This window comes from Lynx canadensis, chromosome B3, assembly GCF_007474595.2.
Source record: "Lynx canadensis isolate LIC74 chromosome B3, mLynCan4.pri.v2, whole genome shotgun sequence".
In the NCBI taxonomy this organism is placed as follows: Eukaryota; Metazoa; Chordata; class Mammalia; order Carnivora; family Felidae; genus Lynx; species Lynx canadensis.
This window is the reverse complement of record NC_044308.2, coordinates 32979478-33040425: the sequence shown is the minus strand read 5'-3', so window position 1 is coordinate 33040425 and position 60948 is coordinate 32979478. Positions and strand designations below refer to the sequence as shown.

At 44.6% G+C, this 60948-nt stretch overlaps 1 protein-coding gene and 1 non-coding gene across 4 annotated transcripts; both read right to left on the bottom strand.

Annotated features, from left to right (window-relative positions):
* Positions 1–488: 488 nt before the first annotated feature.
* Positions 489–29170, bottom strand: ADPGK (ADP dependent glucokinase). Of its 3 annotated transcripts, none has more exons than XM_030317761.1 (7): positions 28900–29170; positions 21867–22092; positions 20510–20572; positions 9986–10106; positions 5429–5625; positions 4722–4820; positions 489–2018 (listed from the first exon to the last, which is right to left on the bottom strand). In XM_030317761.1, the coding sequence occupies exons 1-7, from the start codon at positions 29124–29126 to the stop codon at positions 1464–1466; spliced, it is 1488 nt and encodes a 495-aa protein (XP_030173621.1). In that variant the 5' UTR covers positions 29127–29170; the 3' UTR covers positions 489–1463. The 3 variants fall into 3 exon arrangements, with proteins under 3 accessions (XP_030173621.1, XP_030173623.1, XP_030173624.1); XM_030317763.1 differs by having other exon boundaries at positions 489–2015; XM_030317764.1 differs by lacking the exon at positions 28900–29170 and adding an exon at positions 22736–22753.
* Positions 29171–30489: 1319 nt separating this feature from the next.
* On the bottom strand, positions 30490–30634 carry LOC115517302. Its single transcript, XR_003969770.1, has one exon. It is a non-coding gene; the product is annotated as a U4 spliceosomal RNA (small nuclear RNA).
* Between the last annotated feature and the right edge of the window lie 30314 nt (positions 30635–60948).

The following is a 60948-nucleotide window of genomic DNA, read 5'->3' as shown; positions in this document are numbered from 1 at the left end:
AATCAAGCCTTTCCTTCTTATCCAAAGCGGGAAAGGAGAGGTCATAAATGAAGAATCTGAGGTAGCTTTGCAGTTCTAGAAGCTGCTATGAGCCAGGTATGAAATGGTCACCCCTGACCTAAGTGGGCCTGCCACCCGCTGCCATATTTATACTGTTCTTTGAACAACTGAGAAGACTCACCACTTTCAAACTGTTTCACAGCGGCTTTGCTGCTTGAAACTACTGTCTTCTGTTGCCTTAAACCAACAGAGGACAGACCTATATATAGCTCAGGCTCAGTGTGTGGGGCTGCCTGCCCAGTGAAAGGAAGACAAGATAACCAAACACCTGAAGAGCAGAGTAACGTACAGCTCACACCTTAGTCAAAGTCAGAATGATTCATACTTTACCTGGCTCCAGAGTGGTGGGGAAAGAAACAAAATCACAGACTTAGGATTCCTGAAATGTAAATTATTTTTAATATATTTAAAAGCACACAGAAGTCTCCTTGATTTATAAAAAAATAAATACATGACAGATTTATTCATGATCTTGGGGCTCTTATGAGGTAAAACTTTTTAATGGATGTGGTGCGTCGATGTAAAACAAACATGATCTGTTACACACAGAGAAGCATATTCCAGTTGTAAAAGCAAATTCCTTCAAGGATCCGAACGAACAAAGATCAGTCCTCCACTGTGGAAAGTGTGTCCAGAGCTGGGGGAGGGGACCGGGCCCAGGCTGGGGTCCTCGGTCCTCTGACCAGCCAGCCTACAACCTCCAGAGCCAGGGCACGAAGACAGGGCCCAGCAGCTCCCATGGCCGCTCTGCAGGTCAGCCAGGCTTCTGAACAAATGACGAACTCGGGCCCCCGCAAAGGCTGCACAGGGCTCCCGGCCTCTGCTGTGACTGTGATGCACGGGAGTGACTGTTTTGTCCTCATTTGTGGCTCTGTCTTAAGGTTGAGAGAAGACTCAGAAGGTGTGCTCATTAAATATTTTCATTGTAACACTGAATGGAAATCAAGATCCTGCCCATGAGCGCGGAGCCCAGAAAACACGGGACCCTCACGCTGGGCTTTACTGGAGACCGGGAGTTCGGGTGAGCGAGCATGCGCTTCCTCGGGGGCAATAGGGGAAGTGCTTTCTCCAGCTGACATGCTCTCCAGGGCAAAGTCTGGCCTAAGATACTTGGCAAGGCTGCGTAAAATGGGAATATGGGAATCAAGTTTTACCCCCGTAACACGCAACATAAAAAACCAAAAATCCAGTCTCATTAGTAGACAGCTAAATTTTGATTAAAACCTGAAATGTTTTTGTGAAATCTTCAACAGGCTGGAATGTATCTGATACAGTTTAATCTGTTGTCTCTTTGGCTATCTTTCAATTAGATCTAGAAACTGTTCTGACACCCTCCATCCTATTTTGCCTGTAGTTCTTACATCGGCTAGCTCTCCTCAGGGAAGTGACCCGTAGCCACCTCCCTAATAGTGAGGGCGGGCCTCTGAATAGAAGAGGCCTTCGGCAGAAATGGCATCTCCGAGGCCCACGGTTCGAACGGGATCTTTACACACCAGTACTGGTGTGAAGTGGAAGGATACCCCCTCCCTGTGCCACTCTGCGACCGGCCTGCTGGGGTCTATCACGATCCTGGAGCCGGCCTCTGAGTGGGAAGTCATGAACTCGCGGGGCGCCCTCAGGGACACTCGGCTGGCATCTATGGTTTCTGTCGCGCAGGCCTGTGTCCCGGCTACGCGAGCTCCCGCAGCCACAGCTGCCAGCTGGTTGGCCCAGTGTCCATCTACGGTTGCCAGGATGTGGTAGACCAGCGTGTGGAAATGGATCCTGGTGAGGTCTGAGGCTCTGCTCTTACTCCTCCCATGTTCCTTCAAGATCCAAAAGAGGATGTCGCTGACCATACCCACATCAGGGACACCATTCCAGGAAGAGAGGGACGAGTGAGGTCCAGATGCCGCCTGGCTGAGAAATAACAGCTCCTGTTCGTTCAGCCCAAGGGAAGTCACCGCGGGGAAGACCTGCTAACAGAAACAAAACGGAGGTTTCTTCCTGATGAACATCCAACTCCCAAGATGCCTCAGGACACAGCCAATGACCGAAGTCAGGGAAGGCAGGCAGTATGGCATCTTTCTTCCTACCACAGGACTCCCCACCCCTGATGCACACGCTGGGGAAGTGACGGACCACAGGTTGCTGCTCTGGCTACTGCACCTCTAACTACACCCTCATTATCACTTGGGATTTGACCAGAAAGTTGCAGTCACACCGTTTTAGACTCAGTCTTCTGTTATATTCATCTAAGACAAAGGGCAGAGGGAACACATATTTCGTGTTGCTTTCCATGGGCCTCGCTTTTGCCTTTGCATACACAGCAGACCCTCTTCCTACTGGTGGGACGGAGTTCCTGGTTCCTGAACACCAGCAGGTGCTGTACCAGTAAAATGAGGGCCCTACCAACACAGTCAGGGTCACATGGTTCCGTGTACACAACACCAAGAAGCAAGGAGAAACGTTTCAGGTTAGAGCTAAGCTTCTTAAGCAGGTGTGGGGTAGGGAAGACTGTATTCAGTAATAACCGTGTGCAAAAGGGTACTGAATGGAAGCCACTAAGCCTGTTTCTGTCTCAAGGGGAACCACTGTGTCTAACTCACTATCTCTTACTCAGCACTTCTCTCCTTAGAGCCAGAGAACTGCACATAAGGTTGTGCAAGAGAAAGGAGCCCCTGGAGGGAGGGCGGGAGGGGGAGGGGTATGTGTGGGTGCATGTGAATGTATTTATTATTTAAAAACCAATGGTCTAGGGGCGCCTGGGTGGCTCAGTCGGTTGAGCGTCTGACTTCAGCTCAGGTCATGATCTCACAGTCTGTGAGTTCGGGCCCCATGTAGGGCTCTGTGCTGACAGCTCAGAGCCTGGAGCCTGTTTCGGATTCTGTGTTTCCCTCTCTCTCTGCCCCTCCCCTGCTCACACTCTGTCGGTCTCTCTCTCAAACATTAAAAAAAAAAAAAAATTAAAAAAAACACAAAACAACAAAAAGAAACAAAAAAACAATGGTCTGTACCTTTGCCAATGTAATAGCACCTCCATTTATGGCATGTTGTGTGCCGGGCCCTGAGTGGATGGCTTTATTTCGTTCCATTCTTACTGTAACCCTCTCAAAGGAGGGATCGCCTCTGTTTTACAGATAAGGGAACTGAGGCTCAGAAAGGTTAAACAGACACACAGAAAATGAAATGAAAATGGCTTTTTTTTAAGTGAAAAGATAACCTCAAAAGAGAAATGCAAATTAAAAACTCTACTGAGAAATAGCAAGTGTGAAACCCAAAGTAAACCGTGGGCTGTGGCGACCTGAGTGTAGGGTCAGGCACTCACAGCTGTGACACTGCAGGGCAGCGAGGTGCCGACGGGGGAGGTGGTGGGCTTGTGTGTGGCAGGTATATGAGAATGTACCACGTGCTACTCACTGTTGCTATGAACTAAAACTGCCCTAAAAAGTAAAGTCTATTAAAAGAAGACACAAATATTCAAGAATTTTTCACCTATCAGATTGGTAAAGAATACAAGTTTCTAATCACATTCTCGTGGCAAGGAAAAGAGGGAATAAACACTTGTAAAGATTTCTAGCAGCAGGAAATGGGCACAGCTCTCATGAAGGGTGTCTTGGCAGCATTAAATTTACAAAGACCTTCTCTGCTCCACCTAACAGCTCTTCTGAGAATTCAACATATGTACCTACTTGCTCTCGGGGAAATGAAAATCCTGTACAAGTTTCTCCCCTGCACCTCCTGATGGGCCAGCAAAGGACAGAAACCAAGATGCCCAAGATGGTGCAGGCTAAGCAACCTGGGCTCCCTTTCACTGCCTGGCTGTGAAAAGACAGGATGCTTCCCAGGGGATGGTGGAGAAAAGGTCTCCAAAGTCCCATCAGTGAGAAAAAGCAAAATGCATAATGGTCTGTGTTCGGTGTGCTGTGCTATCTTTTGGGGTAAAAAAAGGACAAAAAAATAAGGATATATTCCCACATTTGCTTATACTTGTACACAGTGACTCTGGTAGTATACAGATAAAACCAAGAACGTTACTAACAGTGGCAGGGAGACTTCACTGTATCTTAGTATTTTTTGGGTTTTGAACCACATGAATATATTACCCATTAAATAGGTTAAATACTAAAACAATGAAAGGTTAAGTAACTTGCCTAAGTTGATAAAGCTAGAGAGCGGCAAACTGGCATCCCAACCCCGGCTTCCGAAGTCTGTGTTCAAGCACCACACTCCCAGATCTACCTAAGCACTGCTGTTGTCCAGAGGCAGAAGTTGAATACCTTGGTGCCTGGTGGTAAGGGAGTGAAGCTCCCCTAAAATTCTTCTCCTCTGAGCTTCTGGAGTTTCAACTGAAAGCAGCTGAGCTGGACCTGTGGTTTTCTCCTTGGAGTTCTACCGCAAAAACCATTCACTTTCAACTTCCCCACTCCGGGAGAAACAGGACCCACAAAATCCATCAGTTACGCTGCCATACTTCTAACCTAGTAAGAGATCCTGTTCCAGAATGGCCATGACTCCTTATCTGGATCTCCATGGCCCCAGGACTGCATGACAGAATATCCACACCTCAGTAAGCCGGCCCCTGAGCCCAAAGAGCTGGCCCCACTGGACAACGGCACTTCTCAGCAAGGCCCACGAGGGTGAGGGCGCCAGAGGGCCTCACGTGCTGCCCATGTGGTTACCTGATGCACAATGCTCCTCATGAGCTCCCTGTTGGTCATACTGGCCAGCTCTAGGTGAACTGGAATACCAGTGGGGATGTCAGAAATGGAGGTCACAACCTGCGAACAGAAGAGGGCAGCGGTGCCATTAAAGACAGAAGTCACCCAAGAGGGAAGAAAGGGTCAAGGCCGAGAGGCAGTGCCTCGGGTCACTGCCTTCTTTGCCTCATCATGAAAGCTCTAAGCCTCGGGAGTCACCACAGCCTCCAGACAGGGGACACTGTTCCCAACAGGGAGGCGCTGGGGTCACAGACTCAGGGCACTGAGAACCGCCCCTGTCTGCTCACAGAGCCAGCCTATTCCTGGGGGCCTACATGGAGCGGCTGGCTCCAACCGCTGCAGAGCCTGCAGGAGCCGCGGCACAGCTGATGTGAACAGATGACACACACGACACGGAGGACGCAGACCACAAACACCGCGGCAGCCACGTCCAGCGTAGCGCAGGGTGCAGAGGCTCAGGCAAGAGGTCCTGCCCTGTCCTACTCACGCTGCCGTCCGTGTGCCTGAAAAGAGCACCAGGAGGCAGGCCTCAGAGCCGGCTGCCACGAAGGGTCCTGCGGAGGCCAGGACCGAGGACCAGGCAGCGCAAGCTGCAGAGGCGGAGAGAGGCAGGAACCTGAGGAAAAACGCCAGCTGAGATCCGTGAGATTCTGTGACAGTGCTATTACCTCCAAGAGCCTCTTCCTCTGGAGCTCCTTGCTTTGTCCCTCCATCATGTGCAATCCAGAGAGGACCACCAGGTCTGGCTGAAACTCCTCCAGGCTAGACACAAACACCTCCAGCATATTCATGGCCCCGTTGGAAAGGTCGTGGGAGAAGATGAAGCGGTTGGCATGGGGAGCTTTTAACCGGCCCCACTCCTCCCCTAGAAAAGCCCAGTCAACACAATGGGAAGAAAAGGAAGAGGCTTTAAGTCTCCTAGCTGTGGGGGCTAGCAGGGGCCTCACTGGAGCCCTGGCTCTGGGCATGCTGGCCGCTGGCTGAGTGCAGCCCAGCTACAAGGGCCCAGCCAAGCACGGCGCTGCATCCAGGAGGACCGTGGCCAGTAACGAAACAAACAAACCAAACCCCAACCCCAACCCCAGAAAACAACACACGCGTCCTGGGTGCTCTATGCCTTTGGCAAGGGGCTGGCAGGTAGTCCCGGGAAGGCTCCGCTGCCCGCTGAGCTCTCACATACAGGATACCTGTGTCTCTGCCTACAGGACATGCTGTCTTTCTTGAAGCACCTGCCGACTTGCAGCTGTGCCCCGACCACCTTTCAGTTAGCCAGGACCTACAGAGGCTGAAATTCCAAGAGTCAGGCTGACTGCAGCCTTTCCTCCCTGCTGTCACGGGTGGTTTCCCCGCACTTGACCCAGAAGGCAAGAGCATCTGGCTGCTCTAGCTTCCTGTGAGTGAGCTGCTTTGGAATAATGCCTGCTCCAGACCAAGGTTAAATGCTACTTCCTCCCTAAGTGGCTGCTGACTGCTCCAGCCTGAGGTGTATCCACAGAGATTTCCCTCCACATGGTTTGAATAGCATTTTGCTTTGAGCTATCTCTTCTACTTCTACTGTTCTGAACTAGTACTCAAACTTATACCATCCCTTAACTTCTTACACATTTGTGCCACATCTCCCCAAATGGAATGCCAGACTGTACGCCTCTGATTCTCGCAGTACTTGTCACAGGCCCCTGCGGAGAGTGCCACTCAGCATCTGCTGAACTGACGCCAGCAGAGGGAGGCCAGATCCACAGTTGGCTGGGTCTTCTGGTGGGGGGAAGGAGCTTAGGATCTGGGTCTACCCACGGGAGTGGCTCTCAGCACCTGCCACACATCAGAATCTCCTGGGGAGCTGAGTTTTAAATGTCAGGTGGTGAGGCCCACCGCTGGAGATCCTGACGTGTAGGTGAGTGGAGAGCTACCTATTAGGACTCCACAGTTGCCAAGCATTTGAGGAGTGCGCTATGGCTGGGAGTCCTGAAGCAGGACAGGCGACAGGGGCCCTCCTCAGGCTCACCTGTGAAGCCTCACAACTGGAGCACAGTGCTCTTTCTTCTCTCAAGGCTTGACAGAAAATCTGGAAACTCAGTCAAGCCAAGGGCCACTGCTACTAGGCTTGCTACTGCTTAGGGCAATTCCTAAATGAGCCCCTGCCAGCATGGAGGTACTTCTAGAGACTCCAGGGGCAAGGATTTATTATCTAGGCTTATACAGCTTTTCCTCCAAATGAAGGATTCATCCCATTTACAAAATTAGAGTCCATACGCTGAAGCCTGGTTTCATACTGGTTCTAACATATTTCCTGGATGTTCCTTTAGAAAGTTCTTCCCCAAGGCAGGCAGACCCAGCAGAGGGTTTCCTCCTACTGCAGGCTGATTAACGGACTCCAGTCAGCAAACTGCTTCCTCCTTTCTACAACAGGCCTCCCCAAACAGAAGCCTTGCCTCTCCATGGGGAGTGTGCATGAATGTGCAGGGCTGACTCTGGGGCAGGTGCCAAGGTGGGGAGAGCCCATCCTTCCTTTGCTTTGAGTACAGCTTTACTGAATCCATTCCTCTGAAAAACATATTCTAGGTGTATAAAAATCTACGAAAGCAGAAAAAGACATTTCCTATTTACTAAACCCCAACACAACGGTTATGTCTGTTAAAATGCCACATGCTTTCAATTCCTGGCCCCCAGCCTACTAGTTGTCCAAAGAACATACCCAATAATGGTCCACACAGCTGAGTGCAACACTGTCATCCTGCCTCATCTTCAAAGACCCAGAGCAAGCGCGGCCTCCCCTGCAAAGTCTGTCCTAACTCTGCCGATCCCAGTAGACTCGGCCGCTTCGGCCCCTGGGCCACTGCTGTAACTGCTTCAGGATGTGGCACATGATTTTGTAATCATCTGCTCAGGAGCCCATGCGCTGTCATGAGCTGTGAGCTGAGCACAGGGCCCATGTCTGTCACCAGCCCCTCCGGCCTCACACTGCCCCACATGCAGCTTGTGAACAAATGAATGAGCAAAGGAACAAGCGAATGAGAGGAAAGACTGAGGACTTCAATGCCCATGACAACAAAAAATATGGATATGACTCCAAATCCCAACCACCATCCCCCAACTGACAAGACTCTGCACAAGGGGAGAAATCCACGCCAGCATCCTGCAGAGGGCAAGACCTGGAACTGACCCTTAAGGAGCGAGGCTTCTGAGAGGCACTGCCTAACTTACCCCCAGAGAAAAAGCAACTTAGCATTCAAAGTAATTTCCCCAGGGAAAAAGGGAGAGAGGCAAAACACACAGGCCTCTGCAAGGCAAAGACAAGGAGGGAAGTGGAGAGCTGCTCCCTGGCTGTTCCCACAGGACACAGGACTGATGGAGTGGCCCGAGAGCGACAGAACGACTGGAACGCAGACAGGGTGAGCCGGGAACCTCCATGCCCCCCTGTTCTCACAGAGCTCCGAACGTGTTTCTCTAAGGGAGCCCTTCGCTCAATTTACCATCCTGCCCTTCGGCCACGAAGTCAGCAAAACCTGTGCAGTGACTCAGTGGGTCCCGGGCCAAAGCCTGGAAACAAGCTTCTCTGGGCAAGTCTGGCAGAGGAGGAGGAGGAAATGAAAGGTGACAAATCCTCTCTGGGAATTTATTCATCGAAATTTGAGAGAAGCTGGGGACGGACTTCTGTAAGAAAAGTGACCCGAGGGCTTCTGCCACCAGACTAGGTTCCCTCCAGGGCCAGTAGACTGTAACTTCATATGAAGTTCAATGGGAAGCCCTGCTTTGTTCTAAGAAAATAAGACCCAGAAAAGAAAAACTGAAGTGTGGGGTTCATAAACCCAAGGATGGAGATAGTCTCCTTTCAAGACAAGCTGTGCCATCTTCTTACCTCCACACGAGGCATAGCTGTCAAATCCAACAGCAAAATCATACTGAAGAGAGCAGTCTCCCCACCCTGCGGTCAACAGGGAACATGACAGAAACCAGGAACTAGAAAGGTCCCCAGTTCACCATGTGAGCGCCAGCAGGGTGCAAGTGACAGGACCCCGGAACTGGCAGCAGCAGCAGCACCTCAAAGGCATTGTTAGCTCTTCTAGACCCTTCCAAGTCAACAGTCCTGTTCGTGCCTTCCACTGAAGGAGCTCACAGTACACAGTAACCTCTTAATCTTTACCACAATCTTCAGGCAGTAAGAATGATCATTCTGAGTTTCTGAGAGACTCAAAACTTGTATATGATTAAATGTGAACTGCCCACTGCAACACCTTGTCCATAATGTTCAGATCTTACCCTTCCTAAAGTTAGGAAGCTTCCTGCTCCCAATAAGCACCCAAGAGAGAACCAGAAACAATTCCTTTTTTCATACATGGAGAAAAAACCAATTTTTAAGAAACACTCTATTTCATATCTTAAAGTTAATTACTCTAGAAGGTGAGGTTCTCTTAATTGACTTGGAAGCAGTTCACTGAAGCTTATTAAGTACTGCTTTAAGGGACCAATTAGTCTGTTTATATGCTTGAGTCTTTAACTTAATAATGTGTTGAATCAGAAATTCAAGAGTCTGAATACCGAGCAGAGAAAAGATCCAACAGCAAATACACAGAATTAAATACAGTTAAAATATGTTTAGGTATTTAGGATTCTCTGAGAATCTGATCTGTAGTTTATGTAATATGCAAAATCTACTGGGAATGACACCAGATGAGCTGGATTTGGACTGATAAAACACTGGAATATTATATAATGGGAAATAATATAAGTGTTGTGAAATACAAACACTTCCACTTACACACCCAAGGGAAAATAAAATGCTTCAAAAGATGTTTGCCAGAGGCCTGGAATCAATCAATCCTAAGCAGCTTGGAACAGTTGGCCAGCAAAGCCTGGGGCACAATCCAGCACAGTGTTGAACAGATGTTACCTGCCCTTCTCTTTCCTTAGTAATGAAGAAAAACTTTGTATATTTATGTTTAACACATTTTCGCTCAAGATGCCTGCTTTCCTATAGCCTGATTTCTCTTGGGTTTAGATCAGCTGTTTGTAGATCTGAGAATTTTCTTCAATGCTGGAATACTCCATCATTCTTGAGACAATGGCCAGTATCAGCTCAGCAGAAGCAAGAGGTCAGGAAACTTTCGGTAAAGCAAGAAAGGGTCCCACCAATTTACAAAGATAAATTTCCAGCATAGTCACACCCCAATCTGACAACACACGGTTCCCTGTCCAGTCTCACACCATTACTTAGTCATTTCTCTTACCTGCTTGATACTCTAAAATAAGGTGGAACTCATCCACTTCCTGCAATGACTCTGGTGGAACAAATACATTATCATCAAGAAGTTCATGTAGCTTTGGGCCAACTGGACCGCAAAGAAGAACCTGGAGACAAGAAATAGGAAACCTATCAGAAGACCTGTCCCTGTTCCCATGGAATCTATACAGTAACAGAAAAGGTACATCCAGACCACTTCTTTTCATTTCAACAAAAAACTAGAATCCAAATCTAAATTCCAAAGTTTTTGGTCTGGAGGGGCTATTACCAGGACTTAGGCCTCTGGAAGGAATGGCCACCAGAAATGAGGGGCTGAAAAAAGACCCAAGTAATACAGGTTAGGTACCTATGTAGCTGCTGAATCTCCTACACCCTGCTAGGGACTGAATATTTGTGTCCTCCCCCAAATTCCTATGTTGAAGCATAACTGCCAATGTGATAGTATTTGGAGACAGAGCTTTTAAGAGGTAAGTAAGGTCAAATGAGGTCATATGGGTGGGGTCCTACTCCAGTAGATTGGTGGCCTCCTAAGAATGGGAAGGGGGAGATAGAGCTCTCTTTCCAGCATACCCACTGAAGAAAGGCCATGTGAGGACACAGCAAGAAGGTGGCCACAAGCCAAGAAAGCAGCCCTCAGAAACTGGATCCTGTTGGAACCTTGATCTTGGACTTTCCAGCCTCAGAACTGTGACAAAATAAATTTCTGTTGTTTAAGCTGCCCAGTCAATGCCATTTTGTTGCTATGGCTGTCCAAGCAACCTAAGACCCACCCCACCTCCACTTTCTTTACTCACTCACGTCCTGTATCAGCAAACTGATACGGGATGTTGTCTGCTCAAAGCTGCCAGATAAAAGCAATTGTTTGACTTTTACACAATATAGAAAAGAGCCTCCCTAATCACAGGACCCAATTTGTGGAATCGGGCTCTTTATCGCACTCAGCTGTTATGTGAGCGGGCTAGCCTTCCAGAGATGGGAACTAAAGAGCACACCTCAATTCAGCAAGCTGGGGGGAAGGTGCTCTGCAACACTCCCCAAACCTTTTCTTCAACTCTAACCTGGGCCTCTCCCTGGCTATTCCTTCAAGAAGTCATTTCACATCTGCTGCTCCTCCTCAGTTCCCATAAGCTGCTGCTCCTGCCCTGACAGGTCTGGACCCCACTCCCAGCCAGACCAACAGGCTCAAAACCACCAAACAACGAGGGCTTGCACAGGGATGTAAAGGAATGCCCTCAGAGACGATCAACACCACTTCAGATTTAATATGCTCCACCCAGAAGCTTCAAAAGGCATTTACTTGCTAATTAACTGCTTGTTGGTACAACTACCGCTTTACTTCTTTTCTCTAATTCCTGGCCAGAGCTTCAGCCTCCAAGATGAGGCAACAAGGGCCAAATTTACCCTCCCGCCCAAAACAACCACAAAAAACAGACAAAATACTTGGAAACAATGGTTTTCAAAAACACTTAAACATTTAGCAACAAAGGACAATGAGCCATAACAGGAAAGAAAAATAAACCCAAAACAGAGTAAAACGTACAAATGCCCCATCAATAACCTTAAAAGATTTTCCAGATATACACAATCTGAAAGAATTCATTACCAGCAGACCTGCACTACAAGAAATGTTAAAGGAAATCCTTCACGCAGAAGGAAAATGATACCAGATGGAAATAAAGACCTAAACAAAGGAATGAAGAGCACCAGAAATGGTGACTCTGGATAAGCACATAAGACCTTTTTCTTATTATTTAAACCTCTTCAAAAGATAATCAACTGCTTAAAGAGCAATACTAACAACACAGAATGAGGTTTACAATATACACAGAAGTAAACCATATGACAATAGCACTATAAAGACCGGAGGGGAGAAATGGAAGCACCTATCTACTATAAAGTATTTACATTATACATGAAGTATGATATCACTGACAACAGACTGTGACAGCTAAAAACATACACTATAAATCTTAAGGCAACCACTATAATAACAAGGAATTATAACTAATAAGCCAAAGAAGATAATATGAAAGCTAGAAAATAATTCAAAAGAGTGCAGAAAAAGAGGAAAAAGGGAAGATAAAGAGCTTGGACAGACAATAATAGCAAGATGTCAGATTTAAAGTTATCTAATCTATTAAGAAATACATTAAATGCAAATGGCCTAAACAGTCCAATTAAGAGAGACTGTCAAAGTGGATTAAAAACCAAGCCCCATGTGGTGCCTGGGTGGCTCAGTTGGTTAATAAGTAGCCGACTTTGGCTCAGGTCTTGATCTCATGGTCCATAGTTTCAAGCCCTATGTTGGGCTCTGTGTAATAGCTTAGAGCCTGGAGCCTACTTCAGATTCTGTGTCTTCCTCTCTCTCTGCTCCCTCCCCTGCTCACACTCAGTCTCTCAAAAGTAAATAAACATTAAAAAAAAAATTAAAAAGCAAGCCCCAAATATATGTTGCCTACAAGAAATATATTATTTTTTTTTTAATTTTTTTTTTTTCAACGTTTTTATTTATTTTTGGGACAGACAGAGACAGAGCATGAACGGGGGAGGGGCAGAGAGAGAGGGAGACACAGAATCGGAAACAGGCTCCAGGCTCCGAGCCATCAGCCCAGAGCCTGACGCGGGGCTCGAACTCACAGACCATGAGATCGTGACCTGGCTGAAGTCGGACGCTTAACCGACTGCGCCACCCAGGCGCCCCAAGAAATATATTATTTATTAACTAAACTATGAAATCTAAGTCACCATTTTATTTACTTTGCAACTACCAGTATGTTGTTTTTATCTGGTTACATTATTACTATTATTTTTTATTGAAGTTTGGTTGACATACAATGTTACATTAGCTTCAAGTGTACAATATAGTGATTCAACAAGTCTATGTGTTTTGCTATGCTCACCACAAGTGTAGCTAGCTACCATACCTCATCCAGACGACGCTGTAACAATGCCATCAACTAGATTCCCTATGCTATACCTTTCATCCCCATGACTTTTTCATTCCATAACTGGAGGCCTGCACCTACCACTCCACTTCACCCATTTTGCCCATCCTCTCACTGCCCAAGCAATACATTTGAAATGAAGACATCAATAGGGAAAAAAGAGAAAAATGGGAAAAGATATATCACACTAACACTAATCAAAAGAAAGCTATGATAGCAAATTTTAATCAAAATGGATTTCAAAGAATATTTCAAAGAACATAAAATGACTTTCCTTATGCTTGGCAATGATAAAGGGGGTCAATTCATGAAGAGGATATAACAATCATAAATAGTTATACACTTAACAACAGAGCTTAAAAATACAGAGCAAAAAGGTATAGAACTGTGAAGGAAAAAAGTCTACAAGTACACATGTAGATGTCAATACCTGCCCCACAATAATTAATAAATCAAATAGACACAAGATCAATAAAAATGGAGAAGACCTGAACAACATTCCCAACCAACTTGGTCTGACATTTATAGAACATTCCATTCAACGATAGCAGAATATACATGCTTTTAAGTGCACACGAGACTTCACCAAGATAGACCATTTTCTAGGCCATGCAAAAGTCTCAATAAATTTAACAGGAGTCAGAGAAGCACATTCTCTGACCAGAATGTAATGAAAATAGAAATCAATAAAAGAAAGATATCTGGAAACACCCCAAAATGTTTAGAAATGAAATCACACACTTTTAATAGTTCATGGATGGGCTATCAAACAGCCCATCTCAAGAAATCACAGGGGTATTAGAAAGCACTATGAACTGAATGAAAAGAAAAACACACTGTATGGACATCTGAGGATGCAGTTAAAGAAGTATTTAAGGGGAAATTTATAGCACTAAATCCCTATATCAGACAACAGGAAAAGTCTCAGATCAATGACCTGGGCTTCTACCTTAAAGTAGAAAGAGAAGAGCAAGTTAAACAACATAAAAACTAATGAAATACAAAAGAAAAAAATAATAGAGAAAAACTGATAAAACCTAAAGCTCATTATTGATTAAAAAGATCAATAAAACTGATAAACCTCTAAGCAAACTGATCAATGGGAAAAAAAAAAAAAAGGATCATGAGGGGAACTTGCAAAGTATAAAGATCCTGAGCTCACCTCCTCCCACAGATACACCGAGGCTGCAACTGCATATAGAACAACTCTTCCTGAGAATGACCTGAAGAGCAGCAGGAACAACTCTTCCACATTAAAGACATAAAGAAAAAGACATACTGAGAAGAGCAGAAGGGAAAGAGACACAGCCTGGTCGTGAACCAAATCATCGATGTGCTAACCCGCAAGTGGGAGGGATATCACAGATGTGGCGGTCTTCCCTGAGGAGTGAGGGGTTCAAACCCTACACTGGGCACTCCTTGCCCTATGGATCTGCATGGGAAAGAGAAGCCTCCGTAGTATCTGGCTTTGAAAATCAGAGGGGCTTAACTCTGGGGGAGCAGGAAGGTTATAGTAAATGGAGACTTCACTATTAAAGGGCCTGCACACAATCTCAATCACTCCAAGACCCAGTGCAGAGGCAGCGGTTTGAGAAGCACCTGAGCCACGGAAGACACTTACTAATTTTAGGACATGTGCTGGAAGGACAGGGATCTGCAGGAACTTTCTCTGGGAACAGAAGCTTAGCAGGTACCATTTTTTTGCCCTCCTTCAGCCTAGCTGGCCTGACACTAAGGACAGCCTAGCTGGCCTGACGCTAAGGAGCAAAAGTTCTAACACTATCTATCTACTTTACTACAACTGCTCACCCTGTTCCCACATTCTCCTGCAGACCTCTTCTGCCCAGCCTGCCCACCCTGGCAGGCACCTGTCTGAAGTGGCTCTTGCCCACCACACCTGGTAGGCAGCCTCAGCTGGGATCTGCAACCCTCCAAAGCGACTCCTGCCCCAGGTAGGGGCAGGCCACCCCAACCACCAGTACCCCTCATAGGCTAGGCCTCTGAAATAGCTAGGCAAAGCCCACCCACCAGGGTGCCTACAGCAGTTGCATCCCAGACACAATGGGTGGATGCGTGCAGCCCACAAGGCAACGCTCCGGAGTGCCTCTGCTTGACCAGGGGTGACTGTACTTGTGGGCCCCGAAGGATACCTTCTACATAAGGCCACCACCTTCAAGAGCATAAGATGTGGCTGAACTACCTAATATATAGGAACAAATACAGAGAGACAGAAAATGAGACAGAGAAATACGTTCCGAAGAAAGAAGTCAAGACCTCAGAAAAAAACTAAATGAAACAGAAACAAGCAATCTACCTGATAAAAGAGTTCAATGTAATGGTCATACAGATGTTCACTGAACTTGAGAGAAGAGTAGATGAACTCAGTGCAAATTTCAACAAAGAGACAGAAAATAGAAAAAAGAACTAATCAGAACTCAACAACAACTGTGATGAAACACACACTAGAAGAAATCAACAGCAGCTTGGAGGTCACAGAACTGATCAATCTCAGAAGAGACAAAGGGGCAGAAAACCTATTTGAAGAAATAACAGCTGAAAACTTCCCCAACCTGGGAGAGGAAACAGACATCCAGGTCCAGAAAGCACAGACATCCTCAGACAAGATGAAGAAGCCAAGGAGGTCCACACCAAGAAGCATAATAATTAAAATGCCAAAAATTAAAGATAAAGAGAGAATCTTAGAAGCAGCAGGAGAAAAGCAACAAGTTAAGCACAAAGGAACATCTATAAGAATATCAGCTGATTTTTTCAGCAGAAACTGCAGGCCAAAAGGGAGTGACATGATATATTTGAAGAGCTAAAAGGAAAAAACCTACAACCAAGGATATTCTACTCAGGAGAATTATCATTCAGAACTGAAGAAGATAGTTTCCCAAACAGAAGGAGTTCACTACCACTAAACTGACCTTCCAAGAAACGTTAAAGGACTTCTTTAAGTGGAAAAGAAAAGGCCGTAACTAGAAGAAAATTATGAAAGAAAAAAACCTCACTGGTAAAAACAAACATACAGTAAAGGTAGTCGATCAGCCACTTATAAAGCTAGTGTAAATGCAAAAGACAATAATAGTAAAATAGTAAGATCAACTATCAAACCCCTGGTTTGTGGGTTCGAGCCCCATGTCAGGCTCTGTGCTGACAGCTCAGAGCCTGGAGCCTGCTTCAGATTCTGTGTCTCCCTCTCTCTCTGCCCCTCCCCCACTTGTGCAAGCTCTGTCTCTTAAAAATGAATAAATGTAAAAAAAAAAAAACAAAAAACCATTTTTTTAAAAAAACTAATAAATAAAAAAAAATTTTGCATAGTAAAGGAAATCAAAAGAATGAAAAGGCAACCTACTGAATGGGAGAAGATATCTGCAAGTGATTATCTGATAAAAGGTTAATATCCAAAATATATAAAGAACTCAGGGGCACCTGGGTGGCTCATTCGGTTGAGGGTTCTGACTTAGGCTTAGGTCATGATCTCAGTTTGTGAGTTCAAGCCACGCATCAGGCTCTGTGCTGACAGCTCAGAGCATGGAGCCTGCTTTGGAATCTGTGTCTCCCTCTCTCTGCCCCTTCCCTGCTCATGCTCTTTCTCTCAAAAATGAATAAATGTTAAAAAAAAAAAAAAAAAGAAAAATGAAAAAAAAAAAAAAAACTCCTACAACTCACACCAAAAAAAAAAAAAAAATCTGATTTAAAAAATGGGCAGAGGGGGGCGCCTGGGTGGCTCAGTCAGTTAAGCGGCCAACTTCGGCTCAGGTCATGATCTCGTGGTTCGTGAGTTCGAGCCCCGCGTCGGGCTGTGTGCTGACAGCTCAGAGCCTGGAGCCTGTTTCGGATTCTGTGTCTCCCTCTCTCTGACCCTCCCCCGTTCATGTTCTGTTTCTGTCTCAAAAATAAATAAACGTTATAAACAAACAAACAAATAAATAAATAAATAAAGGGCAGAGGACTGGAACAGACACATGAAAAGGTGCTCTACATCACTAAACATCAGGGAAATGCAACATAAATCAAAATCACATGAGATCATCTCATGCATCTCAGAATGGCCAGGATCAAAAAGATAAGAAATAAAAAGTACTGACGAGGATATGGAGATAAAGGAACTTGGGCACCACTGATAGGAATGTAAACAGGCAGGTGCAGCTACTGTGGAAAACAGTACAGAGATTCCTTAAAAAATTAAAAATAGAAATACCACATGATCCAGTAATTCTACTTCTGGGTACTGACCCAAAGAAAATGAAAACACTAATTCAATGTTTGCTGCAGTATTATTTTCTGTCAACTATACTTTAATTAAAAAAAAAAAACAAAAAACACAAAAAAAACAAACCGAGATGGGATGCCTGGGTGGCTCAGTCTGTTAAGCAAGTGACTTGATTTCAGCTCAGGTCATGATCTCACAGTCGTGGAATTGAGCCCCGTGTCAGGCTATGTTGGGCATGAAGCCTGCTTCGGATTCTCTCTCCCTCTCTCTGCCTCTCCCCCACTCATGCACGTGCTCTATCTTCCTCTCTCTTTCAAAATATATAAATAAATTAAAAAAAAAAAAAAAAGATGAACTTCTCCCCCCAAAAAACAACATAAATTACCAATATGGAGAATGAGAGAGATAAGATCACTACAGATTCTACAGACCTTAAAAGGATAAGAGATAATCTTATGCCAATAAATTCAACAATTTAGATGACATAAATTCCTTCAAAGATAAAACTATCAAAGACAATACCAGAAATACAAATTCTGAATTTCTCTGTATCTATTAAAGAAATCAAATGTGTTGTGAAAAACCTTTCCACATCAAAAACTCCAGGCTCAGAGAGTTTCACTGGTGAATTCTACAAACACTTAAGGAAGGTTATCATACCAAATCTATTTGAAGTCTTTTTAAAAAATATTGAAGTATCTCCCATCTCATTCAGTACTACCCAAATACCAAAACCAGGCAGATACACAAGAAAAATACAGACCAATATCCCTCATGAAAATTGATGTAAAATTTTTAAGCAAAATTTTAGTAAACTGAATCTAGCAATATATAAAAAGGAAAATACATCAGAACCAGGTGCAGTTTATCCTAAGGACACAGGTCAGTTTAACATTTGAAAACCAGTGTAATTACCACATACCAAACTAGAAAAAGAAAACCATACAATCATCTCAATAAATGCAGAAGCAGCATTTGAAAAAATCCAACATCTATTCCTAATTCTTGGCTAAATAACATAAATACACTTACTAAACGCACTCTTTCTCCTTGCAGTCTGGTTTCTATTCCACCACTCCACTAAATATGCTTTTGCTAAATTCACCGGGGTCTACTTCTGAAACACAATATAGCATGGTGATTAAAGAGTGTGGACTCTGGAGCTATACTACTTGGGTTCAAATCCCAGCTCTGTCCCTTACCAGGTGTGTGACCCTGAACAGCTGTAATTTCTCCATGCCTCATTTTTCCTATACACAAAATGAAGATAATAGTAAGACTTCCCTTATAGGGAGTTATGAGATTAAATGAGTTAATATATATCCAAAGCACAACAGTGAATGGCATTTAGCAAGAACTATGTAAGTGTTAGCTATTATTGTTACCTTTGGAAAATACCTAGCACTTAATCTCTGGTTGTTCTCAGATGATCACTCTGTCCATGCTGAGAAGCATTTCAGCAGTTTAAAGTAAATCTGAGAGTGCAGTGTGAGCGGTGAGGTCATGGCAGAGCTAGAATGTGAATCCTGGCTCAATCATTTACTGGCTAGGTGTCCTGGGGCACATTGCTTAACCCCTCTGGACCTCTTTTGTCATGTGTAAAAGGGTAATAGTACTTTATTTCTTCAGATTGTTGTGATGATTATGTAGATGTCTCTTTTCTGGCCTCAATCTCCTACTAAGGCCAGGCTTATTTTACCAGGATGCCTTCCAGCTGGACTGGGCTCAGGCCCAGGTTTTCCAGAAACCAACAGTAAATGCTCTTCTCTGAAGAGGTCAATGTTGAAAGGTCAATCTTGTATTCACCCAGGACTTCTAGGGTGTTGTCCTCCCAGAGGCCAGAATGACATCTCAGGGTCAGGAGGGTGGCCTTTTAGGAACCAAGATTCTGATGGGAAGAGCCTGGGCCCTAATGAGCTTATAACTGATCTTTTCTTCTATCTATTAACTGGTGATGTTTCTGTAAGTCAGCTTTGGAATTTGTCATCTCGATTTGAGAGTTAATTACTACCCACAAAGACAAGTAGCTGCAAAAAATCTGTATTTTCACCCTCATATTTCATGAGAACTTTAATTCTTATTAAAATGCCAATGTTCGGGGCACCTGAGTAGCTCAGTCGGTTAAGCGTCCGACTTCAGCTTGGGTCATGATCTCACGGTCCGTGAGTTCGAGCCCCGTGTTGGGCTCTGTGCTGTCAGTTCGGAGCCTGGAGCTTGCTTCGGATTCTGTGTCCCCTTCTCTCTCTGCCCCTCCCCCACTCAGGCTTTATCTCTATCAAAAAATGAATAAACGTTAAAAAAAAAATTTTAAATGCCAATGTTCACACTTTAACATGCTCTCCACATCTTTGCACATCCATCTCTTGGTGTACAGTGTGGCTCCAGATGAAATTTTTCCCCTCAAATAGCTGATTATCTGTATTTCTGAATATATCCCTGGGGTCTTGATTCTGTGCCCCTGACCCATATTTCTATTTTCAGGCTGGTTCTCCCAAACTTGAGGACTGTTTACAGTCCCCCCATCATCAGTAGCCATATCTATTTTGCACTTCTCAAGTTTGTTTACTCCAGAATCATCATTAAGTCTATCTTCTGTGTCCTCACATAGAAGAGATTCCATTTCAGTAAGCTTTAGATATGTCGTTTCTCCCCTTCTGGCTGCTCTAATCCAAACCTTAATCATTTTACAGTAGGACAACAGCGATAACCTTGCTGGCCTCCCCCTCCCACCAGACCTATTCCACTCATAACAGAGAACTCACTGACTCACATTATTTCGAACAGAGCAGTAATTTTGAATTCTATTTAAACCAAATGTTTTAAGACTTGAAGACACCTCCTTACTGACCTTCACCTGAGGACTTCATTTCCCAACACTCTGGATCCAGGCTTATCAATATAGCCATCTACATTTTCTCTCATCACTGAGTATTCCCCAGTCGTAGGTCCTGATTCCAGAGCCCACAGGCTCTTAACCATCACAAGATATAGTATTTAAGAATGTGGGCTGTAGGGTCCTAGGTTAGAATAGTTCCATTTCTGATTAGCTGTGTCTTCTCTATGCCTCAAGCTTTATGTGGAAAGCAAGACAATTAAAGTACCAACAAGAGTACCAACTGGTCTCAGCTGTTACCAGGACTGAACTAACCTATGTAAAGCTCTGTCAGGCACTCAGTAAGCACTGAAAAAACATTAGCTATTACACTAGCATTACTATATTGCCTCCTAACAAGACACCTAGGGTCTGGCACATACTAGGTGGCCCATAAATTGAATATTCATTCCTACCCCTAAATTTATTGAAAACACTAGTGAAAGATAGAAGTTTTAAACTGGGAATTTGACCTACCTTTAAATCTGAGTTGGCTGCAAATTTCTGTCCAATTAAAGCTGCATTTCCTCCTACATAGTGCTGTAAGATAGTTCAAAGTTATCAGACAATATTTTAGCACAACTATGTTACCCAAGCTTAATAATTTTTTAATTTATTGAATTTATAGTCCATTTTTTTCCCAAAACATTTTGAGGCTACCTTATAACAATGCCACACAGATGAGGTTCATAAGATCATTAACCTCATAGGTTAACAATGAGTTACAAGCAAAGGTGAAAAAAAAAAAAAAAAACCAAATATGCCAACCATGAAAATCAATATAACTGTCGTAACTGTAGATCAAATCTGGCCTTTGGTATGCTGGGGTGATAGTCTGAGGTCTCTGGGCCCACCACTGCCTCTTACTCCATGCGAACCTCAAGAAAGTATCTGGACCATGTGGGCCCTCTAAGCTCTCTCCATCTCTGACAGGTTCTACCCCGTAGACTGGGGATTCTCAAAACAATGTCTTCAAAACAACAGCATCATGTAACCAGGAAACTTCCCAGAAGGGAAGTAAATTCTTGAGTCCCATACATCTACTGAATCAGAAACTCTAGGAGTGGAGCCCAGGAAACTGTTTCAATACCCCCTCCGAGTGATTCTGTGTTTCATGTCTGAGAACCACTAATCTAAACCAGCAATTCTCAACCAGTCTGCTTCTCTCCTCTCCCTAACCCTGGAAACTGACCATGTCTGGAGACATTTTTAACTGTCACACCCAGGGAGGGAAGGGAGTGCTACTGTCATCCAATGAGTAGATGCCAGAGATGCTGCTGAACATCTCACAATGGGCAGGACAGCCCCTACAACAAAGTATTAACCAATCCTAAGTGTCAGTAATGCTGAGGTAAGGAGCCTGGCTCTGGAACACTAGAGCAGAGGCGAAGATCCAGCTCTCCCTTGCCATGCAAAAGCTACAACTAGTTCTCTGTGCATCTGGCCTTATTCTGCTCAGGAAGGACTCAGTCATACTACAATTATTCCATGTTATCAGCCACAAGCAATACCCAAACAAGTTAAGAGGTAGGTATCTTTCCCACCTTAAAGTTGGGTAAAATGAAAAAAGAGCAATTTAAGGGATGAACCAGAACCAAACTCTTAGTAACTATGCTTCATAAATACTGGCTGAATTTAACTGACTGGAAACAGTGGAGTTAATGGAAGTTCAGATATACAGTCCTACAAAAAGGGAAAACACTGCAGAACTGGATTCCCAACAATCACATTTGGGAGAGAATGAAGACAAAGTTTATCAGTTGCTTCTAGAAAGCATACAAAAAGGTATCTTTCCCCACCTTCTCTTAATTTACTGCTGGTGAACCAAACAGACCTGGGCTCCTGGGAGCTCTGATGCAATTTGGGCAATGTCATGGAAAGCTTCCTTATCACTGAAGAAGCGCTCAGCTGCCACTCCCTTCCCCATGAAATGAATGAAAGCTTCTTCCAGATCATTCCTTGAATGCAGAATGGTGTGATCTTTCCCATTCCCAGGACTCAGACCAAGCGCCTCCAAGAGCTTCACTCCTGAGAGCACTACATCCACACAGGCATTGACTCTGGAAGGAAGGAAGGAAGAGGCAGTGTGAAAGAAAAAACCAGAAGTACCTATTCTGCATTTAACAACAGAGAAGTGTTTCCAGGAACATATTCAAACAGAAAAACAGACGAAGTGGATCTGAAACCTTAACTGGGAAGTACACAGCATATGGCAGAAGAGTCTTTTATCTGGACGTATGCCAGAATATTTCTGAGGATTGGAACACAGGATTCTTTTCAATAGGTTGGCAAACCTTTGCGAGCTACAAAGAGAAGACAAGTGCTCAGCATTTTAGAATGAAGATATCATGATAACACAAATACAGCATTTCTGAGAAAATGCTGGCAGAGCCAAACTGTCTGGATTCACACTGGCTTTGTGACTTGGGCAAGTCAAATTTCTGTGTCTCAGTTTCCTTATTTATAAAATGGCATAATATGGGTACTTAACTTATAGAACTGTTTCAAAGATTAAGTTAATATATGCTTAGGAACACTGGTGCAAAGTAAGCAAAATGTAAGTGTTGGTCAAAAGTCAAGTATCTGATAGCCTACCTCCAAAGACACATGTGGAAGGTGGTAAAACACTAAATACCTAAATGTGTAAATACTCCCAGCTGAAACTCTTAAGAGTTAAGTGGTATCTTAAAGACTCAGGCACACCTGCAGTCTTGTAACGACTCATCACTTGGCAGGTGTTCACTGGACCAATCCATGACCTTAAAGGGCTCCTAAGAAATCAATGCTGCATCACCTGGTTGGCTCTGTGGAATCAAATTATAAAGAGTTATGGCTGTCTGGCATGGCCTCTCTCCTATGTGTGCACAGAAAAGTTCTGGCTTATATTTTTAATGTTAAAAAGCCACCCCTTAAAAGAGAAGGGTCAAATAATTTGGGTAGCTAGATGAGGACCTTCTGCCCCCCAACCCATAGTCACCTTTATTTTTGCTTCTATTGGGGATGTCATTCTTGCCAATGGGGCTAGATGACCACACAGACAGCTTGTAAGCCTCTGAGAGAACGTAGGCCCACAGAAGGCCAATAAATAGCTCCTGGTGAGAAGGGGGCTGGGCTTGCAGGTGAAATCCAAGCAGCTTCAAACCAGAAAGTATAATCATCAATAAAGAAGGACCGAAGGACTGGATTCTAGTGTGGAATATAGCTACAATGTTTCCCTTCTAGTCTCTTAAAAAAAAAAAAAATCTCTGGATCTGGAAATTAACAAAGTCATTAATGGTGGTAAACCCTAAGAGGAATGAGATTGGGTAAGAGAGAGGAATTTCGTTTTTCATTAGATTTCTAATTTTTATAAGCATGTATTATGTTTATAATTGAAAAGCACTATAATTTTTAAAAGGTTCATATGTAGACTAGATATAAGGTTTACAATGGCAAAGAAGAGACACATCTCTCCTAGTGATACAAACTGACTACACCCTCTTCATAAGGATGCTTTATTTTTCCCCTATGGATCCCATGCTTTAAAAAAAGATTTCTGGGGGCGCCTGGGTGGCGCAGTCGGTTAAGCGTCCGACTTCAGCCAGGTCACGATCTCGCGGTCCGGGAGTTCGAGCCCCGCATCAGGCTCTGGGCTGATGGCTCGGAGCCTGGAGCCTGTTTCCAATTCTGTGTCTCCCTCTCTCTCTCTGCCCCTCCCCTGTTCATGCTCTGTCTCTCTCTGTCCCCAAAATAAATAAACGTTGAAAAAAAAAAATTAAAAAAAAAAATAATAAAAAAGATTTCTGCCTACCAATCAGCATTTAAATATTCAAATTTACTTATTCTTTTAAAATTAAAGATACATACATACTCTGGTCAACTGGAAAGGCATAATCTAAGAGTTACTATGCCCTTCAGTGCATAAAACACACTGACATTCATGTGGCAGGAGCTTAACAGTGTTTAAAAAACATCCCTTTCACAGCCCTGCATGATCATAAACCAAGCAAACCTTATAAACCAGTCTCAATTCCACCTCATACAGGGTGTTCTTTATTTCTACTGGATGCAACATTATATATCTAAAGGGTAGACTCTTAACACATCGCCTTCATATCCAGTGGTGTGCTGAGACCTTGAATAGAGTTTGATTCTTTAAAGATGGGAATGGGGGAAGTTTGCAAAAGTTACAAAAAAACCAAAAGGAACAATGTTCAGCATACTTTGCAATACAAAACTCAACAGAATTTTGATTTAAAAAAATGTAACTACCATAGGAACATTTTCCACCCCCCAACTTAATCATGCCATGAATACAAAGGGGAAAAAACCTTATAAAAGGAAAACATTTTATTCAGTAGCTTTTAGTAAAAAGGGATCATTGAACATCTCTGTGCCAGACACCAAACTAAGTACTTCTCCATGTGCTTTCTAGTCACCCTTTAACCAGAGCAAGAATCTTCCTCTGCACTTACCTTAATTCAACAGCATCTGAAAATGTAAACAAGCACATTACCTACGTTGCTTTATTACCAGCGGAATTAGAGAGAGGGAGGGAGCAAAAGAACCAGAAGACAAAATTATGCTCATTTGACTTCAGGCAGAATTTCACAGTTGAGTACAAAAGGTATAAAAGATTGTAATGTGAGTTTGGAGAAAAGGAAGACACAGATGCAATAACTGGAAACTAAAGCAAGGCAACAGATACTGAATGTCCAAACAAGAGGAAGGACTAGAAGGACAGGGAAGCCTGGGCTTCCGTGCCCTACTTCCAGAGGTTTGTTGGGGGGCTGGGGAAGGGGGCACAGTTCCCCTTCTAGACTGTAAATTCTTTAAAGGCAAGGATGGTGGTTCTAATCACCTCCCTTCTGTTTCATTATCTGTAAAATGTTTCAAGTTCTTCCTAGCTTTAACCCTATACCTGAGATATTTACAATGGGTAATCATAATCACCAGAAGATGCAGAACTGCAGAGAAGAGAGATCCAAAGGTGCAGGGGCAGTGGTCCCTGCGCTGAACTCTGGATGGTGCTCTGGTCAGAGAGAGAAGGCTGGTATTTCTGAAGCAATGCATGTGAGGCAGGTGTTTTCAGAGAGATCACACCAGTTTGCAAAACACGGTAAGATAGGCAAGTAGTTCTCACTGCTTTCAGCTGAGAAAAGCTGAGGCTGGAGGCTGACTGACATTCCAAAGGCCACAAATGGAGGAGGCTAAATTCAAACCCAGATTTATCCGATACTGAAGCCCTTGCATGCAGTGTGCACAAGCACAGGTGCAGATGAAGAGATTAACTTTACGTGTGGATACAGTAAGAATGTGGATCTAGTTAGAATGGAGAGCTGAAGAGAGGAGTGGAGTATGACAGGCTTCAAAGGCCAGGGAAAAGCCAGGTATTGGGGAATGAACACTAGGTTCATGATTCACTCAACGGGTCTCAGGCACCAGAGTCCGATTTTGGAGCAGAGGAGGTGGCACATTCTAGAAAGGTGTGGTAGCGTGCCCACCGCTGACCATCTTTCTTGAAACATGTCCTATCCGTTTTTTCTCTGGGTCCTTTCCACCAGCCCCCTACATGCTGGTGCCTCCCAGAATTCCACCCTTGCCATTTACTTTCCTTTCTTGCTCTCTTCCGGGGCAATCCTATCCAGTCTCTGACCTCAACTTAACCATTGGCATCTCCAAAGCCTGCAAGCCTGCTCCTCAATATGCTCCTAAACTTCAGCCTCACTGTCAGCTGAAGGCTCAGTTTCATTTGAAATCCCACAAGCAGGCACAGTGCCCCCTCCTCTGAAATCCAACCTGTTACTTTTCAACACAAACTCGATCTCTTTTCTTAGTCTCATAGCAATAATGTGGCATGAACAAGATCGGAGCCAGAAACCGGCTTACCTTGTGACTCTGGTAGTTCACAGCTGTGTAATCTTGGGCCAATCAATATTTCTAAAGCTTTGGTTTACTTATCTATGAAAACTGGAAGACATTATTTGTATCTATGTACATAAGGTTATAAAATGCCCGATGCTAAAAACTTGTCATTCTGGATTGCCTTTCTTCACCACACTCAACCTGTTAACAAATTTCACATTTAGTACACTGCGAATGAAAAAAGGCTCTTCTCTCCCTTCACCCAGACCCTACAACGGCCTCTTAAGTAAGGTCAGGATGTCAAGACTTTCCTCCTTATCAACCACACTACATTGTGCATCTAGAGTGCAAGTGAAAGTGTGTGTTCTCCTGAGAAGTCAAACTACAACATCCCCTCCCCCAAATGAAATTCTAGTACAAGTACTGCAACTTCTCTCACCTACTCCTTGCACATCACCATCTTTAGGGCTAAAATCCCTTTGGGTAATGAAAAATGTTACCAACGGATGTCTGTTACCCACAAAAGTGATGTGAAACTGTCAATCGGGTTACAGCCATGGCTCAAAACCCACCCTTTACGTTCCTACCAGTTATTCTCAGCAAAGAACTTAGTCTTATTTACTTGCTTATAAACCGTTACTGCTCTCCTACCACCTACCCTGATATGAAAGGCCCTTCTCAGCATCATTTACTCACCTCTCTCTACCATAAGGTCCTTGCTCTCAAAACAGGGCCAACTTGCTGTTCCTAAACTGTGTACTTCACATTTGGTTCTCTCTGCTTAGGTGATCTTATCCCCCCACCCCACCCCACTTCTGTGAAGAAATCCCATTTTTTCTCCAGGGCCTATCCCATGCAGTCACTATAGCAGATTATATTGTCCAAGATGGTCACACGATGTTCCATCCTTTTTACAATGTGATGTTGACACTCCTTCCATCAAGATGTGCTCTAAGTCCCATCCATTTGAAACCAGCTGGACCTAGGACTGTGGTAGAAGTAACACTGTGCTTTTAAGATTAGGTCGTAAAAGGCATTAAGGCTTCTGCCTGGTCGTCTTGGAACATTCTATTTACTCTGCTATGAGAAACCTACATAGCTAGCTGCACAGAACGCCTGTAGGTAGGTGCTCAGGATGTAGCTGAGGCTGTAGCTGACAACCACAATCAACCTTTAAAGAGGATTCCAGTCCCAGACACCATCTGACTGAAGCTGCCCCTCCAGTGAGAACTGCCTAGCAGAGCCTAACTGAACCTGAGAATCAGAAAAGATAATAAAATGACCATGTGTTAAGCTACCAAGTTTTGGGGTGATTTGTGATTTAGTAAATGTAACGTCACCTTCTCAGAGCATTTTCCAAAGCCTCATCCTGGGAAGAATTAGTAATCCTTTGAGACACAAGGCTACCTTGTTTTTAGCCCTAGTTCTGCAAAGCACTTCTGATAACTGTTACAGAGAGCACTGTGTGCCCCTGTCCCCCACCAATTCGTATGCTGAAGCATTTACCACAAATGTGACTGTTTTTGGAGATAGGGACTACTTAATCTAACAGGGCTAAAGTCCATATAAGAGGAAGAGACACCAGGAGTGTGCATGCACAGAGAAAAGGCCACATGGGTACACGGTGAGAAGGGGGCATCTGCAAGTCAGAAAGAGAGGACTCACTAGAAACCAATCTTGCCAGCACCTCACCTTGATCTGAGACTATCAGCATCTAGAACTGTTGAGAAAATAAATTTCTGTTGTTTAAGCCACTCAGTCTGTGGTATACTGTTATGGCAGCATGAGCACTAATAATAAATATATCTCTTTTCAACAAATGAGGCGGGGATCTTGCTTCACCCATTTCTGTATCAGAACCTAGCACAGACCTGACACATACCATGCAGTTGATGATTTTTGTTGAATGTGCATAAAACCAGGGAGGACAATTAAGAAGCTGATAAGGAAGTTGGTGAAAGGGCCTGAACTTGAAAGAAGAGATAAAAGGGGATATATCTGAAGAAACAATACACTGGTATTAAAAGAACAAAACAAAACGAAAAAACTAGCTAACGTTTGAGTGCTCTTTACAGCAGAAGGCATGCTAGATTACACGATTATTTTGTCTAACCTTCAGGATAACTTGGCTCTCTACCTTAGCCTTCCCCCAGCACTCACAAAAACCAGCAGAAATTTCATAGATGGCCTGCTTTTGTATGGTGCTTTAAAGGTGAAGACAAGATATTTAAGTCGAACTGAGACAGGGTTTAAAGTTTGTGTGAGGAGAACAAATACATTTTTTGGAGAGGAACACAAAGAAAGGAGGCGCTGTGAGCTGGGAGAACCTTATATATGCCATGTCACTGAAGTCAGGGGAAGAAAAGAGTTTCAAAAAGGGAAACTCTTTAGCGCGTGCAAGACTGCAGACAGTTGGCAGTGAAGACTTAAAAAAAAAAAAAAAAGGCAGTTGAACTGGAAAATCAACAAGTCACCAGTGAGTTTTGAGAGAGTAGTTTCAGTAGAGTGGGGGTCTCCCGGACGTTCAGGAAGCGAAAACAAGGGAAATAAAGTCAGCAGTTAAAGGCAGCGACCACGCCACTCAAGAAGTTCAGAAGCAAGAGGATGAGCGTCGTAAGACCAGGTGTCTTTGACCGCAAAAAGGCAGACGAGCCGAAACAGGAATGAAGGAGACTGGAACATGAGGGTGTCAGGCTGCGCGGGATTTGCAAGAAGCTATTAGGCTGGTCCTACCAAGACGAGACAAGGATGCAGAGGCTAGCCGAGAGCAAAAAGCAGTCTGGTGAGTCCTTGCAGCAGCGACGAACGGGGCTCGTCCTAGACGTCTGACGCTTCTCGTCAAGGAGGCAGCGTGGACACCAGCGCCGAGGGGCCTCCCGGGGACATCTGGGAACCCCTGTTTCCGCGCGGCTCTACCTCCCAGCTCCCCAGCCGCCCGAACTCCGCCAATGTGGCCCTAAGAGGCCCGGAGCGCCCGCACCTCCTTGGAGAGACCCTGAGACTCAGGCCCCGCAAGCACTCACCCCACGGCCACGCGGCGCCAACGCCGGGCCGGCCGTACAATGAGCGCGTCCCAGGCGGCCGCCAAGCGGCCCTCAGGGGAGCTGGGTCCCGGGGGCGCGGGCGCCAGCTGTAGCGAGCTCCACAGCGAGCGCAGCGCCGAGCCGGGCAGCTGCGGCTCCAGCAGGAGGACACAGCCCACCGCCAGCGCCAGGAAGCCGGCGTACGCAGAGCCGCGCCACAGCGCCATGGGGACCGAGGCGCCGCAGCGTCCAGACAGCTCCTTTCCCGGCCCGCGCCTCTTCCGTCTCTGCGTGCGCCGACGTCCACACGCGCCACGTCACGCCAGTGCGCCGCGGCCCCCGGGGGCGGGCTGGGGGCGGGGCTCCGCGCCTCTCCGCAGGCGCCAACTCTGGCGCTGGGGGGCGCGGTTGCGAGGCCCTGCAGAAGGTTGGACAAAGGTCCGAACGCGGAGCCGGGAGGCAAGCCCCGCGCGTCTCCCCACCTCCCAGCTCCATCCCGGACCCCAAACCAGAGGGGCGAGGGCACGTTTGTTTTTCCAATACGAGGGAACAGACGGATTATGAAGAAGCGGGCCAACCTCACGTTAATCTTTGAGCCGGTCAGTGTCCCCGCTTGAGCAGCGCCTGCATTTGCCGGGAAGGACACCAGTTACACTCCCCGTCTTTTAAGCCATCCCTCCGCGTGTGTCCATCCTCCACCGCTGATTAAACAATTCCTCTTCCTCCCGGGGGGAATTAGCTCAGAGGGCAGCAGCGCCGCAGCGAGCCCCTGGGGCGCGCTTGGCAGGGGATTCTGCTCCTTTAGAGGGTAGCCGAGGCCTTCGGCCACTCGAGGCCTATTCCAAGACGGGAGAGCCAGCAGTGTTCCTCCTCTAGGGATGATCACATTCAAGCCTTAAGACAACCCTCTGGGGGGGGGGGGCGCTGTTCCCTTTAACAATATCAGAAAAACGCACACAGGCACACAATCTTGTGTTAGGGAGGTTACGGACTTGGGTTAAGAAAGACTGGTTTCTCTTCTTTTCCCTTGATGGTAGGGCTTCAACCCAGGTAGGCCCTGTCTTCCTCGTTGGGGCCCTCTTTCTACGAGCCCACATTGAAACCAGTGAAGCTAGGCTTGTTGCCAGTTCCTTCTCAGTGGCTACCATGCACCTCCTGGTCTTCTTCCCTGGCTTGTTGCCATTTTTTCTCCTGACTGGCTTTGGACTTTCCACTCTGCCTCTGACCTTTGGACTTGGCAACGAAACTTAATTTCCCTAGCTTTGATCTTGGGCTATAAGGTTTATTCCCCCACCTCCCACACTCCCCAACCCCCACATCACCTGCTCTTCCCCCTCCTGGCCATCTACCTTCTCCTAGCTCACCCCATCCAGCCCACCTGATCCCTGATCGTAGCAGCCTTTTCAAAGGAGATGTTCACACAGGAAAAGATTTGGGCTGCTATAGGAAAAGAAAGAAGCCAAGGAGCCAGTAAGATTTGCGTGGAGCCACGAAACTGCCTTCTCTAGAGTTGCCTGTCTCTTCTCTCTCCTGAGATGTGTCAAATCAGTTCCTAGAGAAACTATTCCCTCTCATGGCCCACAGTGGTCATGTTTCCCTACCATCCCAGAGATGACTGAACCAGCACCTAACTCAAAAGCAGGGAATCCACCAATGGCAGAGAACACTTCTCAATTAGCAATAATCTTGCCTCAGATAAACCTCATTGGCTATGATACTGCCCCTGCACAAAGCTCACAGAACACTTCTCTCTACTGAGAATTTGGACCAAGAGTCAAGAGTCCGTGGCTAGGTGTGTTTGTTTGTTTTTCTTTTCCTTTTCTGGACCCGCAAGGTCACATAGGCTTGATGGTCAGATAGAGTTAGTTAAATATATTTCCAAGATGAAGTTTTGGGGGCGCTCAGGAAACTGTGGGAGGACCATGGAGCAGACAGTCCTAGAGATACAGGGAAATGCTCCACACCAGAGTCATGTGGAAACAAAGTTGCCTGGGGCCTTACCTTCTGGCTCCCAAGGTAGCTGCTGAACTGCCAGCACTTTGAAACTAATGCTTCTGCTTCTTTCCAGGCTTGCCAGAACTACCCCCGCCCCCTTAACCCCTCAGTTGTATTAAGATATAATTGACATGTCAGTTATAACACTGTATAAGTAAGGTGTCCAACATAATGATTTGATACATGTATATACTGCACCATGATTACAATAAGTTTAGTTAACATCACTACCTCGCATAGTTACAACATTTGTTTCTTTGTATTTAAGTTGTACTCTCTTAGCAGCTTTAAAATACATGATACTAGGGGCACCTGGGTGGCCCAGTCCACTCAGCATCTGACTTCTGCTCAGGTCATGAACTCACAGTTCATGAGTTTGAGCCCGTGTCGAGCTCTGTGCTGACACCCCAGAGACTGGATCTTCTTCAGATTGATTCTCTCTCTCTCTCTCTCTCTCTCTGTCCCTCCCTGCTCATTCTCTGTCTCTCTCTCAAAAGTAAATAAATGTTAAAAAAATTTTTTAAAAAATACATTATACTAGAACTTTGGATTTAGCCACAGAAACAAAACTACAGCAGCTTGAATAAAATGGAGATTTATTTCTCATGTAAAAGTCCACATGGGGTGCCGGTACTCTGTGGGCTGCAGCCATCTGCCCATTGTTGAGGCTGCTCTGGGGCTCTTGCTGGTTGGTCGCTCAGTGTAGGTTTGTGTTGTGGGTGATGGCAGGGCTGGACAAAGAGCCCAGAGTGTGGACCTCAGTTCCAACTGAGAACAGCAGGAGCTATAGGAAGAATACCAGTTACATTTGCCAGTCGTGGCAGAGTCTGATGTGACTTCTGGTCACCTGTACAATCATAGTGGCCTTAAATTCCCTCTCACTTATCAGGAGCTCAGGGGTGAGCATTCAGCTATTTTTGGTGCTACGACCCCGCTTAAAATATTTCCTTAATGAAAAATAGTCATTTTGGATTCTGATAATCTTATCTGTTTAGAGAGTCTGCAATGCATTGCAAGCAATTTTTCTAGAGGTTAGATTTCTGGGGGCAATTATACAAAAGAGCCCAGAATGGGCAGCCGTGGCTCCATTCTCTAGGCTGAACAAAGAAAAAGGGGCTGGGCAGGCCTCAAGACACCCCTTCCCCCCACTCAAATTGCTTCCAGACATGGCCTTTTTGCAGTTGGTTCTCTCTCTCTTAGGATCTTGAAATGAGAAAAAAAAGCAATTTGGTTCCAGAAAATTCAGAGGCAAATGGAGGCCCCAGGTGTCCCCCCCAAGACCCTGACCTGGAAGGCCAAGGTGCAGATCCCACATTTCTACAAGGAATTAGCAGAGTGCTATCTGTTCCCAAATTAGCCTGAAGCTTTGGCTTTGACAACAACACAAGTCAACACCACCCATGTGATCAGAGGGGTTTTAAGGAGCAAGTTTGTTCCCACACTGGAACAGAAACTAAAGTGGTACCAAATAGTCCTTATGTAAGCTGGGCTAACCCACTTTTCCACAGTTGCAGGCCTGTGGAGTTTCATCCAAGCTGCTCTCCGAAGTCCACACTGTGTCAAGGCCTTTGCTCAAGCCAGAGACACAGACCACCACAGGCCACACCCAAAGGCCAGAGTGAGAGCTCAGCTTTGAAGATTGTAGAAAACTCTAAGGAGACAAAAGAGAAGGGATAAAGGATCCTAGGATCTGAAAAGAGAAAGTTTTATGTCTGCAGCCATAGCCCTGGGCAATCAGACACCCTCCTCCCTAATCTGCCATCAGGAGGGCACTAGAAGAGCTAGGAGGATAGGTTGCTGAACAAGGAAAGGCAGAGTGTTAAAGGCATAGGAGCCAGGTGACAAGAATGTCAGCTGCAAATCATGATAGTTCATGGACATTAATAGGACCTCCTGCATAGATTAGGGCAGAGAACTTCTTAGTTTGTGGGGATGCAACAGTGTGGTGGCGCTGGATTTCTTTGGGCTTTGGGATTAACTGCTTTGGGCCAGGAGGAAGTGCTGAGCGTGGGAAAATGGGAGGGGCAGAGCTGTCTGGGCTTCTATCTGGCAGGGGCCTATGAGCTTCATAGGGCAAATGTGTGAGGCATGCTTCTGGAACATAGCTGTCACACTGGCTGCTGTAGCCTGTTCACACTAGGGACCCTCCAGCTTGGTGCTCCTCTGCAGGCTGTATAAACCAGCCCTGCTGTAGGTCCTGGAGGATGATACAGCCATCAGATCTGGGTTCTGTAATATTTGCCGTGTATGTTTAGAAGGAAATGGAAAGTTTGCCTTTTAACTGCATTTCCTCTCTTTTTATTTTTTATTTATTTTTAATTCTTTTAACATTTATTTTTTTTTATTTTTTTTCAATATATGAAATTTATTGTCAAATTGGTTTCCATACAACACCCCGTGCTCATCCCAAAAGGTGCCCTCCTCAATACCCATCACCCACCCTCCCCTCCCTCCCACCCCCCCATCAACCCTCAGTTTGTTCTCAGTTTTTAAGAATTTCCTCTCTTTTTAAAAAATGTTTATTTATTTGTTTTCAGAGAGAGAGTGGGAGAGGGGCAGGGAGAATCCCAAGCAGGCTCTGTGCTGATACCCAGTGCTTGAACTCATAAACCATGAGATCATGACCTGAGCTGAAATCAAGAGTTGGATGCTTAACCGACTGAGCCACCCAAGTGCCCGTAACTATATTTCCTTCTTGTTTCAAGAACCCTAACAATTCTATACATATTAATGCTTATTTATTTTTGAGACAGAGAGACAGAGCGTGGGCAGGGAAGGGACAGAGAGAGAGGGAGACACAGAATCCGAAGCAGGCTCCAGGCTCTGAGCTGTCAGCACAGAGCCTGACGTGGGGCTTGAACCCACGACTCATGAGATCATGACCTGAGCTGAACCTACTGAGCCACCCAGCAACCCTAACCCTAACAATTCTAGGACCACTTAGTCCAGTAGTTGTTTTCCAAAAATAAATAAAGGAGAAAATAAAAGGAAGCAAAAACATCCAAGTGGTATGGCATGTCTGGGCTGCTCTGGAGCGGCCGGGGGCCCAGGCTTGCTCCGTCTTTTGCCCTGCCGTCTGTAGAGTGATGGCATAGAGGGGAGGGTGCGCCATGATAAAATCGGGGTTCTGAAAGAAAGGAGAGTTGGCACATGGCCGTTGCAAGGCAATCAACACCTCTACTCCAGTGGAAGGAATGTGGGATTTGATGCCTGTTTTTAAATCTCTATTTCTGCCACCCAGTCTCTGTGCATCTCAGGCAAGTCATTTAACCTTTCTGACCCTCAGTTTCCTTGCCTGCAAAATAATTCCTACCATACCAAATGGTTGTGAGAGGTAGACATATCTTAAAAGAGCCTAGCACAGTGTCTGCTACATGTTGCTACATGACAGAACATTCCCTCCCATTGCTACAATTGGTTCCTAAGAAGTCTATTTAATTTTCTTCTCAGCCCTGCTGGTCTGCCATTTTCTCACTATAAAGAGGACAGTCATCTCCACATAGATCACTGTGCAGTGGCCTTTTCTATTTTTTGGTTGTTCAGCATCTATGTAATATTCCATTGAATAAAAATACTATAATTTATTTGCCCAGTTTATGGTAAGTAGAACACTTGGAATTTCCCCAAGTTTTTACTGTTCTGTACAACATTGCTATGTACATACTGCTGATACACATGCATGTTAAGTTTCATCAGGGTGTCAAAGAGGGTCACCAAGAGTGAAATTTCTGGGTCATATGAAACACCTGTCCTCAACTTTACTAGATAATGTCAGACATCCTTCCAAAATGGTATGCCAGCTCACTCACCAACTCACAGCATATGAGACTGGCTGTTGCTCCACAATACACACCAACAGGTTCTTAAAGCTTTGCCATTCTGTAAGATGTGTGGTGGTGTCTCATTGTGGTCTTGACAACATTTTTGTCAGTTGCAAATATTTTGTCTTCTGCCCCTGTCCCTTGTGTTTTCATTCTCCTTATAATACCTTTAGTGAATAAAGTTCTTAATTTTAATGCTGTTAGTAACTTGTTCCTTTTTCTTGCTGCCTCTTCCATTATCATTAGTGCTTTGTGTTACTTGCTTAAAAAAAAAAAAAAAGTCTTTCCCTACCCAGGGTCATGAAGATCTTCTCCTATACTATCCTCCTATACTATACTAGAGAAGCTTTATACTTCTCAGAGCTGTATGATTTTGCATTTCATGTTTAGGGAGTTAATCCACTTTGGAGTTGATTTTTGTGTATCACGGGAGGAATCCTTATAGATACTCAGTTGACCCGGTGTATTTTACTAGTCATTTCTCAATGACCTGCATTCCTATCTCTGTCCAATATCAAGTGTCCAGATATGTTTGGACTGGTTTTAGGGGCTCTTTATTCTCTTTCATGGATCTATTTATTCATCCTTGTACAGCACCTCATTATCTTGATATCTGATAATGTAGGTTCTTTGTATCTTATTTTTCTTTCTTTTAAAAAAATGGTTTATTTTTTGAGAGAGAGAGAGCACAGACACACACACAGACACACACACACACGCATGCACGCGCAAGTGGGGGAGGGGCAGCGAGAGAGGGGAACAGAGGATCTGAAGCAGGCTCTGCACTGACAGGCTGACAGCAGCAAGCCTGAGGTGGGACTTGAACTCACTAACTGCGAGCTCATGATCTGAGCTGAAGTCAGATGCTCAACCGACTAAGCCACCCAGGTGCCCTATCTACCTTATTTTTCAAGAGCATCTTGGCTATCCTTGGCCTTTTTCCATTCCCATATACATTTTCAAACTGACTTATCAAATACAAACAAACCAGTTAGGATTTTGATCCGTTTCGGTTTGGGGAGGATTGCCATCTTTACAGAACTGAGTTGTCCAATATAAGACTATGGTAGGTCTTTTCATATTTAGATCCACCTTAATGTTTCACAGTAACATATTCAACTTTAGTATAGAGGCTTTGCACATCTTTAGCATGACTTATTTCTAGCCACATAATATTTCTTAATACCTCTATAGAGGTAAGGTTGACATACAATAACTGTATAATATTTATAGGGTATGACTTGGTAAGTTTACCATACACACCCGAGACCATCACTACAATCAAGATAATAAATATATGCATCACCCCCAAAAGACTCCTCATGTCCCTTTGTAATCCTTCCTTCCCAAACATCCCCCCTGTCTCCTCTGTACCCAAGCAATCAATAACTGGCTTTCTGTCACTCTAGATCAGTTTACACTTCCCAGAATATGATATAAATTAAATCATGTAGTATGTACTCTTTTTGATCTGGTTTCTTTCACTCAGCATAACTGTTTTGATTCATTTAGGCTACAGTGTGTATCAATAGTTGCTTTTTAGAAAAGTCTTTTTATTTTGCAATAGTTACATATTCACAGGAAGTTGCAAAAATAGTTCAGAGTTTCCCTGTACCCTTTACCCAGTTTCTCCTCCTCGATCTTTGCATGCCTGGGTACTTTCTGTCACTAATATGTCTGCTCAAATACAGCCTGCTCTGACCAAACAATATAATCTCATCAGCTGGTGGGTCTCTACCACCTCTCCCTCTGTTATTTTCTGCCTAGAACTTACTAACAGCTGATTTTTTCTCATTTGTTTATTAATTTCTGTATTGTGATCTCACCCTATTAGAATATGAATTCCGTGAAAACAGAGACCTTGTCTGTTCCTAGTCAGTGACTAGAATACAGCCTGGCATCAACAAATCATTGTTGAATAATAAAATACTAAATCTCCCAGCAACTGCATAACATGGATATTGTTCTCTCTATTTTACAGATGAAAAACTGGGTTGGGAAAGATAAAGTGGCATGCCCTAAACTGCACAGTTTGTAGTAGTGGTGGTGGGGATATTGGGTGCTGAGATGTGAATCTCTGATTTATAAAGACACCCTGTTTTAAAAAAATTCTGAGACAGGAAGCAGGGCAGAATGAAGCTGGTTATCTCTATGTTCTTCTATAGCAGTAGTCCTTGTTCACACCATAGACTCCGACCACAGTGCCCAGGCCAGTGACAGCTAACATCCCAAGTGGTCAGCCCTTGGGGTCACTGGCCCCAGCAGCAGTGGCAGCAGGGCTTACAAGTCCCAGCATGGACTTCCCTACTTCCTAGAAAGAGCAGGCAACTAATTTCCCCCATCCCCATTCATCCCCATTAAATGAATTAATACTTCTAGCATTTATTTCTAAATCTTCTTTTAAAGAGGCATTAGAGTTCATCACCATTTATTGCAAATTGATTTCTTTAAACAAGTCAGTTCTGATGTTGAAACTGTAATGCATGATTTTTTGTTTGTTTGTTTTTTTTTTTTTTTTTAGTTTTTTTTTTTGGCACTATTTATCATTTAGAACAATAGAGAACAACTTTTAAAATAAAAAGTGGATAGCACTTCACTGAAAAACTATTCCAAGAAACAGATTTTACTTTTATGCCCCAAATCTACATATTTTTAGTTAAGCTATATTAAAAAGTTAATTTCCAAAAAGACACAAGCTTATGAAATCATGATGAAAGTTAGCTGGATTTTCTTGAGAAATGAAATTAAAAACAGACAGCACTGCTTACTTTTCAGCAAATTCTGCTTTGCCAAGTTTCGAAAGGAAAAAGCCTAACAGAGTTTTCCATGTTGTCTCCTTGCCTGGGAGAGTCTGGAGGACATGCTCCTTTCTGACAGCCTACTTTGTCATCGCTGTTCCCAGTCACAGCTGAATCTGTCAACATGATGGCTTCACCTACTCGCCATGCACAGCCTAGAGCTGCAAATCCCGGTTGGAGTAGATAAATCCCCTGCCTCTTCGATGGAGCTGTGGATTTCAGGTGTTGCTTTATGTGCTCCAGTCAATTTGCATGAAGCTAGTACAAGAAAGGAACCACATAACTTACGTCTGTGAACTTTCTGGAACAAAAATCTGGCACATCAGTCGGTTACTTTATCCATTACAATGTGAGTACCCAGTAGCAATCTTTCTTCCAGAGCTTCTGATCCGTAGCCAAATGTATGATCCGTCAGTTGGGTCATGTTGCAAACTTTGTGTTATAATCAGCACTTTGGAAAATGTATCATCACTGTCCGATTCTTCAGAAGCATGATTCCTGTGGGGTTAGGGAAAAGAAAAGCCCCAATAAATCCCCTTTCCTACTGCCTTGAGCCAACTTTTTAAGCTGCTCTGTCCTTTCTGGGGTGGATAAGTGAACACTGGGCCTTTTCTGCTTAAAAAAAAAAAAACAAAAACAACACCATAAAAACAAGACATGATCAGTGTGTATGTATCATTTAGAAAATACAGAAAGATAGAAGTGTTTTAAAAATCACCCTTTGGGCGCCTGAGTGGCTAAGTTGGTTAAGCCTCCGACCCCTGATTTTGGTTCAGGTCATGGTCTCAGGGTCATGGGATCTCTGCATGCTCAGCAGAGCCTGTGTGGGATTCTCTCTCCCTCTCTCTCTGCCCCTCCCCAGCTTGTGAATGCACGCTTTCTCTCTCTCTCTCTCTCTCTCTCTCAAAATAAGTAAACTTCAGAAAAAAAAAATCACCCTTGATCCTACTGGTCAATGTTAGTTTTTTGGTGTACATCTTTCAGATTTTTTTAAATGTGTGCACACAGACACACATCTTCACAGAAATGTTATTTTATTATTATATATGTTGTCTGGTAACTTTCTAAAAACAATACAGTTGAACATTTGGATATATCACCAACATTTTTTATCTAACATGATTTTTCATGGCTGCATAGACTATTTAACCTATGGGTAGAGAGGCTGTTCACAAGTTTTGGCTATTACAAACAATGAGAGATGAACATGCTCATCGCAAAATCTCTGTTTCTTTACTTGTCTCCTTAAGGACAGTCACACAAGTGGAAAGGCTACAGCCAAGGGCACGCCCGATGCAGTTCTCAGGCTTCCCTGGAGTAACCCCATGCCACACGCACTCCTGTCTACACGGCAGCCCACCCAGCCAGCTTCAGGAAGTACGCGCCAGACGACTGTTCTGGCTCTGAGGAACCTGGGGTAGAGCGCGCGTAGCGTGCACAGCAAGCCGTTGAGTCTGTGGTCCCATCTAAGCCCTCTAGGGCAAAGGGAGGTGTCCCCAAGAGAAGAGAGCACGAATGAGGGTGGGCCTGTGGAAGGAGTCACCTCTTGTCCCTGCGTGGCACAGGCTCTGTCTTTGAACCTTGATTTCCTCATCTGCGGAACGGAGATGGATTCCCTTGGTGATGGAGACGCGTGGATGCGGCGCCTCCGGGGTGCACAAAACCGAGCCCCGCCTGCGGGAGCGCCCCGGCGCCTGCAGGAGGCCGAGGGCTAGGGAGCCACGCCACGCCGGGAGAACGGCTCCGGGCCTGCAGGGGGCGCCGCGAGCCCACTGCCCGAGCTGCAGCGGCGGGGGGCGGGGCCGCCGAGCCACCAGGGAGGAACGCGCCGCCCGGCGTTCCGCCGGGACCCACGCTGGGTCTTCATCTCGGGGGATTTCTTTTCCCGTGCAACAAAAACGCCAGCAGCCTAACAGGTCCTCGCTTGGCTTTTCCCCTCCCCGCTCAGTCCAGCGGTCCTGAGCTCCAAGTCTTGGCTCCAGGGTTTTCAAACCTCCGCGGGGAGGCTTCGCCTCCAGGGAGCCTTGCTGGACTCCCCAAGGGCTCAAAAGGCGTGGCGCCCCGGGCGGCGCCTGCTTCCGCGAGTGTGCGGCCCACTTCCTGCGTTTGGCTGTCTCTGGGGATGGGCGCTTTGCTTCCCTACCGGGACTCGATCCCCTTATTGCCGCACGCAAGCGCCACTCGCCTCGGGCCCATCGTTAGAAGCGAAGGAGCCACCTCTTCTCCCCGCGGAGCGCAAAGGTCCTCGGAAGGGGCTATGCTGCACCTCCCACCCTTTAGCCAATTTGCTAAAGGTCCCAATTGGGGCGTGCCAGTTGTGCGTGTGTGTTGGGGGGTGGGGTGGGAGGAATCGTTGTGCGTCTTTGTGGGAGTTTGTGCAGCATGTCGGCTGCGTGTTTGTGCCTGTGTGACTGTACACGTACTGTGAGAAAGCATCTTCTAAATTAACTCAATGTATGGAGTAAGTATTCAAGTGGAACTGGAAAAGATTCTAATCCTTGTTACTTGAGGATATAGGTAAAATAGCCAAGAAATCTGAGGGCTGGGGATTAATACTATATTCGCAACCATAGGCATCTAACCTTGGGCAAATCTCTTCCTTAACTGGTCTTCATTGCCACTTTGGTAAAAGATAATTGTTTAAATGGAAAATCTCTCATAAAAGTATGAAATGACCATGTGTCAGATTTTAACTCCTTAGTTAGTGAGAGAATAATATGTTGAAAAATCAGTTCAAAGGACAATACAAAGGCCGGACACACATACCATCAATCAGGAATAATGAAACGAATTTGTTAATTGATACAAAATTGGCTCCTTCCCTGGGGCGGGGGATCAATTACACCTCCACCGGACAAAATTTATTTGCATTGCGATGAACATGAATCATTTGTATTATTTTCAGTTTTCTACAATTTATAGACTCAAAGACAATGAGATGGTAGCCTGGAAGGGCACACTAGCCCAGTATTCAATAGGGCATTTCCCCCTCCCCCACCCCCATTTCAAAAATCTCTCACACTTTTTCCTGGCAATTTGTACAATAGGGTTGGGTTGCATAAAGATTTTCCAAAGTTTTTAGTAGTGCAACTCTTTTTCTAAGTGAAATCTTGCAGGAAATCCGTGTGTGTGTGTGTGTGTGTGTGTGTGTGTGTTTATGTATATATGTGTATGTATACATATATATATATTTTACTTTCTAGAATTTATTTTTTATAATTTACATTAAAGTTAATTTGCAAATGGTGCAACAATGATTTCAGGAGTAGATTCCTTAGTGCCCCTTACCCATTTAGCCCATCCCCCCACCCACAACCCCTCCAGCAACCCTGTTTGTTCTCTATATTTAAGTCTCATGTTTTGTCACCTCCCTGTTTTTATATTATTTTTGCTTCCCTTTTCTTATATTCATCTGTTTTGTCTCTTAAAGTCCTCATATGAGTGAAGTCGTATGATATTTGTCTTTCTCTAATTTTGCTTAGCATAATACCCTCTAGTTCCAACCACGTAGTTGCAAAATGGCAAGACTTCATTCTTTATGATTGCCGAGTGATACTCCATTGTGTATATATATACCACATCTTCTTTATCCATTCATCCATCGATGGACATTTGGGCTCTTTCCATACTTTGGCTATTGCTGACAGTGCTGCTATAAACATTGGGGTGCATGTGCCCCTTCAAAACAGCATACCTGTATCCCTTGGATAAATACCTAGTAGTGCAATTGCTGGGTCGTAGGGTAGTTCTATTTTTAGTTTTTTTGAGGAAACTCCATACTGTTTTCCAGAGTGGCTGCACCAGTTTGCATTCCCACCAGCAACACAAAAGAGATCCTCTTTCTCCGCATCCTCGCCAACATCTGTTGTTGCCTGAGTTATTAATGTTAGCCATTCTGACAGGTGTGAGGCGGTATCTCATTGTGGTTTTGATTTGTATTTCCTGGATGATGAGTGATGTTGAGCATTTTTTCATGTGTCGGTTGGCCATCTGGATGTCTTCTTTGGAGAAGTGTCTATTCATGTCTTTTGCCCATTTCTTCACTGGGTTATTTGTTTTTTGGGTGTTGAGTTTGATAAATTCTTTATAGATTTTGGATATTAACCCTTTATCTGATATGTCGTTTGTAAATATCTTCTCCCATTCTGTCCGTTGCCTTTTAGTTTTGCTGATTGTTTCCTTTGCTGTGCAGAAGGTTTTTATTTTGATGAGGTCCCAATAGTTCATTTTTGCTTTGGTTTCCCTTGCCTCTGGAGACGTGTTGAGTAAGAAGTTGCTGAGGCCAAGGTCAAAGAGGTTTTTGCCTGCTTTCTCCTTAAGGATTTTGATGACTTCCTGTCTTACATTCAGGTCTTTTATCCATTTTATTTTTGTGTATGATGTAAGAAAGTGGTCCAGGTTCATTCTTCTGCATGTCGCTGTCCAGTTTTCCCAGCACCAGTTGCTGAAGAGACTGTCTTTATTCCACTGGATATTCTTTCCTGCTTTGTCAAAGATTAGCTGGCCATATGTTTCTGGGTCCATTTCTGTGTTCTCTATTCTGTTCCATTGATCTTAGTGTCTGTTTTTGTGCCATGTATATGTATACATTTTAAATCTCAGTTAAAATCATTTACTATACAGTTAATACATGCTCATTGTAAAATTGTGGGGAAATACAGAAGGTCACTAAATAAAAATTAGTCTTCCTTCTCTTCTCCCTTTTCCCTCTCTCCTTTCAATTCCAGAGCTACCTACTATGAAACATTTTTGCATACCTCAGAAGACACCCTCTTCACGTGTACAAACGTGGTTTTTAAAACACAGGTGAGATAAAAACAATTTGCTCTTCTGTACTTTCTTTTTTTTTTTTTTCAATTAAAAATATACTGTGGACATAGAGGCCCACCTAATCATTTTAAGTGGCTTAGTAGTATTCCATGGTATAGTTACCTTCAACTTATTTGGCCTGCTTTCTATTAATGGATATTTTTTAGTTGTTTCCAGTTTTTTGGTATTATAAACAAATGCTTCCATGAGCTTCCTTAATCAGTATTTTTGTGTGCTGATACATCTATATCTTTTTTTAAAATTTTTTAAAAATTTTTATTATTTTTGAGATAGAGAGAGACAGGACATGAGCAGGGGAGGGGCAGAGAGAGAGGGGCACACAGACTCCAAAGCAGGCTCCAGGCTCTGAGCTGTCAGCACAGAGCCCGATGCAGGGCTCGAACTCACGAACCATGAGATCATGACCTGGGCCGAAGTCGGACACTTAACCAACTGAGCCACCCAGGCGCCCTGATATATCTATATCTATCTATTGATCTATAAAATTTTAGGAGTGGAATCACTGCGTTGAAGGACAGGTGCATTTAAACATTTTGATATATATTGCCAAGTTACCTTCCCCCAAAGTTGTAATCATTTATTTTTTCCCAGCCAAATGGCGTATCTTTACATCTCCACCAAGAGTGGGTATTATGAGACTTTTAAATCTTTGTCGATCTGATAGAGGGAAATGGCCCCTCATCATTTCAGTGTACTTTTCTACAATTATCTCTAGCAGTTAAAAATCTTCCCCTTGATGAGAAATTGCTTCACTGTTTATGTGACCTTCCTCTGCAGAATAAGTCACATGGCATAATTCGGAAACTCTTGAGCTAGCTTGGTTCCCCAGGATCTCACATTCCAGGAGGCAGATTCTATGGAAGTGGGTGTTTGTGCTCTATGTCAGTGTGGAGCTTGTGTGTTCCCTCTGTGTGTCTGTGTGCAAGATGTTTGAGTGCCTGTGTGTCCATGCCGGTGAGTGTTCATGTCTCCTTGGCTGCAGGGGGAGCAGAGAGCTCACAATGGCACAGGTTTCCAGGGGATTCATGTGGGACACAGAGGTCTCTCCCAGTTGGAGAAGAAGAGCAGCTGGACCTTCTAGCACTGCTAATGAGAAAAGGACTGAGGACAGTAGCAACCTCGTACTCTGTCTCTCCTGCCCTATCTGCTTTTGCTGGGGTGCTACTCCCTTCCTCTCCACAGACCCATGAACTTGTCCATGGGCCCCAAAGTAGCCACCCTGGTCTGACTCTGCAAACCTTTCAGCAGAAGAGGCCATTGCTGCCTGGAACAGTGACTCTGTTTCTCAAGAAACCACCACTCAGCATGACTGGGGAAGAGAAAACAGCCACCAGCAGGTTCTGTTGGCCGAGGCTGAAGTAACGATAAGTCTCTGCTTTGTAACCTGTTCCATTGTTTAGGAAGTGGCTGGAAGCTTGATTCACTGTCCACTGGCAGCACCAGCAGTGGATCTGGGAGAAAGAGAAGGAACTCAGGAAGGAGACGGACCTGGGTTCCAAACTGAGCTCTGCCACTTAGTAGCTGTGTGGTTGAGGGCCAGTCACTTGATTTCTCTGAGCCTCATGCCCTCATCTATAAATCGAGGTTAATGGTGGCCACCTTGTGACGTTATTGTGAGGATTAAATTAAATAATATATGTAATGGATCTTAATAAGTACCTCAGTCAACATCCCCCTGAAAGTAAGAGTTTGAGAATCACACTTTTCAGAATGAGCATCTCAAAGAACATCCCCAAACATCAGAATCGAGAGGGTCATTCTTCCTTTGGTGTGCCCATTCAACAGCAACCTTGTACCCATGTACTCGTGCGAGAATGGTAAGATCTGGCTCTGCCTACCCTCCTGTGTCACTCGCTGCTATACACTTTTTTTGAAGATTGTGTTTTTAAGTAATCTCTACACCCAACATGGGGCTTGAACTTACAACTTTGGGATCAAGAGTCGCATGCTCTACTGACTGAGCCAGCCAGGCACTTTCACTTTTAATTTTAACCACATCTATGCTCCTTCATGCCTTGTGCCTTTGTTCACATGGCTCCATCAGCCTGGAGTGCTCGCCCCACTCCACTCTTCCACCTGGCAAATGACTACTTATACCTCAAGGCGTTATCAGGGCAAAGGATGTATTATCTAATCTGACATATCTGCCTATTGTCTGGAATAGAGAGAGTCAAAGTGGACTCCTACTGTATCATATAAAAAAATAAAATTCCAGATGGGCTAAGGGCTTAAAATGTAAAAAATAAAATATTAAAAAATTTGGCAAGACAAATCATGATGCAATACTATCATATACCCACTAGAATGGCTGGTGAAAAAGTCAGATGCTGCCAAGTACTGGGTGGATATAGAGCAACTAGATGTTTCTTACGTTATGATGTGAGTGTAATTGGTACATCCACTTTGGAAAACTGGCAGTGTCTACAAACCTGAGCATACACATACCCTGTGTCCCCAAAATTATGCTCTTGGGTAAATATACAACAGAAATATGGACATAAATTCCATATAACAGAAATACAGACATAAATTCACCAAAAATATGTGCGAGGATGTTCATAGCACCAGTATTTGTAATAGCCCCAAATTGGAAGCAAACCACATTCCCAAAACAAATTTAAAAAATAGTGAAACAGGGGCGCCTGGGTGGCGCAGTCGGTTAAGCGTCCGACTTCAGCCAGGTCACGATCTCGCGGTCCGTGAGTTCGAGCCCCGCGTTGGGCTCTGGGCTGATGGCTCAGAGCCTGGAGCCTGTTTCCGATTCTGTGTCTCCCTCTCTCTCTGCCCCTCCCCCGTTCATGCTCTGTCTCTCTCTGTCCCAAAAATAAATAAACGTTGAAGAAAAAAAATTAAAAATAAAAATAAAAATAAAAAACAGTGAAACAAAAAAAAAAAACCCAGTAAAACAAATAAAGTGTGGTATACTTATATAAAGGAATACAGCAGAGCAATGAGAATGAATGAATTACATGAATGAATCTCACAAACATAATATGAGTTGAAGCTAGACACAAATGGGTACATACGGATGATTCATTTGAATAAAGTTTAAACATTAACCTATGATGTTAGAGGTCAGGGTAGAGGTTAATTTTTTGGAAGGGGAGTGACTGGAAGGAGACACAAAGGAGCTCTTAGGATGCTGGAGATGTTATGTTTCTTGGTCTGGGTCCTGGCTACATGGGTGTGTTGCTCACCTTTATGAAAAATCATGGAGGGGCGCCTGGGTGGCGCAGTCGGTTGAGTGTCCGACTTCAGCCAGGTCACGATCTCGCGGTCCGGGAGTTCGAGCCCCGCGTCGGGCTCTGGGCTGATGGCTCAGAGCCTGGAGCCTGTTTCCGATTCTGTGTCTCCCTCTCTCTCTGCCCCTCCCCCGTTCATGCTCTGTCTCTCTCTGTCCCAAAAATAAATAAACGTTGAAAAAAAAAATTAAAAAAAAAAATCATGGATCCATAAAAATGTAGGCACTATTTCATAAGTATGTTATACTTCAATAAAAAATTTTGGCAGATAGGTCTCTTATAAACTAAGGTTGTAGACCTTCTCAACCAAAGTTGGAAATTTTGGAGATCTAAGTGATAGATGTTTCCATATATATATGGAAGCATTTTTATGGCAAAAGATACTTCAAGCAATGTCAAAAGACAACAATAGATTTGGCAAAAAAAATATTTGCAATGCAGATGATAGACAAAGGTTAAAAGCTGTAATATGCAAAGAGCTATCAATTGATAAGATAAACAACCCAATAGAGAAGTAGACAAAATGATATGAATAGGCAATTCAGAGAAGGAAAATATCCAACTGTATAGAAAGATGCTCAAATTCATTAGAATTCAGGAGAATGTAAATTAAAGTAATAATAAGATACCAGTTTGCACCCTCCAGGCTGGAAAAATTAAAAAGAGCTTCTACATCTATTTTATGTGGGGGAAAAAGTGTGCTCTTAATCATTGCTGGTGGGGATGTAAATTATTACAGCCATTTTGGAAATCAATCTGGAAAAATCCATTAAAATTAAAAATACATATGCCCTTTGACCTTGCAATCCCACTCCTGGGAATCTATTCCAGAGAAATAAAAGCATCTACCTAAAGGCTCGTGTACAAGGGTGTTTATTGCAGCATTGATCGTAGAGGTGCATGCATGATGCGTGTGCGTGCAGATACACACACACGTGCGCACACAGACACTCAGCCCGGAAACAAAGCAAATGCTTCTCAGCAGGAAATGGTGTAAATGACTGTGCTCTCCCTTAGGGCTCGTAGTCCAGAGGCCTGGGGTAAGCTGCAATCTTTTCAGTCCACAGGATGTCTCCACCTGGGGCACTGGACTGGGAGGCAGTTGTGGACGATTAGAAGCCCTGTTCCTCCTGCCCGTAGCCAGCAGCACTGATTACATAGCAGAATTTGGAGAAGTGATCACCTGGGACAGAGGCATTCCTACAGCCCCTCTTGGCAGGGCCTTCAGGATCAAGAAGGGACACCAACAAAGGAGGACCACGAGGGTGGCTCTTACATTCACTGCCAGTCACACCTACTGGCTTTTTAAAGCCAAAGTCAGGCAAAAATTTCCTACTAATTGAAGGGATCAATTGCAAATAATTATTTCTAAAAACCATGTCTCCCTTCTGATGTTTGTGGTCAAGCCACATCTCCATCCACCTGAGGCTCTCTGTCTTAAGTGAATTAAAATGTGGGGGAGGGGCGCCTGGGTGGCTCAGTCGGTTAAGCGTCTGACTTCGGCTCAGGTCATTATATCACGACGGTGTGTGAGTTCGAGCCCCACGTCGGGCTCTCTGCTGACAGCTCAGAGCCTGGAGCCGCTTCAGATTCTGTCTGCCCTTCCCTGCTCACGCTCTCTCAATAATAAATAAATGTTAAAAAAAAATTTTTTTAAACGTGGGGGAAACTTGCTAAACTCCAGCAAGCTGTCGGGGGGCGGGCCCTGGCTTACCTTAGGAAGGCAGCTCTAAACAGACCTCTACCCTAAATGGAGGCCCACATAGTCGGTGTGTCAATATTTAAAGTTATAAGCCAAGCCAATAAACTCTTAGGTAAAAATATTTTATCCTCCTGCCTTAAAAAACATGCCCTCGTGAGATAAAAAAAAAAAAGAAAACATTTTTTAATGTAACATTATGATTTTTATATAAATAAAAGTAGGCAAAGCAGTAAAGGAGATAGAATTTAATTATTTTTGAACATATTTTGATATTCTGTTGATTGGCTGCTGATGTGTAAATGAGCAATAAAATCAAGATCCACGTAATTCACAAATTATTATGTATCCGTTTATTAACTTAATTTTTCTTGCCTTCCTTATTGCAACATTGTTACAATCAAGATTTTTGCACCATTTATGTTCTTTGATGATGAGGCCAAATTAGATTATCTTTTCTGAGTCATAATTCTTAGGTAATTAAAAAAATTAATTTCTATTCAGAGAAAGCTTCAGAAAGAAGTGGGATATTGTCACCAAAAAAAAAAAAAAATCTTAAAACCAGCATTTAGGGGCGCCTGGGTGGCGCAGTCGGTTAAGCGTCCGACTTCAGCCAGGTCACGATCTCGCGGTCCGTGAGTTCGAGCCCCGCGTCAGGCTCTGGGCTGATGGCTCAGAGCCTGGAGCCTGTTTCTGATTCTGTGTCTCCCTCTCTCTCTGCCCCTCCCCCGTTCATGCTCTGTCTCTCTCTGTCCCAAAAATAAATAAACGTTGAAAAAAAAAAATTTAAAACCAGCATTTAAATTTGGAAATGAATCATGAATTGTACATAGCCTGTTCCAATGTGTTAATGGAGTTCCATAAGGTAAATTGATCACGATTGCCCCAAATCTCACAAAATATTTAAATTTCACAATATAAATTTCTACCTCCTATACTGTAAATTTCACCAGGTCTTAAAGTAATATCCAGATTGATGCTGTGATGTGAAGAATTAGTTACACACGCTATATCCATATTTATGTTTATACAGAGGTAAAGTGTTAATATGGCAAGACGTTCCTCAGCCACCATACGCACCTGTCAATACCACACTAATTTGTGAGTACGCTCTGGACCATGAATTGGAGCACACAGAGAAGCATGAAAATGGACGTGTACCCTACTGGGAAATGCTACTCCACTCTCTAAGAAACTATTGCATTCATGCTATCTGAGAAAAAGGATTTGACAAGTTAATTAATTTGTCTTTTTTCTTACTTAAGTGCTTCTGCCACTCAAACCTTCCTCTTACTCTGAAGCTGTGTCTGTCTCCACTGTTGGCAGAAGCACAGCTCAGAAACCTTTGTGACATTCAGACAACGGTTGCTTTTTGTGTTGAGGGCATGGGGCAAAAGACCAGGAATGGTGTTTCACTAGGGCCTGAACGGTGTCGTCACTGGAGCCGGTGTTCAGGCTGCAGGCTGCATTAAGCCAGTGCTGAGCAACAGATCCTGCGTGCTCCTTAATTTATTTTTGGAGTATTCATGATATGTGGGACCTTCTATGGGAGGACTTCACAAATTTGCTGTGGTGCACGATCGGTTTTCAATTTTCCGATCCAATCCAGACCACTTCTTTTGTACGAATCCACTAAAAACAAATCACTAGAAAAATGAATTTTAAAAAATCCATACAAAATACAAAGCTAAAGTTTTAAAGGTTCGACAGATATAAAATTACTCTCAGTTTCTGTGTGTAACTCATTAAGACTCCAGTAACAGACCATTTGTGGACTGGCACTAGTCCACAGACCACACTTCTTACTGTGCTGCTCAAAGTCCCAGAAGCTGGGGTAGGGACCCCTCTGGCCTCTAAGAAGGTACCAGAAACCACCAGCCTGAATCCTACCCCACTGTCTTTTTCCGCCTTGGTTTGAGTACTTCCCCCTCTGTCATGCGGCTCTCATGTTAGGCCATCAAGTCCTCTGTTCTCTCGTTGTCCTGACGCATGTGCAGATCCCCAAGGTTTCTCCATCTCCACAAGCCTCTGCAGCCCCTGCTTCTCCCTGAGTCACCCCCATCGGTTTATGATGAGGGACCTTGAAAGACATACTTAGAGCAGAGGCTTCTGAGCCAAGGGCAGTGCTGAGAGTGTGATGTTGCATTTGACACAGCGAGGACCTCTCCAGCTCCAGAGACTGTTGGGAGAGGGAGTCAGGCTCATTTGCCCCTTGAACTTGGAGGATACGGCTACTTCTCTGGCAGGGCCACCTGCACATGGCGGGTGCATTTCTGGGGTTAAGAAATCTGCTCCCCTGTCCTTCCTCTTAGGGGCTGATGCTAGAACCTGGGGATGAATTGTTTCACTTGTCTCTGCTGGAGGAGTCAGGATGCTGCATCCACAGCAAATGCTCATGCATGTTGTAGGAAGCAGGAGATAACTGATTTTGAGATGTTCATTAAGATCAGGCCAGAAAGACTATTGTCAGGCCCCAGATAGGCAGCTGGTGAAAGAGGGCCATGTAGAGCCGGTCAGAGTTGTTGTCCCACTATGGTTGGCAGAGCAAATGGAAAGGGAAAGAAGGTTCCCAGAATGCTCTGGGCTTTCTTAGTGGAGGTAGGAACTCCCACCCACCTGGGGTCAGCAGCAATTCCAGAGCTTATTACACACTTCCAGCAATCCTACATAAGACAGATACATGCCTCTAAAATTATCTGTATTTTTTTTTACCACTTACATATTTTTTATGACTCAGTTCAAATTTTCTCTCCTTTTCATTTCTCCTTCTTGTTGATATTTTTGCAATAGGCTTAGTTATATGCATTGCAAGCTACTGGTGATTCACTTAAGCTTTCTCCTTTAATGTTTTAAGATTACAAAAGGAATTCAGAAATATATAAAGTGGAAGTCTGTATTCACCATCCCTACAGTCCTATGCTCCTCTATGCTCCTCCATCCTCCTCCTAAGAGTTAAGGATTTTTGCCAGCTGTTAACCGTGTGTCCTTGCCAAGCCGTGCTGTGCATTTACAAATACCTGTCTCTCTCATCACTCCCCCTAGGGGAAGCAATGCCATAAGCAACTCTATGGAGGGGCCCAAGTGGAGAGGAATTGAAGCCACTGGCCAGCAGCCACGTGAATGAGTTTGGAAGCAGGTCCTTCAGCCCTCACCAAACCTTCGGATGAGGCTGCAGCCCTGGTCGACATAATGACTGCAGTCTCATGATGGACTCTGAGTGGGACCACCCTGAGGAATTCCTGACTCTTTGAAACTGTGTGAGATAACAAATGTTTGTTGTTTTAAGCTGCTAAGTTTTGGAATAATGGTTACATATATAGAAATATAATTAACACAACTTCCATATCTCTCCAATTACAGCATTATTTTTTAGTTCCTCTCTATCACAAAGCTTTTCAAGAGAGTTGTCTATACTCATCATCTCCTTTTCCTTCCTTTCCCCTCCACCTAATCCTATCCTGATACGTTAGCCAATGTCTACTGTCTGTGTGACGAGGATGTGATAGGGCAATGCTGTCTTAGATACCCGTTGCAGATCCTAGAGGAGGGTTCACGTGCAGAAGATTTATCAAGGAAGAGTCCTTAAGAGAAATTGGAAAAGGAGTGGGGGAAGCAGCACAGGAAGAGGGGCAAGTGGAGCAAGGTTGACATTTCAGGCAGAGTCCAAGTCCCATACTAATCCCGGACAGCTCTGGAGAAAATGATACCTTAAAGTTTTTTCCACCTTGAGGCAAAAGAGCTGAGCTTTCATACTGCCATACTAGTCAGTCATTGTGTGGGCTGTCCAGGGGCATAAATTCTCAGACTCGTCTGGCTGTCTGCATGTATAGGCAAAGCAACCGCAGTAACCCAAGGGCGATAGTCTAAAGATCACAAGAGCAAGGTCTTGGAATAAAAACACCTAGACGAAAGGTGGGAGAAGGGCACAGAGAACTATTTAAAGGATTTAAGGAGAGCTAGGCAGAGTATAGTCAATACTGGCCACAGCAGTGCTTCTTAAGCTTTAATGTGCATTTGATTCATCAGGGGCTCTTGTTAAAATGCAGACTCTGGCTTCATAAATTTGAGATGGGGTTGAAATTCTGCATTTGTAATGGGCTTCTAGGCGGTGCCCAAGCTCTGAGTAGCAATGAGCTACAGTACCATTCGTGGGAACTTCTTGTTATAGGAACTGATCCTTCGGTGAAGGAGTATTATGCATGTCCTGGTTCTCTACTGCTATGTATCAAATCACCCTCAAAACAGAGTGATCCAAAACACCATTTACCATTCTGTGTGTTGATTGGACTCAGCTCAGTGGTTCTCACTGGGGGTCTCTTTTGTACTGGTCTCCAGCCAGAAGTTGGCTGGAGCTGTGGTTTTCTGTGCTGAATGTCCAAGAGGGCTCACTTAACGTGGTTGGCAGCTGACACAGGCTTTTGTCAGGGAGCTCAGGTGGGGCCTTTGCGTGCCCTCTCCATGTGGCTTGGGCTTCTCCCAGCAATGGTGGCTATTCTAAAACGTACCCAGGATTTGTGTTAATCAGATACAGTAGGACATGCAGACACGGGAATGACTGTCATGGAAGAAAGAGTTTACACTCACTCTAGATCCCTAGAAACAGGAGGCACAGCATGCCATGCAAAGTCATACAAAAAAGCACCAGGGTCAGTGGGGAGACAGAAAGGAGGGAGAGGAGAGTGTGGTCCAGAGCCTTTCCTGGGACTTTCACGGGAAGGCAGGGTAGATATGCTGAGTAAGTTTAGGATTGGATACTTTGAATAATTTCGGTCTCTGGCTATAAGGGTGGTCCTTTGTTGTCTGATACTTGGCTCTGTGGTGACTTAGGGCAGGGGGAATATTGGCTTGGTGTGTGGGAATTTGATAAATGGGGTGGTTGGGGAAGTGTGGGCTCTGGATAGTTTGGTTTGTATATCAAAGCCACACTCATGATGGAGGCTCTAGAAATGAACTAATCCTAGGAGGGGCAGTCCCTCCAGGATCAAATGCCAGAGCATTCAGAATATAGAAAACGAGAAAACACAATCAATATAGAAGCTGCATTCTGAAAGGGATAATCTCAAGAGTGATGGTCCTGAGAGGCAGGAAGCAGAAACTACGAGGACAGTTAAAAGCTATGCCCAGAACTGGTACAACATCACTTCTGCTGTATTCTGTTGGTTGAGGCAGACATTGGACAGCTCAGATACAAGACGGAACAAATCTCCACCTCCTGATAGGGGTGTGGCAGGGTTACTCCACAGAAGGGCGTGTGGGATGGGGGATATTGAGGTGGCCATCTTTGGAAAGTACAACCCGTCAGCTGCATATCCTAATCAGTGTAAGTATCTATATACATATCTGACAACATCCCACTTGGTGGAGTCTGCAGGTAAAATGCTCCCAAAGAAAAATATCTCAATGTATGAAGGCTCTACACCCCCACCAATCTGAGTAGCAGGAAGTCCAATCCTTCCAAGGGTTTCACTGTTGGAGTTTCCAGTTTCCAGGGATGCAGGCAGCCTACAAACTACTCCTGGTTCCTGCTCACTGCTGCCCCTTGCTGGCACATCAGAAATACAGCCACTCCCCACCAGCCAGGACACTAACCAGTGCTCCCCACCCCCATCCCAGCCCCAGGGGACCCCCAAGTCACAGGTTTAGATTCGTGTGCCATTAAGGTGAGCCTCTCCTAGGGGTTTTGAAATGAGACATCTGGCTGGGGCTTCCCCAGTGCATTGGATGTGCTTTTTTTACTTTGCTCCATCGAGTGAGAGGGATAATTATTTCTGTCCCCCCGCCCAGGAACATGTGTGGGTACAAACAGATACTGAAGACTCAGCTCAGTTCTACCACCAACAGCTTTCAGGCCCACCCCTGTGGAAAACAGCTATTTTGGGGGGAATGTGTAACCTGACTTGGATTGGCATGGCAACCCCAGCTTTCCCAGCTGGAAATGGGTAGGCAAACCTTGACGAGGAGAAGAAGGATGTGGTTGTCTCCTTTTCCCAAGGCATGTGGGAGCCAGTGACCCCCCAGTTGGAATGTCCTGTGACTTTAGATTTTACAGAAACTGCCCTCAAGTGATTGCCGTACGGGCATCTTTTCCTGTGAAGATCAATCATTTCACTTTCTTACTTTAGTCTGGGCCTCTGATTCTGATGGTCTGGTGAGGCCTGAGCCCATTTCTGGGTAGAACTTCCCCTGCTAAGGTTTTCAGAAGGACCTCAGGGTGGCTTCATGTCTGTCTGGAGAGCAAAGCTCCGCTGGCTCTGGGAAGATCCCATGGCCCGAGAGCCCACTAAAGCTGTTCACTCATCCTTAGCCAGGCCTCGAACTGTGCTCCTCATGGAGTTCTGGTGCTTGTTCACAAGGGGAAAAGGCGTGATGTGGGAAAGTATCATTTGTTATTTATAACTGCCCCCTGCCTTCTAAAGGACATAGAGCACAAAGACTGTCAAGGGGGTCCCGGGAGGGGGCCTGCAAAACTGGAAGCAAGTCAGGGATGGGTTAAATTGCTCTGCAGAAAGAAAAGGAAATATGTACATATAGGAGGTGGTGGGAGCAGAGACAGAAGCTTCCTGGAGAAAGGTCAAGTGCCGTGGTGGGTGGGAGGAATGTGTGTGGCCGAGAAGAAACTTGCAGGGAAAGTGGACATGTGTAACTAAAATTTTCGTTGAGTTTGCTGTGTGCTCTGCCATGTGATCCTCTGTCTCCCTTGTCAAAACTTCAGAACAAAATGCCTTTGTGACTCTAATGCTTTGTGCAGTGGATTTTTTTTGGAGAGAGAGTGACGCAAGGTTGGTGAGGGGTGGGCCACAGGCTCCCAGTGGGAGAGCGCTAGGCCCAGGTTCAGGGTTACGGGGAGCCCTGGGTACCTCTATGCTGTGGTCTCCATTCTGGCCATTCCCTTCTTTAAGGAAAAGAACATTTAATTTAAAGTAAGGGCACAACCAGGGCAAAAGATGTGTTTGGAAGCAGAGGGAGAGATCCGTGTGGGTGGGGAATATGTCTGAGATGTTGGGAGGGGTGAGGAACAGAGAGGTGGGAGATGATGCTGGTAAGTAGGTTAGGGGTCTGGGTAGGGCCTTCCTTACCTCCCACACCAGAGGTTCTCCCAGATATTCTGATCAAAATCTTAGGGTAATCCAGTAGCTCTCAGTGCTGCATGTGGCCCAGGCTTGATTGAGTATCACGTTCAATGCAACGTAGCTCTGTCCGTCTTCATCGTGTAATCCCTGTAAGCTCCAATCATTCATTAGCTCCCTCCAATGGAGCCCCAGGTTCTATAGCCAGGAATGCTCCTGTAGGGGCAACCAGCACTTGGGCTCCCATGTGCTCCAAGGCATTGGACAATCCTAGGCTACTCAGGACCGTTAGTCAGGTCTATTCCAGTGGGGGGTGAACCAGCGGTGGAGAGAGAAGTGTCCTTCTGGCTGCAGGGAGGCCTTTTCGGACACCTCACTCCCCTCTGTATGTTCTTGCAAAGGTCCCCAAAGAGCTTCCTGGCAAAGACTTTTCACACTTTTTAACTACTTGGCAAGTGGTTGACAAATCCTTCTAAATACCCGTAGATTAGTCTGTGGAAATCCAAAACTTTAGAAAAAAATTAATTGAAAGAGCTATTGAATTGAGGAGGTTTTGCCTGAGTAAATATTTTCTCTATGGAATTCTGATGTATTCATTTAGTAATCCTAATTATGGTTTTGCTAATTTGGGGGTCGTTTCAGAGAAAGCGCTTTATTCCATCAGGAGCCGTCACTGGGTTAAGAGGATTTTGTTTTTTATTTGTGCTGTTTCAAAGGAAATTCGTTCTTGCAACGGCTTTAGCTATTCTCTGCTATGTCTGCTGTCTTGCCGCTCAAGGTTGACAAGAAAATACCTCTGGCTTTTGTTAGTTCCCATGGCCGGTCCCTTGTATGCTGGCCACGTTCCGTCTCTTCCAGGGCCCTCCTGGGGACTCACAGCCAACACACACAGAGGTGGATATGCTGCATTTTCCAGGACTTGCCATTTTCTTCATTATCTTCAAAATAATGGCCAGACTGTCGGAGCAGAGGCCAAGCCCTCTCTGGAGCCTTGGGGGCTTTGTGTATGTGGCGTCCTCTACCTGAAACACACTCTCCCGTTGCCTGCAATCACAAAACAACTATATAAACGCCCCTGCACATGTACCTAAAGACCCGTATGAGAATGCATTTGGGATGTATACCCAGGCAAGGGTCTGCTGGCTCAGAGGGCAGCATGGCCGCATCTGACCTGGGCTCAGTGTTTGACATGCTTACCAGTGGCGAGAGCTCTACCATTCCCACAGCTCTGCTGCCACTTGGTGTTACTCAGCTTCTCTTTTTGCCAGTCTAACACATATAAAGTAATCTTGCATTGTCATTTGAATTTGTATTTATTTGATTACTCATGTGGGCTGACTATCTTTTCAAGTATTCCCTAGCCTCCTGAGTTGTCTGCTTGTTATCCTTTGCCTATTCTATTATTGTGATATATAGTAATACATATATATATAGTAATATAACTATATAACTACATATCTATATAACTATATATAACTATATATCTGTATAACTATATATATCTATATAACTATATCTATCTATCTATATCTATCTATCTATCTATCTATCTATAGCATTGATTTGCAGGGGTTCTCAGAATTTTCTAGATATCAGTTCCTATCTCTATCTTGTTTTGGGCATGGTAAATACTTCTCATCTGTCCTGCCTACTCTGCTCTGGCTGAGTCTGGAGAATCATGTTCAGCCCTGGGGCTCGTATTTCAAGAGACCATGCTAGGGCTGGCGTAGAGAAGAGAGACTTACTTTGAGAAACCTGTCAGAGAGAAGCTGTATCAGGACTTACAGGGATACTGATTTCAGGTGATATGAGGAAGGTATTTCCAGTGACCAGAGCTACCTGGTGATGAGATTGTATTCCCTGGTGTGGCAGTGAGCACAGGACCGCATCAGGAGTGTTTAGAGAGATGACAGTTTCTTGCTGGGGATACTGCAGAAGGGCTCCCAATATTAGATGGCTCTTTCCAACTCTGAGATTTTTCAAACCTTTTTGAGTTCCCATGTGCTGAAAGTCAGAGAAGGAACCACTGAAGAAGAGGAGAAAGCAGAGACCCAATTTTAATTCTTTCAGTTCCTGTCCTAGCTCTGGCTGCTATGACAAAAATACCATAGGTTGAATGGCTTAAACAGCAATTATTTCTCATGGTTCTGGAGGCTGGGAAGTCCGAGATCCACCTGATCTGGTGAGGGCCTGCTTCCTGTTTCAAAGACAACCATCTTTTCTCTGTGTCCTCACATGGTGGAAGGTGCAAGGGATCTCTCTACGGTCTCTTGGATAAGGCACTAATCCCATTCATGAGGGTTCCACCCTCATGATTGAATCACCCCAAATCATCATATCCTAATATCCTAATATCCTAATATCCTAATATCATATATCATATCCTAATATCATCCCTTTGGAGGGTCAGATTTCAACATATGAATTATGGGGGACACAAACTTTTGGCCTGTAACAATTCCTTTTTTTTGTTTTAAAGTTTATTTATGTATTTTGAGAGGCAGAGAGAGAGAGAGAACCAGCAGGGGAGGGGCAGAGAGAGAGGGAGACAGAGGATCTGAAGGGGGCTCTGTGCGGACAGCAGCAAGCCCGATGTGGGGCTCAAACTCATGAACCATGAGATCATGACCTGAGTTGAAGTTGATGCTTAACCTACTGAGCCACCCAGGTGCCCCTTTTTCTTTTTTTTCTTGAGAACTCTCTTTATTCTTCATTTTTCACAGTATGTTGTGCCTCGAGGCCATGTCCTGTATAAGAATTGTGCATACCTGTGCACACTAGCACTTGTGCTCAATCATGTTCACTCAGACACTTATGTGTATATTAGCAGATCCACACACACACACACACACACTCATCCACACACAAGTATATGGGGGTATACACACACATAAGATAATTAACATTAAATGTCCCACAAAACACACACGTCTATAGGCATATCTCAGAAATATTGTGGGTTCGGTTCCAGACCATGGCAATAAAGTAAACATAGCAATAAAGTGAGTTGAATGAGGTTTTCAGTTTCTCAGTGCATATAAGTTATGTTTACACTGTGCTGTTGTCTATTAAGCACGCAATAGCATTATGTCTAAAAAGAGAATGCACATGACTTAATTAAAAAATACTTCATTGTTAAAAATGCTAACCATCATCTGAACTTTCAGCAAGTTGTAATCACTGACCACAGATCACCATAACAAATGGAATAATAATCAGAAAGTGGAATTTTGTGAGTTACCAAGATGTGACACAGAGACACAAAGTTAGCAAATGCTGTTGGAAAAACAGCAGTAGGGTTGCTGCAAACCTTCCATTTGTAGAAATTGCCACATCTGCAAAGTGTAATTAAGCAAAGCATACTAGAATGAGGCATGCCTGTGCACATGCGCATTGTTTGTGCTCCCAAAGTGCAGAGGAACAGCTACGGGTTCAGTGTGAAAGGCTTCACAGTCCCTGATCCTCCTTGGTGTGGAAGCTCCATCTTTGAAGGTTCAATCCTGCCAGCACAGGTAAGGGAATTGTAGCCTGTATTCTGCAGGGTGGTAAATATCCTCCCATAATCCACCTCATTCCATAGGTGAGGGGCCTGTGCAGACACAAGGAGCCTTTGGTACTCAAGGCCTTTCTACGACCCTTTCCACTCCCACCTTGGTGTCTCCCAGAATAATCCTTAAGCCTTTCCTGACAGGGGCTAAATAAACTCTGGAACTTGGCCTCTTTCCTCCCAGGAAGGCCACCCACCAGAGAAACTGTTCCCTAATGTAGTACCTTGGTCATTGAGCTTCTGGGTCTTAAATATCCTTTATCCTGGCTTAGAGCTACTTACTTTTCTAAGCACATGTGGGTGAGAAAGTTCAGGAAGCCGAGTGTCCAAACAGGGCTGCAGCTCCCTCCGATGGAAGCTGTTTTTGTGGGTGGAGGTAACTCTGGGCTGGGCTGATTTTCCCCTCCCGAGGGCCCCTGGGCCAAGTCAAGCAGCGAGGATGCAGCCCACTGAAGAATGGGCAAAGGACAATGACCAGACAATTTACTGAGTAGAAAACTTTTTGTTTTGCACTAAGGAGTGTTTGAGAGGATGCTCGAACCACATTAGTAATCAAAGATATGCAAATTAGAACAACAATGAAAAATTACTGCATACATGGTCCATTGGCCAAAAGAGAAGGTGAGTAATACCAAGTGTTGGCAAGAATGAGAGAGTGGTAGGATGGTCATCACTGGTGAGTGTTGGCCCACCTGACCCCATGTTCACTCTCTGCCCGCAGACACAGAGAGGTGGGGCCTTGTGTTCCTTCCCGGTTACCTTGGGGCACAGGTGCCTAAATACCTAAGAGCTGTGAAGGTCAAGGCCAACCATGGGGAGAGATGATGTCACCGATAGCAGAGGAGGGAGAAGGGAACAGAGGGCACGGCACATATTGGCTGGTAGGAGCCTTCCTAAAAGATCGTGATAGGAAACCTAGAAGAGATGTGCCACTAGAAGCCCTGTCCTAGATGGTCACCCACTAAACCTTGGTCTGACCTAGCAGGGGGAAATTGGTCACCGGGTGGCTTTGTGTCATTTAAGGTCTGCTTGAGCCTGTTCTCAGTCCCCTCAGCCCCACAGGAGGTGGATTGAATGTGGGTCCGGATGACACTTTGAGGACCTCTGGTGAATAAAGAGAACAGAGTCAAGGGCAAACCATGCAAGAAGCACTTCATCAGGGTGTAGTCAGAGAGGAAGGAGGAGATCCCAGGAGCAGGTGGAGCCTGGGGACACGGACATGTTTGTAGGATGAGGAGTGATCACGGCCACCAAACTTCATGACAGGGATATAGAAAGACTACAAGAGACCCTGAAAAGTTTTTTCTCCCTCATGATGCATAATAAAGATGAACCAGTATTTAAGCACGACTGAGGAAAAATTTTGATATTGTGAACTGAACATTAAACTAAAATATGTGTGCCTCAAAGTCTAATGCCTATTCAGGAAAAAACCAAGAAGTTTGCCCAAGGACATAAAGTGTCCTTAAAACCTTCATTTGTTGTTTGCAAGGGCTGTTTTCATTGACTGAAAGACTGCAACGGCCTTCCTGATGTTACAGTGAGTAGTAAACCCGCACCTGCTGATGCAGAAGCAGCCAGAAGCTTTATGAAAGAGAGATCACTCCCATTGGAAGAGGCACTTCTGACCTCAGTAAGATTTGTGTGAGACACAGGACCTTCAGAGTGTGACTTTAGGTCAGATATTAGGATTTCAAGGACCAACAGAAAAGTCTTCTTTTCTATTAACACTAGGTTAAATGTGTATATTTAACACTAGGTTAAAATGTATATTTTTTCAAGTAAGGACATGAAAACAATATCCCATCCTCATGAAAGATAGGAAGGACACAAGGCAGCCCTTTGAATGGAGCACATTAAACTTTAGGTGAGAACCCCGACTGAGTCTTGTCTAGGTACGCCCTGGAGCAGGACACCGCATTTGGTCACCTCCCCCAAAAGTCAGTAGGACTCCCCAGATCATTAGCAAGTGATGCAGCTTTTATTGATGAGTTGGTGAAACCATGGGTGGGGGCTAATTCTGTAAACTGCAAAACAGACTAAAGTCAAACACCCCTTGGTCACCTCTCTCCTACCCCCAAATCTCTCTTTGGTGGCTGATTGCCTCACTTCTATCTCATCAGTCCTCACGTTGCCTCAATCCTTCCCTGACTCCCAGAAAGTTTGAGATAGACACTCAAATGCCAATTTATTGCTTTATAATGTTAAAAAGGAGACAGCAGGCCCCAAATGGAATCGCTTGTGCTAAACACCATGTCAGCAAACCAAGACTTAATACCAACTCCAATTACAGTTTCAACCCCCTAGAAATGTAACCTTTAACCAGTCAACATGGAATTACCTGGTCAGCACTAGTGAGGTAATCCATCTGACAGATACTTCTGTTCCCCTCAGGAGGGTGATCTTGCCTGAAGCAATGCATTCTTGCTAATAATTTCCTTTTTCTGCCCCCTTTCTGCCTTTAAAAACTTTTCCCTTTCTACAGCTTGGCAGAACTCATTTCTGTTTGCTAGGTGGGTTGCTGTCCGATTCATCAATCCTGGGATAAAGCCAATCTGATCTTTAAACGTACTCAGCTGAATTTTGTTGTTTAACAGACTTGATGGCCCTGCTGGGATCTGAAGTGAACTTAAAAAAAAAAAAAGTTTGTATTTAAATTCCAGTTAGTTAACATACAGTGTAATATTGGTTTCAGGTGTACAATATAGTGATTCAACACTTCCAAACATCACCCGGTGCTGATCACAACAAGTGCACTCCTTAATCTCCATCACCTATTTAACCCATTTCCCTCACTCCCCTCCCCTCTGGTAATCATCTGTTTGTTCTCTGTAGTTAAGAGTCCATTTCTAGGTTTGCCTCTCTCTCTTCTTTTCCCTTTGCCCATTTGCTTTATTTCTTAAATTCCACATATGAGTGAAATCATATGGTCTTTTTCTTTCTCTGACTGACTTATTTTGCTTAGCACAATACACTCTAGCTCTATCCATGTCATTGCCAATGGCAAGATTTCCTTCTTTTTTGTGGCTGAATAATATTCCACTGTGTGT

Bases quoted from the DNA above. Each gene is read 5' to 3' on its own strand.
- ADPGK (XM_030317761.1), bottom strand. From the start codon at position 29,126: ATGGCGCTGTGGCGCGGCTCTGCGTACGCCGGCTTCCTGGCGCTGGCG. The intron at 5,626-9,985 runs GTAAGAGAAATG...GGGCTTTTCTAG, and splicing joins TATTTTAGAGTATCAAGCAG to GGGAGGAGTGGGGCCGGTTA. The intron at 2,019-4,721 runs GTAACCACATGG...TGTTTCTGTTAG, and splicing joins TGAGGAGCATTGTGCATCAG to CAGGTCTTCCCCGCGGTGAC.